This window comes from Astatotilapia calliptera, chromosome 19 (assembly GCF_964374335.1).
Source record: "Astatotilapia calliptera chromosome 19, fAstCal68.1, whole genome shotgun sequence".
In the NCBI taxonomy this organism is placed as follows: Eukaryota; Metazoa; Chordata; class Actinopteri; order Cichliformes; family Cichlidae; genus Astatotilapia; species Astatotilapia calliptera.
Window position 1 is genome coordinate 30,629,542 of NC_137440.1, and position 60,948 is coordinate 30,690,489.

Sequence of the window (60,948 nt, forward strand, 5' to 3'; positions counted from 1 at the left end):
GGGAGAACACTCTGCTGGCAAAGGCAATCTGTCTGTGACGTAGATAAGCTCCTAAAGACTAGATGGACCCAGTGGGTGGGGAAATAATTCAGGTGCGATTTAAAGGAATAGGCAGGGGTGGGTTTTTTTTAGAAATAAAGATTGAATTAGTTTGTTGCAACCTTTTACATCGTTTCTAATTAATGAGCTTGAGGGGTGTGGTTAAATAAACTTCAATACTTTTGGACAGAGCCAAGCTAGCTATCTGTACTCAGTTTTTGTGTTAGGCTAAGCTATCTGGCTGCTGGCGATAGTGTCATTTCTTACACACACCTATCCGAGTGGTATAAATCTCATCTGAGCCTAGGCAGGGAACCAAAACAGGATAAAATATTCAGCCTTTCCTTTACATGGAACCATTTGCAAGCAATGCTTATTACTTGTTAGCCCTTGAAAAGTAAGTAATAATTCAGTATGAGGGTAATGCACAAGAATTAATGTAATCATGGAACCAAATATGGCAGAATTGTATGTGCAACATCTAGATGGCAATACTACAACAAGGTCCCTGCCACAGAGTGCAGTAATGCTGTCCTCCGTCCCTTCTCGCAATCCTCTAGTGTCCAAGGGAAGCGAGATGGATCCTATTGGAATGCTGCATCAGGCCAGCAGAGTTCAGAAGAGGCTTATTCTTGCTCACGCCATTCACTGAACTTCTCCACTCTTTTTGCATAAAGTAATTGCTGTCAGGCAGTGAGCACTGCAGAGTCACTTGGGCTCCACAAGCGCAGAGGCTGAGATTAGGGAATAAAACAGCCAAGTCAGTGCTACTTAGGCACTCCTCTGTCATTGCGCCGCTATGGATGAGGGCTGACAGTGATGAATATTGGCCAAAAGTTGGTATTCCACATGATGATTTTCCCTAATGAGAATTGATGAATGCGGGACGGAGGGACTCGGGATTGGGTGATGAGAGGAGGGACCACTCATTAGGAGCCAGTCATGCTAAGCTGAGCGGCTTTAAGGTGGGCAGCACTGCTGGGCTGAGCTATGCCACTCCAGCAGTTCTTCAATAAACATCAGCTAATATCATGGATCAATACTGCCTCACACAGTACAGAGTCACATGAGAAAAATGTACGAGAGGAAAAAACATCAATACACAAACTCCCCCCTAAGAGCAAACTCTAATCATGTAGCAACCGTATCCATATAGAAATAGATTTACTGTTTGTGTGTTAGCCCCCTACATATGCTAACAGAGATCTACAACAAACTCTGTATCCATATGCATGAAGCTGTGGTAACACCTGGGTGTGGGACAGTCACAGGGCTTTGCTGTCCCAGCTGTAGCCACGTCAGCCCGAGAAGGAGAGCAGGGACACTGGACTAGCAGATGGTAGTGCGGGCTTTGAAAAGCCATGGCCCTGAACGAGCCGCAGGCAGCCCCAGAGGCCAGTGCTCAGCCAAAGCTCCACACGTGGCAAGCTAGGAAGGACATTAAGTGGATAATAGTTAATAGTGAACCAGGCCATTTACTATCATGTGCATACTTTATGGACCACAACCGCCACTCCCGTGTGCAGAAGGGGCCAGGTCTAAGAACAGGTTTAACTTTTAGATGGAGATAAAAGTGCTAAATGATCACATGAGCCATTTAGAGACTGTCACACTCTTGGATAAACATTGTGCAATTCTTCAGGTGATTTAATAGCTTGTTGTTCGCTTGATGGGAAAGCATATTAGTGGAAAAGGCTTTTCTTGCAGTCATATGACTGACCGCGGAATATTTCAACATTTTCCATCCAAGATGTTATTGTCCTTCTCCTTTACAAGGCCCGGGGTCATTGAATGTGTCAGTCTCCTGTGGTTAAGTATAGATGAAGAGATAGACTCTTTAATATCCAGGAGCTCATTTCACAGTAGCTGGCAGGTCACAGCATGATGACAGCTAAACAAGCCAATCTAGAGGATAAGCCACACCGAGCATGCGGACTGAGGCCTGCGCTGTCCTGCAGTGCACAGAAGATAACAACTACATGATGGATTGTTACAAAGATACAATTAGCTGAGAAGGCACGCGTTTGTGTTGTGTTCTGGTATGCCTGTCAAAATAAATACGCATAAGACTGCTAATCGCAATGACATTTAAGTCTCAAGTGTAAGTGTCCTTATCCAAGCAAAAGCTTTCGCGCTCCTTTGATAAGGACAGTTTGCTGGTTGTGTTTTGCCTTCTTCAGCTGCAGTGATAGAATTTGTCATTGGAAGATGCAAAGCAGGGATGTCTAGGGACACATAATAGGATTGCCTTGTCTACATTGTATTTTCTTTCAAAAGTGAATTAGGATATCTCTTTTCATCACAAAGTGAAATAATGTATATAATAGGTACATTCGAAACCCCTTAACCACTTTGCTCTGCGTTCATAACGGGATTTTAACAGCAGGCTCCTTCAAAAATCTAGCCGTCACCATCTACAATATTGGATTTTTCAAATACTTTTATGAAACCCTCTCTTTATTTCCTTCCTGTTGAAATGACTGGTTTTTAATCAGCCGATGCACAAAATGTCTGAATTCTCTGCAGCCATTAAACCTGCCTGCCTCCACGCAGATACATCCTACTGACTGCACAGCCTATTAGGGAGATGGAAGATTATGGGCTAAATGAAGCCATTAGTTACGCAAACCTAATGATCATCTTATTTGTATGTATAAATCTGATCCATTTCCCTTGCTCAAGGCAAATATTTCTTCCCTCAAATGATTTTGGGGGAACTGAGTAAAAACAACAGCAGCATCAACAACAAAAACAACATCAGGACCCATAATGAAAGGAGCGGAGGCAAAGGCACTCAGGCGATTGCATCCATTACCCCTCTCCACTATATGGACCCCTTCATAGGGATTACCCCTGGTTCCAGCGAGGTTGATTATTAGACGCTTGCAAAGGTTTCGTTTGAATCGCCCCAGTTAAACGAGAAATTGCAGGCTGAGGAGAGAGGCTAATAACAGTTATTAACCCCGTGCGGGCGGCGGTGTAAAAGAGCGCCACAATAACGAGGTGCACCACCAAGGTTTGAGGCGCAGCGCAGCTAGCACACCCCCGAGGAGAAGCTAACTTATTAAAATAATGAATTAGCCGACCAGATTACTGCAGCCTGCGGCAAAGGCAATTATCCCCCTCCAAATCCCTGGACACGGCTCCCTAGCGCCACCATAAAACAAGTGCTCAGAAAGCAGGAGCCCTCCGCTCCACACAAATGGATAGCCTGTTAATTAGGATCTCTCCCGCTGCGGGTAGCCTTCCCACTGCCATAACAGAAACCACTTCCACGACAGGGAAGAGGAGGAGGGGAGAAAGGAGTGGGAAGATACCAAATATGCACAACAGGAAAAGATAGTGAAATATGTAAAAAAAAAAAAAAAAGCCAGTGAGTGAGAAAGAGTGAGATTGCAAATAGCTCCAGTGTAAAGAAACGCCTAAAAATGACAACGGAAGACGTGGACCATTAGCACGTAGGCTACAAAGAAGCAGCGGGAATCACCAGTGGCCTCAGTTTAGAGCTCTGTGTGAGGTCTCTTTGGAGGCAAATACAGTATGGGGCGTTCAATCCCAGCCCAGTATGTGCTCAACTTTTAACAGGTTTACTTTGAGAGCCACAAAACCAGTGACCAAACCACTGAGTTACATTTCACACTTTAAGTGTTACATCTAGGGCTTAATTGTGCACGCGTAAACTACCTTTAAACCCCAAATATATGTCAAATCCAATTTGAAGTAGCTCAGCTTTCCTTAAAGCCAGCCAATCTAACCTGTCCCCATGAAGTAGGGTTTATCAAGGATGTCAAGGATGGAAGCGAAGTAGGCCAATGGCCACCCAGAAAAAGAACCCACGGTTACTTTATGACACATATACCGCCTCTAATGGTTATAAATACTGAAGTATCACATGGTTGACATTGTGAACCAAATCTGGCCACCTTCTGCTATCACCTTCCAACTCCATATCAGTAGAAATCATAAAGTTTTGAAGGCTGGACTCACCTTGTCCTGCATAGCTATACTTACACAGAGCAGGGACATAGCAGTGAAAGTGGAAACTGTGCCAAAGGGATAGCTGTTACATACCAGTCCAGCTACCCATTATTATTTCGTCTAATATGTATTTAAGCTCAAAATTGTGACAGAGTTACTTATCTTGGGATAAATACATATATGGATCAAGACACAACAGAAATCTTTCTTTGCACTGATAATGCGAATCACACCCTGTCCATGTTTATGTTTTAATGAAGGACATTGTATTTTTGAACGTATTTATAATGGAAATGTTTTTTCCTTCAGTAATATCAGTTGCTTTTATGCTCAATACGCAACTAATATAAATTGAAACAATTGCCATATTTACATTACAGGCAAGTGACTTGTCCTTCCATTGATACTACATTGCTGCTTTTACTATACATATGCATGTCGTCATTTGAAAATGTATACATTATAGTTAGTAAACCACAGTCTTCATTCTGCAATTTTTTCCCAAGAGAACGATTATATAGTCACACTGATATGAAGTGCATGAAACAAGACATTATGCCAGTGTACTGTATGAATATGCCTGCAAGGCTTGACATGAATGCAATTTCATGTAATTTGAATGCCTTTCATGAGGCAAGGACTCTTTTGAACTGTCTTAAAAAGCTCATCCACCATAGTAGCTGCCAGTGGCCCTCGGTACAGAGGAGTCATGTCGACAGGCCCAATTAATGATGGGGCGTCTGAGAGTGAATGAATGAGGAGCTTTGAGAGGATTCCTCCACCTTAAATCCCCCTGTGCTGCTGCTCCCAGACTGCCTGTGAAGAACAATCAAACGGCAGCAACCCCCTCCTATTTATCACTTTAAGACATTAGCCAGACATGGGCCTGAATATTAACCAGCTCCTTTTCCAGGAGAGTTCCACACCAAAGGCTGCATGTGGCAACATACATTTTTAATCATAGGGGAAAACGAGGCCTCTCAATCGCTCTCATCTATTACTGTGTGCTTAACTCGCAGCATTTTTTTTCCTCCGGGCTGCTCAGAAAAAGAAAACATGCTCGGAGCATTTATGAGCTGTGCAACAATCATGCATTTATACTCTGTTTCATTCTACACTTAGTAGATGAATCTCACGAGTGCTTATTCAATGAAATTTATTTGAAAAGCATAATGTGCCTATCTCAACTGTGCTGACAGAGTTCATTTCCTTGGGTTGACTATGTCTCCACACCTAGGACAATTGGGCTGCAGAGGCAGTGGAGCATGAGCGAGGCTTCTACAGCTTAATTGGAGTCATGTTCTCTAGAGCTTGGAGCTGCTCCTTTCTCCACACTGGCCTCTCTGGTGCTGGGCCTGTGGTGAGAGCACTAAGGGTAGGGCACCGGTACCAAGCGTGCAGGGAGATGATCTGTTCACCTCGTCCTCTCCCTCTGGGGCTCCCCTACTGTGACACACTGCACCCTGGTAACAAGGTCACTCTACTGTTGTGGCACCACAGGGAGAGTTGGACTTATTATCAGGAGAGAGGACAATCTTAAGAAGAATCAAAAGGAGAATCTGATCTCCAATCACATATTATCCACATGAGACCACAAGGTTTTCTATATCCAGGAGCTTTACTTCTAACTTTGTCAAGGGTAAGAGTTTAGTTAAATTACTAAAGGCACTGTGATAAAGATATCACCACGGATCCATGTGCGTTTTATAAATCTATACCTATGTTTATGCTTGAATTCAATAGCAGGAAAATAACAGCTCATAATCCATTAAAGCAGCCTCACTTTAGGCTTACGTTCAGTTTAAATAAAAACTCATTCATAAAAAAATATGTTTATTTTAAGCCCCAAATAAATGTAACAAATGTGCCCTTGATATAGAAACTGTGGTGGGCTAAGGACCCTGTTACATTATGCTAACTTTGTAATGCTTTTCTATTGTGGCGTGATTTATACACGTGACACCTCTGACTGATACCAAGCAACAAAACATTTGCTTGGTAGGTGCATAGCCTATATCTCACCGTTCAGGGGACACCTGGACCAGGGCAAACGAATGCCTTTAAACTGAACCATACCCCTTATTAGGTTGTAATGTGATGGAGTGAATAACACACAAATCAGATCAGCCTCTGCAGATGATGATGTCACATGTTAAACTGCAGAAATGTATATGAGATAATTATACTGCATCTTACAAATGTCTAACGAGTCATGGCCAAAGTTTTTTTTTTCTTGTCTGATGCACTCACTGTTAGAGTATGAGTCTAGTCAGTGCCGATTTCAAGGGCGTGTTTATAAGACGAGCGATTTTTCTGAAATGCTGTTAAGAATTTCATCAAAACGTGCTCAGCAATATTTATTCTGTGGTCTATTTTTCTTTTGTTAAGGTAGCCAATTATTAATCACTGTTTAGTGAGGAAATTGCACAAATCAGTTAAATGAGCTACACCATGCATGGGCTGGCACTGCACTGCCAGCATTTATCAATCTCAATCTCTCTCCCAGCGTAAGAAAGTGAAAACTGAGGAAGGTCATTTTGTGCCCAATGAAAGTTTTCCTTTGGAAATTTTACCTTCCATTAAGAATCAAATTAAGCACCGGACCAGTGCCCACCGCCTCAAAACACACCGACTCGCATACTCCTAATTTACGTGTACTTAATATGGAATACTGGTGTGTTGTTGAGTGAGAGGAAGTGGTTTAGTCTTTCCACTGTAGTATGTATGTTTGGATGCATGTGGATTTGCCAGTGTGTCCCTGAATCACAGAGGGGGGTGAAGCAGAGTATGCAGCTATCATTCACTGCTGTGGGTCAGCCCTCACACGTATCAGCAGATGACCAGTGTCAAGACAGGGAAGGTCACAGGCCTGCAATGTGCGGTCTCTCGCAGTTTATAGAGCTTAAAAAAATCCTGCAGACAAGCAGGTTAAAATCTGACTCTGTGAGACAGATTAGCTTCCTCTCGTGCTGTCATGGTACCATTCTAAGGTTTGGGTCAGGATGAGATATTTACTAGCTGGTGCAGGTAAACATGCCAGCTTTTATGGCCGGATGCCTCTTTGGCTGATGCGTTTTCTCTGTCTTGTCCTGCTGTCTCTCTCTCACTGTTTCACTTCCCTCGCTGTCCCCCTTTTTTCTAGAATTTCAACAGCACGTAGTCTTTCTTCCTAGCTCGTTCGTCTGCGTGGACCCCGATGACAGTGAAATCTGGAGGCAGTGTTTTTGAACATCTTTTACCCCAGCCGCTCTGTGGGAGTCCTCTGGCTTAAAGGTACTACCTTATTTGTCTAATGCACGACGTACATTTGACATTCACCTGTGTGCACGCCTGTCTGTTTGTCTGGTTCTTATTCTGTTCACAGTCCCATTTGCTAAATAGATAAAATGCACTGCTCCCTTTTCATGTCTCTACTGCCTAAGGGGTGTTTTTCCTTGATTGCATTACAGTCACAGGAAGCTTTTCCCTGATTTCCCTGATTAATTTCTCATTTTTGTGTGTGCGTCTGTGCACAAACGCATGATCACAAGTGGCCAAATTTTAAGCAAATTCGACGGTTGTTTTTGTTTTTATTATTGTATGACGATAACGTCTGCTGAAGGAAGCTTAGCTGTTAAGTTTTACGTGGGGGAAACCTTTGTACTAGCTCCTCCATTGTGTGAAAAGGGCATTGATAGGAAGGCAGATAGAGCTGATCAATATGAAGTGCAGTTTTCTCCGCAGGCCTTTTTTTCAAATCTCTCTTGTTTGTGTTTTGAAGGGGTCGGGGGTAGGGCCTGGTAAAGTGGTGGCGTGGGCGGGCTTCTGCCCCTTTATCAATCAGGATTTTAATTACACACGTCTAGGGCGACAGCTAGATTAGAAACCAATCGACGCTATCGGCCACAAAATCTAATTACTGTTTATTGACAGATAAGGGCAGGCCCCCTTCACTTTTCCAAATAAGATAAACCTCCCCCCTTGTACACAATGAAGAGCAGCTCATACTGTCCACGAAAGACTCTATGATAAGTAAACCCCCACCAGAAAATTCCTCTCTCACCCATACCGGCTCCTTCCTGCCACAGGATCACCGTCAGGGAGCCAAATTATACTTCCCCTTTCAAACTTTTGGAATAGTGGAAGGATGTTTTCCAGCGAGCGCTTGTGTTTTTCCACAGTCTTATTTATGGAAATTTCTATAACCCTTCACCTCATGTTTCATAAACTGTACTTACTCCCGTTTCTGTAACTTACTCATAAATCAATGGAGTCTTAATGATGAGTAATGGGTGACCTTTAACCCTGCAGAGTGCACACAGGTGAGCCATCGTGTCTCCTGTAGACATACATCTCCCCGGGGGACGGTCCATCCTCGCCTACCTCGGTGTCCTTCTCTGCGAGCTAGAAACGCTCTCCTCGCAACATCACCCATATCAGTCGTTTTACAGCCTCCGCCACCGCGTGATGCACTTTGCCTTTAAAGCCGAGAATCTGCCTCAGGTAAATATGGAGTAAATGATTGGATTATTGTTCTTTCATTCGGCTGTGTAGTAATGGCTGGATTATAAACATTGCAGAATATAGATTTCCTGTCAGATCCTATGAATCAGACATCCTTATCTCATTTCCAGACTGCCGCTCCACCCAGCGCTACCATCTCCCAGCCTGGGAGTCAGTGAGAGCTTGGGGAAGCTATAGACATGCATACACACACACACACACGCAGAAAAAACATAAACACACAGACAGATAAACAATTGCACACACTCACACACATATGGATGAGGCAGAGAGAGAGAGAAACTGTTGCCACCCAACACAGCACAGGCACTCCAAAGTCCATTCGAAGATTTCTAAAACCACTTAGGTCCCCTGTCCATATTTGTTAAGCAAGTAAGTCTAAGGGCTACAGCACACTGAATTCAAAGAGAGAGGAGAGGCAGCAATGTGTAGAGCATGAGAGCGAGGGGGGAAAGGGAGAAAGATGTCTTCTAAATGAAATTTAGGGAAGGGTAGGATGGAGGGTGGCTGACAGCAGGTGGAGGGAGAGCGGCTCAGGACCCCCCTGATTTGGTTTGAATCTCGCAAAGAAAAATGTTTGGACTTGAATTATGCAGCATTTTTGACCGGGACTGGAGATTGATGCGTGATTCCTCTGATGCTTGGACATCATATCAGTGCTTGTGTCTGATACGGTTCATGTTTTTCTCTCTCTCTGCTGTCTGCCTCTCTGTCTTCTCACTGGATTACCAACAGTGTAATTGAGTTAGCGAGCTGTGTGGACCAGCAACCGCTGCACAAACAAGGTTTTTGTTGGAATTCATCAAAACTCCCTCCACAACGAAAACAACACACGCAAAACTGGTGTCACAAAAATCATACACTGAAAGCCAACTGTATGCATAACTGCCCCCCCCCCCTCAAAAAAAAGGAAAAAAGAAAAAGAAAAGCTGATCAACTGTGTAAAACATAAATAAAAACAAAACCCACGGATTTGCAATTCTGAGTCTTTCAGAAGTAAAGATAGGACAATACTGTGAAATACTGTGTGGTCAAATAGTTCAACAATTTAAGATTAACATTTCTGAGGATTACATTATCTTCTGCACATAATATCATAAAAGATTCGCAGAATCTAAAGAAATCCGAAGAAGAAATCAAAACGAATACACAGCGGCTGTGCTCTCTTTAGTGGAAATCACTGAATGGAACACTTCCAAAAACCAATCCATCACTGCATACACAAATGCAAGTTAAAATGCTACCAGGCTCATTTCAGATGGGCCTGAGGTGTAGCGGAGAGCTTTGTGGTCTGATGAAAGCCAAAAAAAACAAACAAAGTGTACACTGCATGACTAAGTTGCACATATGAGAGGGCACCATTAAATCTGAGCTATCAGCTGCCATCCCGACGGCATCTTTTTCTTGCTGATTTCAGCAAAATAATGTCTAACCATAATCTCCATGTTATGTATTACAGCAGCACGGTTCTCTTCTGCATTCAGTGGCATTCAGTGGAGACGTGTCAGCCATTGAAAGCATTTGGTACATGTCAGTGCTTACAGTGTACATTCAAAATAGGTGTTACAACAGGGGAACACAGGGCCAGACGTGCCCCTCTCTCAATTTTTTATTTATTTTAAAATGGATTGCTGATAAAAAAAACCATATTTTATTTTAAAAAACTACAAGTGTAGTATACAGACCTTACAATCAACTGTAAGGTCTGTATATTATTCTGTTCTGCATTTTATTCACAGTTCAAACTTTTCTGGGAATGAGGTCATAAGTGGTGACATTGACTCCAAACCTGTGGCATCAAAAACGGGAATGAGGAAAGATGCGTGTGAGCTTTCATTCTTTCAAATATAAAAAGTGTTTGAGCTCGAGCCGTGCCGTGGATCAACTCCAGTGCTCTGGTCATTTAGCCATCAAAGAAACAGGCGAGCGAGGATACAAGAGAAAGCACTGCACAGACCACCAGCGCTGGTTTCAGGGTCCGTTTGAACTCTGGCTGCAGCTTTTCATTCCTGATTAATCCTCCAATTATTTTCCCCGCATGATATTTAAAATAGCAATTTTCACTATATTTTTCATGGTTGTTTCATCTAACAAAACCACCGTCCTGTGATACAAGATGAAGCTCCAACTGTTAGCCAGCGACTGTTTATGTTAGTCGGACAAAAATAATAATATTAAGTTGCATGCGACCCGTTGCCTGATATTTCCCTTTACTGCACAGTGTGGATAATCTATCTGTGAGCCGTTCACCTCTAGTTAACACACTGGGAACTGAACAGGACCGCTGTTGTCATTCCTTAGTGCTGAAGCGCAGTGCCATTACATTTATAGATTTTCTCTTTGATGGGATAATTTGGTCTTTATATCTCTCACAAATGAAGTGATCCTCAGTGCTCCTTGCACAGCTCAATGTGCAGGTCTCATTTTCAAATACAGTTAATTGCATTCGAAAAGAATCAATGATACTTTCACGGTGACAATATCATTCTTTTAATGTCACTTAATTTCCTCAGTGAAATGATTACATCAATAGCCTGGAACCCATTTCTATCTTTCAGCATGAATTAATCTATTAGGGACAATAATTACACGTTTGTAATGGATAGGTTTTTGTACTCAGAGGCAAATGCACTCGAGTCTCCATTGTGCTCCCAGTTGCTGGCACTGTCCTGACTGTCATTCATTCAGTTTATGAATTACACTATCAACCTGGGAGAAATAAATAAATAAATAAGGGTACCTCAGATGCAGCTCCTTGGTGGCCTTGTTGTGAGATAGCCCTCCCTCTAGTGGAGATGATAGAGTTGGTTGCTGCTGTCAGATAGCTTTCTCCTCTCGTCTGCTGCTGAGGCAGTCAGTCAGCGATGGAGAATGCAAAATGAGAGGAGGAAAACAATTGACAGAAAATATAGAAGGGAAATGGAAATCTCTGTATTACATGCAGCACACGTGTCAGGATAGAAGGGGTGAAAAGTCAGGTGTAACGCCAGGGAAAACGAATTTTTGAAGAAGGCTTACAGTGAATGTCAAAATAAGGCCAAATATGTCCACGTGGGTTCATTCAGTGCTGTGGTGTGCAGCTGATTCACCTGCACAAAGCTCCATAACAAATTACAATAAGTGCGTTCACACTAATAAGTGTGTAATTCTGCTGAAAAGCCAAATCAAGTTTGTGTAATTTGTGGACGCCTGGGTTACCTGATACAGCAGCTGTGATATGTGCGACAGACGCGACGCTGCTTTTGTCCCGTTATTTATTCATTACCAGTGGAAACCAACCGACTGCCACGGCGTGCAGCCTTTTCACCTGGAGTTTTTTCTGCTAGGCTACCCACCGAATTCCGAAGGAGGGCTAAGGTTGACCAGATAGGCAAAATTAACTTAAATTAGAGCCTCTAAAAACCTAGTTAGCTCGAAACAGCTGTACAAGCATACAGAGGTACATAGGAAGCATCTGTTTCCGAAACTGAGCACTGAGGTGTCTTACCTTTTTTTTTTGGGGGGGGGGGGGGTATAGGAATTCACAGTCTTAAAATAAAAAATATATTAAAAAACGGTATGAATAAAATGTGTTATTTTTTTTATACAAGACCTAAAAGAAAAAGTGGGTGAATCAGCTGTAAGTTTTGTTTTTCTTCGTAGCACAGCAGAGCCCCCCCCCTCTCTACTCCCTCCCCCCCGCGTTTGATTCACATTTGACCCCGCTCGCCGGGTCCTGCTGCCTGCCGGTGGAGGTGTTTGGTTTAGCCACAGGGCGCGCGCCGGAGGAGGAGTGGATAGTGCGGCTGCCGTTGTGTGACAGTTAAACGCGGCGCTCAGACACACAGAGCCACACTACCACCACCAACACCACTACAACCTGGAGACACCACCTCTACAGTGCGCGGTGCTCAGCCCGGGGATGTGACATGACTTGTCCGAGTAAGGTACACGGCACGTTCATCAACCGTATTTATCTTCCAATTACACATCCAACACACGTGATTTTAACAGTTTGATTTAATAGGTTTAAAATTTTTATACTAGTTTACTTATCTTTTAGCTTGAATAACGTCAGCGTGCGGGCAGTTTAGCTCTTACTATTAAAGCATGCGCAGTGCACGTGCAACACCACCTTTTTCACTGGTCATATAAATCATATCAATTACGATATTTACGTGATTAATTCTGTATGCCTGTCATAGGGTAAAAACTAGTGAGGCCTATTATCAGGTTTAGTTTCCGAGGAAGGAAAAAATACGACTTTATAGCAGTCTTTTTAAGGACATTAAGTTGTTTTAAAGCTTTTCTGCTCATTATCCCACACTTGTTTACATAAACAGACTTTAATATCATTTGTTTTTTAATAATAAAATTAACTTGACATTTAGAGAGTTAATGCCATACTTGTTGAAGCACACTGATTCTTCAGGTTGCCTCAGTGTTGTCAGAACTTTGTAATTTGCTTTCAGTGCTATTAGTGTATGTGTGTTTGTGTGTGGCGTTTTATGACACAAACAGGTGTAATTTTGTCAGTGTCGAGACTTTCAATGCAAATAGTACCAAGTCTTTAATGGTTGTGTAGAGGTTCTTTGCCTTTCTCACCTGAAGTGACTTTCAACACACCTTCATTACTGTTTTACTTGCATACATGTAGTACATGTGAACCAACAAACAGGCAGGTGTGAGGTGAGCAGGCTTGAAGAATGCAAACAGGAATCTCAATTTAAAAAACAAAAAAGAACCCGAAAAAGGGAAAAGAAAAATTTTAGTCTCTCAACTTCAGCCCCGTTCAAGTGTGATTGAGTGTTTGCCTACAACAGGTCTATTATTTATTTGAATCAGATCCCTTTCTGTCAAACAGCTGCCACAAGCTGTGATTTTTTTTTTCATAACAGAGCTGATAAGAAGCAGCGATAACAGCAGCATGGCTTTCATGGCTCACACTGCATGACAAAAGTATGTATGATGTCAAGTCCCGGGAGGCCTATAGGAAATATGCAGAAATGTGATTCGTCAAATGACGGCAGTTATCACTGTTAAAAAGTTAGAAACCAGTCTGTCATGAGACTGTTTGGTAATAATATGATCTCCTAACATCACTGCTACTGTAACGTATGCCCTGTTCAGCGCATTTAACACAAAACAATAATTTTTTTGTAGCTGTTGCACTATTTAAAAATATTTTACATCATTTACCAGACAACTTGAACAACAACCAACAACCTGAAATTGGCTGAATCTATACCCATGCATTGTCTTCCTTATTATTCAATATTCAGCTCGTATTGAAGCCCAAGAACTGTAATTTTGATTTTATTCCTGAATTAGTTAAATTAAACTGACAGGTGTTTGATTTGGCATCGACCTTGATTGGATTTTCATTTATTTAGTCATTTTGTTTTGTCACAAAAAAGGGAGCAGATGCTGTGTGATGTGATGCCACCTTAGAGGCACCATTGCTGCACATCAATAGGCCTGTGATGATCAATAGGGATTGCGTGATGTTTTTGCATTGATTATAGAAACGTGAGCCGATGAATGGAACCGGATTCCTCTCCGGGGGGGAGGGGGGGGGTGTTGTGCTGTTCCTGTTCGGAAGAGGAAACTGGAGAGCTGCAAAACGACACAACACACCCTTTTTTGCATGAATCTGTCGCTAGATCACTCCTCCTCGCTTCCTCACTCACTCAAACTTTACTTTTTTATTGAAGAGTCTGAAGGCTCTTATCAGCCGCCTTGTGAGGTTTTTTTTTTTTTTTTGTGAAATGGGCAAGCTGCTGTTTCTTCTCAGTTCAATTCGACCAAGTGCCAAGATACCATGGTAAGCTCTGTTCTTATAATGTGGGGATACAGTAACATGGAGACCCTCACTGACTGTGAAATGGTATCTGCATTCTCTGCATTCTTACTGAGCTTGATCAACAGCGAAGCACAGGCGCTTATAAAGCTGGGGTTAGAAGAGACAGAGCTGGATTTTCTGCTGCTTTAGAAGATGATGGGCTTCGAGAATATGAGTTATGGCTTGAGATCATCTCTCACAGGTGGTGAAAGGTTCACAATGGTCCCTCACATGTAACACCCGCAAATGGAGCTAATGACACCGCTCAATAAATACATTTACTGTCCTCAGCGCGGTTTGAAAGCTATTGCTTTTTGAAAGCGAAGTGCTGCGGATGCACTCGACTGCCCGCTGGAACTTCTATAGTGTTGCTCTCGGCTGGCGTCAGATCTGACTTTATCATGTGTTGTGTAACAGTGCAGGTATCATTTTGATCTTAAAAAAACTTGAAGTGTGTGACAGCAGGCTTAGTACTGCCGTGCAGTCATATCTCTGAGGTGTGTGTGTTGCTTGGTTAAGTTCAGTGTTCATGTGTGGTTGCTTTATGACACCACTTCAAATTAACCCCAGCACGGTTGGATATAACACAGAAAACTAAAGAGATACAGCAGGTAAAATGTCACATTTAAAGAGACCTTGCTTTATATTGTTAAAAAAACCACTCAATTCAGAACAGCAAGTATTGAAACTCTGATTTATTTTTGCTTTATGAACACTAGGAGCTTCCCCTGATACTTAAAACCCCTTACTTCTCTTTATCATCTTATTTATTTAACTTTCTAGCACCCATCTCTGTCATATCATGAGATGGAAACTTTGTGTGTTGACCGCTAGATCGCTGTTGTTCATGCGATAGCTTGTTTTGTCTATGTCCGTGTGAGCCATGCGTGTTGTGCATAGCGGAGAGTGTGAGCGAGCGTTTGGATCCCTCCTCCCCCAGTGCACCGCCGGCCCCCTCTGTCGCTTTAAGTCCTGCCCCTCAGAGCCAGCCAACAGCAGCTGTTCCATATTCATCAAGCCCTTGAGTCTTAAAGAGCCCTATCCCGACCATGGAAAGAGTCATTCCTCTTGCTCGCACTCTCATGCTCTCTCCATCTTAGCGCTCATCCCGCTGCTGCCTGCGCTTCTCTGTCTCTCTCACTCTCTCTCTAGCTTTCTCTCACCCCCCCACCCCACCCCCTTTTTACCTCTCCTGTCGATCTGTCCCTCCCCCCTTCACTCTCTCTCTTTCCCTCTCTGCCTCTCACACATACACTCAGACACACTCTTTCTCTCTCTCCCACTCATATATACATAAACACACGCGCATACACAACACACATGCTCAGGCACACACACGCCCACTCAATCCATCAGAGTCCAGCATACCTGTGCAGGCTGGGGGGAAGCGGTGCTGGAGGGGGTTTTCGGCAGCGTTGTCTCTGAGGGTGCTTTGCTATCATTTGGGAAAGAAGCGGGTCTCAATTGTTTTCTCTTTCCTCTTCCTCTCATTCCTGGAATGCTAAAACTGGACTGATGGACATTTCAGAACTTTGTCTTCCAGACCCTCTCAGCTATCATAACCAGTAGGTGCACTTGTTTCTCTGTTTTCCCCCTTTTATTTCTTTTTTAACCTCTGCCGTTGATCCCTTTGCTTTTTCCTGTATTTTCCTTTCATTTTTCTTCTATTTAAAAAAATATAATCTGCTCTTTACCTACTCTTCTTTTACTTTTCTACTAGTCGAGGCGCTGAACTTTTAACTTTCTAATTCCTGGCTGTTCTTTTTGTATAGCCTCTTAACGCCAACTCAAACTCCTTACCTGCACTTTTTTTCCCGTTCGTTGTTTTGAGGGATTTTAAATATCGTTGGACTTGACAGGATTGAGCAGCAGAGCAGGTGCAACTGTGTAAATGCGTGTATGGGTGTGTGGCACATCATGATGTATGTTTTATAAATATCTTTCAGAGCATGGCTGATTGATTTAACTTGGCCCTTTGAAGCAGTGTGTGTGTGTGTGTGCGTGTGTGTGTTTTCCTTTTTTCTTTCCTTTTTTTTTACTCTATAGAATTTGGGGGGTGCCTGTCCAGTTTGGTTAGGAGCTTGTTTGCTGATGGCTTTGTCCCTAGATCCGGCCACCCAGGCAGACTGAGAATGATATTATAAAGAGGAGAGATTAACGTGAATCCGTAGAACTGGAGAGGATAAATTACACGCTGTAATATATATTTGTAGCCAGGCAAGACGAATGAAAGGACCCTGTAACCTCAGTCAGGCGGCAGGTCTGTCCCAGTCAGCGGCGTGCCGGGCAAGCTGCTGTCTCGACAGCTCCTGGCTGCTGGGACAGTCTGGGCTTACAGTGCCTTCACCAAACTTTTTAAATCAACCAGTATCTTACATTTAAAACAAAACAAATTACCTTTAGTTAAGGTATTTTTTGTATCACCAGTTTTCTTTGTAATTATTATTATTCTTTTTTAGAAGCAGTTTTATCATTATGGTACAAATATATCTAACAACAACCAATAACAGATATAGTATGAAAACCAGCCTCTAAGACATTTGGCTGTTCTAAAGTTTTTTGTTATGAATTTAAGCAGGTTATAAATCATATATTTTGTAAATGATAATAATTATAAGGGTTATTATGTAGAAGTTTAAAGAAATTTCAGGAGCTTTTCCCAAATTAGACAGTGTTTTATAATAATTTAATATTTTTGGTAAATAATTTTTTCTTGTTAGTGTTGTTCTCATATTATTCAGTTTTACCATAAATAAGATATTTAGTTTTTTTTAATTAATTAGATTTTAAAAAATGTGAAAATCATTAACAGAAAACAGTTAGAGCTCAATTCTCTTAGTGTTTCTTACTTTTTTGACTTTTTTAGTTTGAGCTTTAATCACTGCAAATTCAAAGTTCTTCTAGGATACTTATGAATAATAAGGAATAAATGGAATCATCTCTGTTTTTTTCCCTTAAGATGTATTTTGTGTAGTTTCATTCTTTGATACATCTTAAAATTAAATTAAACAAACCCTAAAAAAGTGAACATTTCTATTGCATGTCAGGTACGATGGTCATAATGTCTTTTTTGTATTCTTTTGTCTGTATTTCCTAATTAGGAAAAGAAAACCACTGCAATTTTTATTTCTTTTAGAAGAGCTTTACATATTTACACCAGTATGTAATCACATATTTAAGTTTTCATTTTTTAATGGACTCATTAATGGTTTCCTGTAAAATCCAGTTTTCAGCAGAAATTGAACTATATGAACTGCACAAGTTGAAACATTAAACATTTAAATTTTAGGACAGTTTCAATTATGTCGAAAAATAATTGCTTAGTAAGTCTTTTAGTTTAAATCAGTTTGATCTTTCAGGTGTCAGAATTCAGATTTTTTTCATTGTATTTCTTAAAGAAATTACACATAATCTAGTATTTGTTTTTCCATTTTTCAGGTGTGAAAGACGAAGTTTATGTAGCTGTGCTGGGATATTTTTTAGTAATACTTAAAGAGTGAAGTATATTTATGTTTGTTTATTATCAGAGATGTAGTTATGTTGTGCTGATTTAAAATCTGTCTAAAATAATAGGAAACATTAAATATAATTTAGTGATTATGCTGAATATAAATAATTATATTTGTACTTGACGGTGAGCAGAAAATCTACTCTTTCAAAGCTCAGTTGTGAACAGGTGTTTAACATATTAGTAACTGTTTACATTTCTTTTGAAATGGCAATCAGTAAACCTAAAATATCTTAATGAAGGAATGCTCAGCAGTAATGTGAACGTATATCAATCCCCCAAAACAGTTAATTTGTGGGCTCTTTTCAGCACATGCTTGTGTGCTGCTGGTAATTTTGGCTCAGCAGTAGCTCTCTGCTAATTATGCACTGGTATTTGCAGCCTCTTACTGAGCGCTGGATGCGGCCGCGATGCTTAAGTGAGAGGATTAGTAGAACGTATGTGCTCTATGTTATTAGCACAACAGTGTAGTGCCGTATCACTGTAGTACCTATACTGAACCGAAGGCATCAATACTGCCTGGGAATTAGCTGGAAGGAGAGTTTTTATCTTTTAAACAGAGAGATGCTTCTCTTGTTTCTTTAATGTTGGAAATCAATTGAAAAGAAACGTCGACGTTATTGCAACTTGTTCTAATAATGTTTTATGTTCCCATTACATTCGCCCCGTTTTACAGTTTTGCTTCAGTTGTTTAAATCCAAGTGTTTTTTATCGTGTAGTGGAATTAGATTCTCTGCACTCACTTGTGTTGCACTGGCTGTTGCACTCTCTTTAGAAACCAGCTCTGGTTGAGGATTGCAAGTGTAAGTTTTTCAGTGCTTGTTAGAAAACACAACATTTGAGTGGCAGCGAATTGAGATGTGACTTCTCTCTGCTTCTAAATGTTCCATCAACACCCAGGCTTCCCTTAAGCCCTGGCAGAGGCACTGCAATAAACTAACTAGGCTATCCAATTTCCCTTCATGAAATAAGAGCTTTTTAATGTATTTTCAGAGAAGCAGAAAGAAGTTAACACACAGTGATGAATTAGATTTCAATTTATTTGACTTCATTCCCAGCTTGCTGCATTAAAGCCTGCAAACACCCATCTCTAGCAGTCCGTCCACTTGATTCTTATTAGGTTTCAGAAAACAAGGCGAGGGAATTGCATTAGTGTATCTTAAGTTAAAAGCTCCTTGCTCTTTGACCAAGTGTTTCATTGTTATAGGGTTAATCAGATTTTTGCTGTCTTCATGGAGATGCTATCACAGGCTAGAGGCAGTGGTGGGTAACCAAAGCAGCCGTGCACAGACGCTATCCAGATGGGATCAGCTTACGGTAATTTGGTTTCAGAATACATTACCAGAAGAAGCTCCTGGCCGAGAATTGCCACCCCGCTATGAGCCAGGAGCCGGTGGCCTCTGTAGCTGCAGCATGGAGCCCAGGCACCTGTCCTGCTCTTACTTTCCTCATCTCCCAGAGCAAATGTTAGGAGGTTTTTTGGGATGTGTGCCTTTTAAAGAGAAACCTAATGTGCTTAAGCTCAGATTTTTGCCAAATTCTAAATACTTCTTCCTTGTACCAACAGGGCTTTGTTGTCCAATTCATTAGAGAGATTCCTGAGTCCACTGGCCACGCTGGAGCCCTCTCATTTCTGGTATCTAGTATCATTACTTTCACTGTAAATATGTCACTCAGCTCAAGCTGAGCGGGGGGAGCATGTTGTCTCTCTCCAGGCCAAATGGTGATGCAGAGTGTGTTGGCAATGTCTAGATAGTCTCAATTCTGTAGCTTCAGAGGTATTTGGGTTCATAGTTGTTAGTGCTGAGGCTGGCTTTTAAGGAGCTGCCAAATCAAGCACCTTCTTGTGTTGCTTTATTTCCCAGGTCATTAACTGATAAAATAAAAGGACAAGAGAAGGTTTCAGGATCCAGGCTGGTTCTTTTTTCTGTATTTCTTTACTCTAAAACTTACTAAAGACCAGATTCTGAATGTTTCTTTTTAGTATTGGTCAGTTTTGGAAGATCATGCTTTCATAATAACATGCTCTCTCTTGAGAGCCTATTTGATGTTTGGCCTTTAGATCTCTTCATGATTACTTACAATACCTCTTTGGCTATTTTATAACATCCACCTGCACAGATATCACCAAATGTCACTGCATGCGTCCCTCCTGATTTCTCATCCATGGTAACCTTGGACACCTCCACCGCAGTGTGAGAATCTGTTTAAAAATAACCAGGCCCATTAGTCTAGAAGGATAATGCTAGCCTATGTGGGCTCTCATGCCCTTGTGGCAGCAGAGTGCTATCACTGACACAGTGCGTCAGCACTTCTTCCTGTTGCTCCAACACTGAAGGGCTCCTCTTCATTTACACACATCCATGCATGCATGCATCCTCACACACACACATACATACAGTCACATACACACACCTACAATAGAAAGCGGAAATTGGGAAATACACCACGGTCAAGAAAAGAGCCGTTAGCATGAGCTGTTGAGTGTTGCATTACAAGAAAACACCACACGGTGAAGATTAAAAGCAAAATCAGCCGTGATTACAAAGTTTAACATTTTTTGTGCAAACATTTTGCTTTCTATTTGATTGCAGTCACATTGTGCGACTCCAGGTTCAGTAATTCACACTTAGTTAAAAAATGACATGACGTAAGGTGGGTAACGATATGGGTGTTTATCATTGAAGGCTATTAGTATTGAGCGGTCAGTTGTTTGAAGGTTATGTTTCGGAGCAGTAATTGAAATGCAAAATAACATTAAGATCGATGCTTAGCTTTGTTTATTTATGAAATCAATATTGGAAGCGTCCATCACTGAAGCAGCTCTGATTCCTACTGACAGCTTCACCAGGTCTTCTATGCATGGTCTGCGTGAGCCTTCCACCCATTACAGCTTTTAGAGGAATAACGTTTTTTTTTGTCATCGCTTTTTGGAGAGCTGTTCGAATGTTTCAGGTTCATGTGCTGAAACACGCAGAGCACAGCCTTAAAGAAAGCTGTAGGGCTCAGCTTCATGAACTGCTGAAATTGTTAAACTGAAAACATGCTGCGTGTACAGAGGCTGTCTTACGGGTGTGTCTACGAGAGGGAGAGAGAGAGAGAGCACTACTATTGCTTATCCCAGATTTTCCCTGGGCAATTAGATGTAACCAATAATCACCCAGTAACAGAACAGTGTGCAAAACGCCGGTCAGTGTCTCTGTGCTTACATATTTGGACCCTGCTATTAGAAAAATAAAAGCAACTTTTGTTTGAGATTTTAATTCATGTAAAAAATAAATAAATTAAAAAGCAGCGCAAAAATATTTGAATGTCTTTGTCAAATAAGAGTTAGTGAAAGTCTTAAATGTAAGAACATTTTACACATTTAGTCTTTGGTGTTGTTTAGACTTCAGTTTTTTAAATGTGGAGTCATTATAAATGATAAATACAGTATACTGTATAAATCAGAACAAGCTTCTAATTTTTGTGCTCGGTTTCCAAATAACCAAATTCTTGTCTGCTCTCCAAACTTTTCAGTGACACAAATATGGAAGCAAAGGGAAAATTAAATTATAACTCAATCTGAAAATCAGGCTGTTCACCCTTACTGTCATCAAGGGCAGTTTTTATTAGAGGTTAACATTTTTTTACAACTTTTCTTGTCATATAATAATTAAATCTGATAACTGACAGATTTGTTAGTGTAAAAGTGTGTGTGTGTATTCCTCTGCATCTGCCTTCAGTTTATACGACCGTGTGCTTATATGAGTATTTGCCTGTTGGTCACAAAACATGTGCACATTAAAACGTCACCTTAAGAGACCGCCCTTGCATCCTTAAGTACAATCAAACGTTCACACACTGAGTGGCTGCTTGTCGAAATGTTGAGAGGCCCCCTCTCCCACTACATCCTGTGACGCGAGACGTTGGTAAAAACCGCGTCGCACGTTTAGATGTCAACCCCCCCACCTCCCCACCCCTGAAGGAGATGCATTAATTCAGGAAATATCCCCAAAGTTTAATTATTCCTGAATGGTGTGGTGGTGGACACAACCATATAAATCAGTTAGGCCCACCCGCCTTTTTATTACCAGCACTATTTATGGAGAATGTGTGGCAGCTGGTAGAGATGAGCCTGTAAAAAGCTAGAGGCTATTGCTGTGACTGTGTCGACTGCTGTGGCGTGTGACAGTCATAACAATGGTGTTTCTGAGTAACAGCAATTCGTTTTGGAGTCGTCTGAATTGTGTGCCTCGAACAACGCTTTAAACGCGAGGAATCAAGTTACATCTTTAACTCACAGATGTCGTATCGCGCGCCGCGCTGTGATTGCTCACTGACCGTGAGCCTCTGCAAACGCCGTCACGTCTGAAACACCTGATAAACCTCCGATTTTTGACCTGTTAATTTTGCTCTAGCATTTGTGTATGTACGCGTGTGTGTGTGTGTGTCTGTTTATATTTGTGTCCTCTTCTGATAAAGGGGATAATTTGTGGTGGAGGCAGGATTGGCTCTTTGTTTTAGGCAGGTAGAGTTTCCTCCTAAACAAGGACGGCCTATCAGAAGAAGATTAATGAAGTAATTTCATGCATGGCTCTATGCCTCCGTCCCCCTCTACGCACAGTGACTGTGTCTAAACCTGTGATTTACATTGCACTGTGTTAAATAGCCTTAACCCTTTATAAAAATATTTCTTTCTGTTTGTGACACACACAGGCACACACACACTTAGACACACAAACAATAAAAAAAATCATCCAGCACAGCTTGCAACTTTCTGTGAAAATTAGCCCTGTTTTCTCTCTTGGTTTGCTCCACAAATATCTCTGAATGCTCTCTGAACTGCAATGCATGACTTTTAGTTATGCGCAAACTTTTTTCTTTTCTTCATTATTCAAATTTTATAATCCCACCTCCCTCCTCATGGAGCGTGCTGTGGTTGATATCTGTTGGCTTTTTACTGGATTTGTTGCAGTTAAGCAAAACTTTAGCAGTCGGCTTTTATCGTGCAAAACTGAACGTGCAGTTTTTTTAAGAAAAAGTGTTAAAGTTCAGATTGTATTGAATCACACTGTTCATGAGGATTTGCATGATATATCACTATAATGCATTCCTGAGAATAATACATTATCTTTACAATTTTAGAAAAAACGACTCGTTGTTAGTGCATTTATTTGCACCGTGCTCTTATTTGAGTTTTACAGCCAAATTTAATTAAGCAGTTTTAATAAATGTTCACATTTTTAAAACCATCACATGACAAAGAAACGGTTTAGTTAAACCGTCTGTAGTAAAGGGGAGAAACCTCCATGTCACAGTATCGCAGGAGAACGTACTGTGATATTGTTGCCTGTGTATCGGTAACATATCACACAACACAGGGTTGTGTCCGATGTCATCACCTAACCCCAAGTTTTCTAGGCCCCAAGGCTAATTTTTTTTTTTTTTTTTTGCCATGCACCATAATTACTTTTTGTAGTTATCAAGAGCCATTGTAAATTCATGTTGCTAAATTATACCATGACTGTGCCACATAATGGATGTAATGAAAAGTCATCTTTGGTAACGGCACGGCAGGCCGGAATTATCTCTGAACTTCCTTTTTTACATACAGCGTGATGAGCTGTCCAACTCTGCAGAGAGCCGTTCCCACTGGTTCTGCATAGAAGATTGTTAACTCCTTGCTTTCTGTCGTAAGAAGTTTAGACGGCGGTTACTTCCCCCCCGACCCCCCCACCCACACTTCCACTGACAGAAGCTCTGTCATTAGCCGGTTGCTTCCCTCAACATCCTGAACTCAGCCCCTTATAAGAACAAGATCTGCCCAGAGCGGCCCAGACAGTTTACGTCAGACAAACAGCAGCGCCTGTGTCACGAGAGGCCCTCTCTCTTCTGCCAGCAGCGTCTCTAGAACAGGAAGGAGCGGGAGGGGCGATCGATAGATGTGATCTGCTTCTTGGTCGACTCTATCTTGTGGTGCTGCTGGAGCGTGGGGCTCATGTTGTCGTAGTGGAGTGAGCTCATGGCTTTATAAAGACTACAGTAACATCGCTGTGAAGCAGCTAAATATAATCCTTTGCTAGAGCACCACGGAGCAGCAGCAGCGCAGTCCCTGAGAAGTGGTAACCCTGCCCTGGCCCCTGTAGCCTCCTGACTATCGATCTGGGACCCTCACTCCCCATCACAACAGTAAACACTCTCTTCTCTGTTTCTTCTAATGTAGCCCCTCACTCACTCTCTCTTTTCCTGTTTTTTTTTCCCCTCCGCTTTCCTTTTGTTTGCCTCCATAGATCTGCAAATCATAAATCTCTGTCAGCGTCTTCTGAGTGTCTGGCACATCCGTTAATAAAGATGCCCCTCCCCTCTCCTCAGGTCCACCCCCTCCTCTCAGTCCTCTCCCTGTCTCCCTGCTAGAGCAGGACTAATGAATGAGAAACTCCAAAATCAGGGGCCTCTTCCTCATAGATTAGAATGGGTCCCTGTGGAGTGCCGGTCTTGCCTCCAACCAAACCACCGCCGTCAGCCACACGACACACCGCCAACCCCCAAATTTCCATCTTTCATATTCTGTCTGCAGTGCAAATACACACTCGCATATGAGCGCATAAACCAATCTAACAGACACACACACTTATGCTCATTGCCCCAAGAGTCTTTTGGCCCTTATTCCCCTGGTGGTCATTAACCTGGAGCCAGTTAGACAGAGAGAGGCACACTCCATATTTCAGCTAAGTGTGTTTTGGAATCTCCATTCCCTTCCTTTCTCCCAGGGGCCAAACCAACCCCTCCTTGAGCCTCGGTCCTTTTTCATTTACATTTTCCCCCGTGTGAATGTGCGGCGAGCACCCTTGGTGGCTTTCAAGCCTCTGTGCGTATTTCTGTGACTTTTGTGGGGCCGTGTAGATTTTGACCATGATTTTCGCTTTTACAAAAAAATGAGTCCCTGGCTCTGTGTGTGTGTTGGAGCGGTAAAAGGTGGCAGTGGCCCCTGGAGGAGAGGTCAGCGTGGCAGCTGCCAGCGGGTTCTTGGCTGTGCTGAGGAGGCTGCGCTGGGCTGCAAGGGGGTCTGTCAGGAGCTAATTGAGTTCGTCCTACCACCGCTGACTCTGGGGCCAGTGGCTTATCAGGCCACATCGCCTGAGGCCCACGAGACAGATCTGCCCCTACTGGGGCATCTGATATCACCATCGCCCTGCCTTGAGATGTCAACCCCCACCGCCTACCCGTTCTTCCCCTTCGCTTGTGCAGTCTGATCAGGTAGCAGGAGTGTGACACTCTAAGATGAGGTGAGCAAATGTTATAAAAATTGTGTTTTTTGGCATCTGGCGGCCTTGAGAGTGAAAAGGACATGAGGAATGTACTCGCTGCTTGAGTTGAGTCTCTAGCGCAGGGTTGTACTCTGTGCTTGGGATTTATACATGAAACAGGGAGAGCGTGGCAGTCACACAGAGAAAAATGGAAGATGTCACTATCCTCCTGAAGAGAGCTGCTAGCTCTCAGCAGGCATACTTACAAATTGGCTCAATTAGATCCTGAATGTTCTCCGTTCTCATAACAGTGTCATCCAATGTTCAGAATTTCGCTCGCAGGCAAAGGGAAAGAGTGGAGATGTTAGGAAAGAGCGCTCCGTGGCTCTCCTCTCGGAAATCGCGGAACGGTGAGTGTGATACGAGCTGCCACATCATTAGGCCGGCTAATCCCAGTCACAGCAGCACTGGTGGAATGATATTAGGGATCTGAAATGCCGTTAGGAGGGCCAGGTGGAATCAGATTAAAACCAAACTGCGCAGTGTGCGTTTGCGGGCCCATAACCTACTACTCAGCATGAATTTTGATCGGTACAAAGGGAACAAAAGGAGGAGGAACAGAGGGAGAAAATGGGAGAGGGGGAGATACTGTGTCTTAGATGAGTGCTGCTCCTTTAGGCAGCCAGGCAGCAGATTTTGAAAAAAAAAGAGAGAGAGACAAAAGCTCTTACCTTGAGGAAGGAAGAAAGAACTATAGATTTTACAGCATCAAGTCTCAGTTCAACACACCCTTTCCTGTCTGCTCTGTCTGTGGCACACAAGCTAATTAGCACCTGCCCCACATATTGAATTATTTATCGGGACTATTGCTGCTGTCAAACAATTTAATGTTCATAATTCATTTTCCCGTACAGTTGTATTTATAGATTTAAATTGGCCCTGTCCCACTAGAGATTACCAATATTTATAGAAATATTTTCGACTGTTTGATTAATACGCCAGGTTCTCATGGTTAGTATTCCCTCAGTATCATTAATCAATATATGCAGGCTTGTTAAAAATATAAGCATAGCAGTGATATAATGTGTCATAGCGGTGTGAGTTAAGGGGATTCTAGCCAGCACATTCATTATAAATGACCACATTGAGCTGGAGGGGAAACAGTTAAGACACTTATGCAATTATGCTAAGTGTCACCCTCGAGGTGGCCTTTGAACTTGGGTTAAGCTTACTCTGAATTTCTGAAATAAAAGCTAAATGGAGCCATCTTGTGCTCCTATGTTTTAATATATAGCCTTTAATAAGCCAAGTGCAGGTGCCCTGTCGCGCAGGTGCACATATCCATCCTGAAACGGAGAACATAAAGCAGATGAACACAGAGCGTGCATTAATTTATGGGTATGTAATCTGCATTCGTTATTAAGAGCGGCGAGATCTATTTTAGAAAGGCATGAACATGATTCACTTTTTTTTCTGCAAACCATTTAAGAGTAGAGGTAGGTAATTAAAAAAAAAAACGGTAATTCTTAACAACCACCCGTTATACAGTTATTGCATGAATTGGTTAAATTGAGAGTAAGTGAAAGAAAGAGGAAATAAAGCATGTATTGGATTGCTTTTTGCGAAACAGGATGGCGGCTGTGTGTCAGTTTTATATTTTGAGAGGTTTTATATCACAAGAAGGATTCCAGGAGAGCTCGGGCAAAGAGCTTATTCCACAAGGTCAACGGTTTTAACAGGGGACGTTTTTTTTATTTTTATTATTTATTTTAGCAGTTAACCTTTTTGTGAATTTCCAGAAGTGCTAGGCACCTGGAGCTCCAATGAATATACATGACAGCAAGGAGGGGAAACCCGGGAATGAGATTTAATTTGACACGCTGACCCCCATCTCCACGGGCCCTGGAATCCAGGGTGAGAAAATAAGGTTGACCCACTGACCCCTGGGCTTGAACCCCTCCGTCACCCATCTTCACAATTAAATCAGCCTCAGAGAGCGAGAAGCAGTGTGGCCAACCAACGGCGGACACCACAGCATACGCTTCTCGCTTCCTGTTTCCTCTGAAGTGCTCTGAGAGCAGTCCAGTCCAAAAGATAGGAGCCCAAGTGGGAAACAGCATCTTCTCCCCGTGTTGATGGTAAACCTGACATGTCAAATATGTAAACATTACCGTTAGTTGGCAATATGCTAATGAAACTAATGTGCTAAAGCACAACTTGGGCTTTCTAGCTGCCACTCATGAGAAACCCTTGAAACTGAATTTGCATAAGCCACGCAAGGCTCAATTTTGTTAATGTAGGCAAGTGCAGGTAACCTTTCACCCCTTCAGTGGTACCCTCATGCATAGGGGTGTGTGCGTATGTTAGTGTGTGACCTCGCCTTGACCCTAAGAGGTTACTGTGTCTACACGGCATCCCCAGCAGATTGAGTTATTCATCTCCTCCACCACTTCACCTCTTCAATACACTCTATTTGCAGATGGAAAAACGAGTTGAGTGTGTCCAGGATAAGTTTTTTTCCCCCTCTTCGTTGTTCTCTTAGTGCAATTTCAAGTTAAAGGTTATAGAGCTGAACTGAAGTAGATTTATATGGGCAGGAGAGGCTTCAGAGAGGATTTTGTGGCCGCAGTCAAAAGACTGCACTTTAGTCTGCACACGTTACAGCATCAGATTGCATGTACTCCAAAATACAGTTATTAGGCAGACAGTGAAAAAGTCAATATCTTCCCATCATGTTTCCTTTTGGTTGACTGCTGACTCAAGGAGACAAGCCAAGGTCCACTGTGCTCTCTAGACTACGGAGATGCCCCCATCTTTGATGTGTGTGCACGCTCTGTGTGTGTGGGTGTGTTAAGTCTTCAGAGTGCCCTTTCTCTCCTCCTCTTATTCTCTTTCAACTACCTTTTTTTCACTGGGTTTGTGTGGCGTACGGACTTGTGCCGCCGTGTTTGGTGTGTATTTTTGCTCTGAAGCGCTTTCGCAGCTGCTGTAATGTGTGGCTAATGAAGCACTTCCCTTCCCCCTGGTTGACTGGTGTAAAGGGATTGTTAGGGCACAGTGGTGTAGACAGACAAGTTGGAAAGATTAAAAAAAACAGAGATGACTACATATTTAAATTTCAATTTTAAACGTAAGGCTGCAACCACACGAAACTTATCATCTGTCCTCTTTTCAGTTTCCTCTCCTTTGTGAAAAGAAAATCAAACACATGTTTTTCCACTGTAAAAGCTGTGAAAGTGAGTTGTTCTGCTCTGTAGTTGTAAATAAGCAGTATGTTAGCGCTCATCTTTTCACACTCCATTCACTCCAAATTTCTCGTTAAAGGAAAGAAGCATTTCTGTTACAGTTGTTCTGAATTGCCATATAATCTAATAATTTGCTGTCTCCTGCACTTCTGTCACTTGGCTGGTTGATGAGATTCATTACTGCTCTCCGAAGACCTCTGCTAATCATCTTCATCTTCTCCACCCTCCACACCCTCTTTCCTATCAACCCTACCCCCCACCCCCTTCCAGGCTGCTGAATAGAATGGCCGCTGATGACCGGCATCTACCCTCCAGCTGTGGGTCCTACATCAAGACGGAGCCATCCAGTCCTTCCTCGGTCATCGACACGGTCAGCCACCACAGCCCCAGCGGCAACTCGGACGCCAGCGGCGGCTATGTCAGCACCATGAACAGCCACTCGAACGGCCTGGACTCTCCTCCTATGTTCACCCCCAGCGGGCTTGGGGCTGGCACCTGCCGCAAGCGCTATGACGACTGCTCCAGCACCATCATGGAGGACTCGTCCATAAAGTGCGAATACATGTTGAACTCCCTCCCCAAGAGGCTGTGCCTGGTCTGTGGAGATATAGCCTCGGGGTATCACTATGGGGTAGCCTCTTGTGAGGCCTGCAAAGCCTTTTTTAAAAGGACAATACAAGGTATTTTTCTTCTTTCACCCCGCCCGACAAACACTCAATACAAGATATTTCATCCCATGTCGCTGCATCACAGAACACCAAAACACCCTCCATACAAGACACCTTTGGCCTCACAACAGCACTGAAACATACTCAGTCCAAACACTTTCCTATGTAAAAAAAAAAAAATCACTGGAGTGTGGAAGATGCCTCATACCACAGGGGACCAGTAGCCTCCAGAAACATATCAGGCTCTGTTTTTAATTTATTCACAACTCAACAAAACAAAACAGAAAAATAAAATTCTCTTTAATGATTAACAAATAATTATGCGTTTTGAAAAGAATCTTTACAATAAAACTGAAATAAAAGAAAAAGAGGGAGACTTGAACACAGAGGAGGCAACTGTTGAGATTATGACATCATCTGTCATGGTGGGTGGAGTTTGATGGAGGCAATATCATCACTCAGAGGGCAGATTTGGTGGAGGGTGGGGGCTGTTTGTCCAGATGCCTTGGGGGGGTGCAGAGTGCATGCTTTATTATTCTTGTTCTGACTTGTGTGTGTGGGGGGGACGGGACTAGTGTGAGACTGTTCTATCTGCAAGGCATGATGTATCACAGCTTCTCATTGGAGAGGCAATGAAAGGCCCCCCACTGTGAAACTGTGCGCTCCGCTCCAGATTAATCAGGGCGACGAAGATATTGTTGAGCAGAAAAAAAAAATTTGCACAACAGGCACAGCTGCCCAGAACTAAGCTGTGCTGGCTTAGTCGTGGAATAAATTCAGTGAAAAACAAACTAGATAAAACAGATCAAATGAACCTAAGGGTTTGGTTAAGGTGAAACAAAACAATCATTTTGTCCGCTGCTTTCAGGGAATTTTTTCATCAGCAAATAATTGCGGGCATTAAATGGAGAGCAGGCTGCCTGTCTTGATGCTAGGTGTTGATTTTGGACCTTACTGCCCTATCAGCTTTAGACAGTCTATGTACCTTTTGCAGGCAAACAAAAGCATTAGGCCAAATCCTCCTGTTTACCCATGCTGCCATCAGCAATCCTGTCTATTGACAAAAGATGAACATTTTCTCTCAAGTAACATAACTGGGCTTTTGTCCCTTCACTAAAAGTACACTGACGGCGACACAATGGGACAGAAAAGAGGCATCGGGAAAGAATGAGACGTCTTAAGTGGAGCAACGGCCCAAACAATTAAGAGCAAGGTACATGGAAAGAAAAAATTGAATGCTCCTCTTTTTTCCCCCCTCGCTTTGCATTGTCAATTTGAAATCCCTCTCTTTCTCTTCTTGGAGGGCTGCCTGTAATGGAGCTAATCTGCCGTCGTTTGTCCGAGCCACAGGAGTTTTGTCAATAACAATCAGCGTTTGGAAAGTGTAATTAAGGCCGAGGCTTTTCATTAGGAAGAAGGGAGGGGGCCGTCTCCAGGGACGGGCATGCCAATTAGAAACTCAGGCACGCGTCGCCGGGTAATTTCAGGGAAAGGAGGGGAAAAAAACCCAGGACTTCTTTAGATTGGAGAGGGAGCCTGCTGCTCTTTCAGAGGAGCGGAGGAGAGGCTTAATGGCATAATAATCAGACAGGGGTCCCAGGCAGAGGATGCAGGGCTCTTTTTTTTTTTTGGGAGGGGGGGGGGGCGGTAAAATCCTTCCGAAATGATGAAAGAAACACATGCAGGATTGCTAGAGGAAAATGGAAGCGGTAAAGAGCAGGATGTAGAGCCCTTGAAAAGAATGAGAGGGTGCCGTTGATGAGAACTGATTAATTAAAGGAATAACGAGGCAGTCAAGGGTGGAGTGTGAGACGGCCCTCTCTAATGAGAAGAAAACAAAGGAGCTGTCTTTCCCAGCCCTTTCTCACATTGTTCTATAACACTTAGGGCAAACATGTGAAGTTAATGTTAACCGTGTACACGACAATTTCTTTATCACCTTGTGCTCACCTTGCGTAACTGTGATTTAGCAACTTATTCTTGACAATGCTATTAAAACGCAGGCTTAAATTATTATTATATAAATAAAATATTATTTTCAGTGAGTGTGTGCACAAATGTGTGCGCCTGTCCTTTCAGACTGCTTCAGTTCTCTTATGGCCTGTGCTTTTTTAAGGCCACGTCCCTACCGTTTTCAACAAACACGGATGGCACATCCATCTTCTGCCACCTATTCATCCAGTTTAAAAGCCCCTTGAACTCATATGTGGAGATAGTTGCTTTAGTCAAGGCCAGACCCAAATTAAAGTCAACCTAGATCTCCATCCATCCCAGAAATACCCCTGTTCTCAATGCGCCCTAATCATACCTCCAGCCCTGCACCTCGCGCGCCCCACCAATCAAAAGCATAAATGTCTTATTGAACCGTGTTTTCTTCCCATTTTGAACCCAAGTGCAAAATTGCTTGAAAACCGACTGAACTCAGTGGCCCTCTTTTATATGAAGTAACAGACCTTGACAGTAAGCCTGTAAAAGTCAGTTTAGATTTTGATGAGAAATACCTGCCATTTTACTGTAATTTACTTACAAGACCTGACTTTCCCCCTCTGTGCCCTGGCATGGGTCCTGAAAAGCCATAAAATAGATTGAGACAGATACTTATCAAGAGAAGAAGGAGGCAAATCTTTTTCTTCTCCCTTCACTCTGTAATGTTATTGGTAACCATACCATAACCTCTCTAAAGACAGATAAACCCCCGAGCATGGCCCTCGGGTTAAAGGGGTTCCCGCCAGTGCGCTTCGTTTTAGAAAATGAAAGTTGCCATACAGTCGCTCTAGCAGCCAGTGTATCTGTGCAGCGTTTCTGAACGGCAGATCTGTTGTATGACATTTATTACAAGCACACCATTAAATCTGTTGTCACCGTCTGTGTTTAACTCCTGTTCAGTATAGTTCAATTTGTTATTAGATAAAAGACAAAAGAGACTGTTAGAGCCGTTCAGCCATCTGTTCTCTTTTATACCCTCTGAGCCCTGATATTAGTTCAGTTTAGTTAATTTCAGTATAACTCAATACAGTTAAGTCCGCTGAATTACAGTCCAGTAAAATACTTTATTAATTTTTTTAAGAAGACAACTCAAGCAAAGACGATAATAATTCAGTTATGGCGTCTATGCAAGTAAATTAAATATTTAAATCTTTTAACTTTAGTTGACTTCATTTCACTTTGACTATTTAAGGGTCAGTACCTAATTAGCCATTATTTTGGATATAATGTAGGTTAAGAGTATGACCAAATACAAGTGAAACTGAAGCTTTATGCTTTTCACGTCTGTGTTTACAAAACTGCTGATGGGAGCAAACCTTTTAACGCAATCAGTTAATATAATGAGTTACGTGTAATAAAAAAGATCTGCCATAGAGTTGGGACTCGTAACGTGCTGTAGTCTTGTGCTTTAAACATGATTGCAAAGCTACATTTTTGTCTACATTCACGTTCATTTATTATGTCCGTTAGCATTTTCTTCTGCACTTATATTGACTTAAAATAACAGGTCAGAAGCAGCAGTCATGCTAGAAAGTGATACTTTGGTAAGGTTGCGTGTGTGCTGACACTGAAACAATCCCTGTTCTAAATATAAATCAAATGTAGGGATGAAAAATGAGTTAATCCACCTCTCACTCTGCCTTGAGCTATGAGAAGCCCCCTCTGACAGAACATCAGACGAACGTGGGGGTGGGGGGGAGTCGGCTGGGGGGGTGAATACGGTAGCGCAGAAGTGTGGGCTCGCATGTTTGCTTTTGTTTCTGGAGTGTGCGATATCAAAGGGCTAACTTAGTTAGTGCCAGGTGTGGTTTGTGCGGTTTGTGCACGTGTCCTTGGGATCCCCTGAGAAACGAAACGGAGAGGAGGAAGAAAAAAACAACAACCCATAAGCATCACCACACAGGGTCAGCTGTGCTGTATAAGCCCTGCAACATATCGTGGTGTGTGGTCCACAAGTTCCTAATTGTATAATTTAGTGAAATGCAAATGAAAGATATATATTTTTTTAGATTTAGTGCTTTACATCAAAATTAAAGATTGGTTAGTGTGTAATGGAAACACAAACAGAAGATTAACTTCTGTGCAGGGCGGCACTGATTGCCTCCTGCCAGATTATGAGAAAGGGATAGGATTATTATGGTCTGGTTCTGCTATGACAACAGAGAAAACAGACAGAGGAAAGACAATCAGAGCTCATCAGCCACTTGCCTCACACATTTATTTACCCCAACCCCAAAGAGAAGAGGAGAATTAGCATAATGATTTCTAACCCAGATATAAAGAGGAATTTCTAATTATTTATAACATCTTGGGACCCTCTACTTGATCTGTCCAATAATGTTAACATAATTGCATAAGCTGTCAAAGGATGTTAGAGGGCTAGCATAGGAATGCCAGTGGAATATTACACAGCTTTCTGTACAGAAATGTGAACTCAGGGTCAGAGCTGGGGTGCAGCTTCAGGACGTCGGGGTGCAATCCTAATGTGCTTGCGTGTGAATGTGTCTGGACGGTGTGCGCACACACAAGGAAATGCTTCCCCCTTTGGAAGAGGTTGGTGGGTGGAGAGCACGTTTGCTACGTCCTGTTTGCTTAGATGCACTTTAATGGATAAGGATGTTTATGTTGTGGGAATTATAACGATTAGGTTCGATTCTGACATTAGATGTCAATCTATTTCAGCACTACACTGGAAAAGACAAACAATAGGTTAAAAGAAAAGTTTAGAAAATATCAATGTCAAAATCCTTCAAGCTAAAAGCCCACTCAAGATGAGGATAATTCAAATTCCTAGGCCGAAGCAACCATTACACTGAAACCCTTTATTGAAAACCCCTGAATGCAGTAAAATGTAGGGAATCAGGCAGCAGCGGAGGAACTGCCTCACATACCCTGCCCTTCCTATTGCTAATGCTAGAGTAGTGCGGAACCGGCGCTTTTATTGTGTAGCAATGAAACTCTTTTTCATTGCTCCGTCCTGGAATCAGACGCTGCAGCTGAATAATGCATAAGGCCTCTTGCCTGTACACTATGTAAATAGTCAACAATGGCAACAGTGGTAACAACAGGTTTGGGTCTGCAGGAGTATTATGTAAAGTGGTCAGGGGCAGTGTGTCTGGCTCTCTAGCCTGCTATTGAAGCAGTGGCAGGCCCCTCTGAGCGCAGAGGGACATGGCCTGCGCCCAGAGGGGCCTGGAGGGGACATGCACAGAATTAATGAGACCAATTTAGTGTTGCAGTAGAGTGGCATCTGCTGAACGGTCCTAAAGGACTGTTTTAGATTTCACTCCACCCCTAACCTCTTGCCCTTTACTCCTTGCCCCCACCACCTCTCCTCAGACTCTGGACCTCAGTACTAGAAGGTACTCCACACACTGGAGGGCACATAGAAATTGGTTCTGTAAGAATCTATATGATTAACAGGTGCCCATACCAGAGTGGTTATTATATAATAGACCATCTAAACACAATGATGGTGTTTTCTGCATTTACTGGGAGCACCCAGCTAAGCATCAGGTCCAAAATGCTTGTACTTTATACTCTACTCGTTATTTGAATATGGCATTGGTGCTAAGCTGTGCTTCTCCTTCTTCTTCTTCTTCTTCACAGGTAACATAGAATACAGCTGTCCTGCCACAAATGAATGTGAGATCACAAAACGGAGACGCAAATCATGTCAGGCTTGTCGCTTCATGAAATGCCTCAAAGTGGGGATGCTCAAAGAAGGTAAGAAGAGTAAGAACATTTTTTATTATTCTTACACACTCATGTAGCATAGATCTTGTAGCATAGAAGCACACACTTTATACAAAAACAATTGATCAGATCAACAATAGTCTAATACATCATCATCGCGTGCCTGATGTCTTATGACCCACCAAGAAGGCCCATGTTATTTTTTCCTGCAGCAGCTCGTTTTATGCATTTCCACAGTGAGAAATGCATAAAACGAGCTGGCCGGCACAACAGTTCCCAGCCCCTTGTCCTCCCCCTCCTATCCACACAGCAGTAAATAATGTGCAGTTGAGTTGGGGACAGAAATATGCTGAATAGCTTGATCCCTGCCTTTGAGTAATAGAAATGTAACAGTATTCCACTTGGAAAGGCTCAGGCCAGGTCCCTGAGCACACACCCGCAACAGTCTCAGCTCTCCCTGGCATATTGATCCACTAAATGTTTTCCGAACATCTCAGCTCTCTTCCTGCGGATGGTTTTTTAAAGTCACGCCAACAGGGAATTCAGTGACAATTAAACATGCTTCCGATGGATTTGTCTGGCTGGTTTTCTCTCCCCCTCCCTTTCCCCACTGACTGACTCCCCCGAGACACAAACCTTGGCTGCTCTTCTAGCGGAGGCACCTGTCCACTCTCCCTCATCCCACTGCACTAGTGGGTGAGTTTTCACCTCCCTTACTCTTTCTGTTTCTGTCAGTTTATCATTTGCTGTTTGCTTGAAATATAAAATAAAATAAAAGATAGACAAATAACATAGAAATGACAATATCTGGAGGGAAGCAGTGTTGTTTTTGTTTTCACTCATTTTTATTTTGCTTCTCTCTTAAGTGCAGATAAAAGCAGGAAGGGTAGGTTTTTTCATCCCTCACGGTTGGGCGGTGGTATAAATGCTTTGCCAGATAAGAGCTCCGAAATCGAAGATAAATTAAATCCAGTTAAAACGTCCACTTTTAAATTCTCTGCCAAACTCCGTGAAATTTATATACTCTGCTTTTATTCATCCCATTATTCTCTTCTATTGGAGAGTGGGGGATTTATAGATGCATACATACCCAGTCGCGACCTGAAGCCGGAGTCGTAGCCCGTATGGATCCCAACCCAGTAACAGAATCTGCTGGACTGTGCACAGCCAGATAAAGCCTCAATGCCAGAATGACAGAGTAATCGCATTACTATCTGATGAAAAATTTATGCCAATATATCACCTTGGAGAATAAGAGACTACAAAAATATGTAGCCGTTGCTATAAATGAATGACTGGTGTCAGGTCAGGCTAAAAATGAGCGTAAAACCCGAATATGCAGAGTACGGCTAAGCCTGAGGTTCTAATGCACTCCTCTGTGTACTCAGCACATTATCAGAATAAGAATAATTCTTCTCCTTTACATAGTGGCTGTCATCACCGCACGGCAGCTATTGTCACTGTGCGTGATTAAAGTCATGTGCTGGTGTTCACAGATCCCTCTCATATAACTGATTTTTGTCACAGTCGAAATTATGAAACATGCTGGCTGTGACCAAGAAAACGAGCGTTTGCTTGAGCTCTTGTCTTGGGGCTGTGTCACCAAGACTAAATGGAAAGAGAGACACGTGGTCTGTGCCGACTGTAAGCTCAATGAAGCCGTCGGCTCAGGAAATGGTGGCAACCGCTCATGTGGCTCTGGTTGCAACTTACTTTCATTACTGCAGAAAGGTCACATTGTGTCTCAATGGAAAATTGCCTAATTATAACTTTATAGCCCCAACAAAGTGCATTGCTGACCCCCCAAAGAAACATAAGTTTAAATCCTTCACTAGATTTAAACAAAAAAATAAAACAACTTAAGATTTCACATCTCTGTTCTGTGTGGGTACACCTGTGAAAGCAAAGCCACTAAAGCCACATTTGGCACTTCAATATTGGAAACCGGATAGGAGGCATAAGGAAAATGGTCTTGGAAGATCAGCAGTCCGATTACAGGAGGCCTGCCTGAACCTTGTGTTGAGTAGCTGTACTTTCCCTTGACTGTGTAAAGGAGGAAGTGATCAATAGACTAATCAAATGTCAGATGCAACAGGTTTTTCCTCTGATCAATGGAAACAGATCAGAGCTTAGAGCAAGAGAGAAGACAAGATAGTATTGAGAGATTAGACTGACATCATTCAGTGGCAGTTGCTGTCCACCACGACTTCCTTTCTCTCGCACACTCACACTACTGTACATGCCTCCACATGCAAGAATGGGCAGGTATATTTTACATAGTGCTTTTTCTAGTCTTACTGGCTGCTCAGAGCTCAAGAAAATCGACCATTTCTGTAAAGTTAATATATATTTTTATCTGCACATCCACAGCATTGACCAAAGACAATAGCTTTTTGTTCCATTGTCCTAATTTTGGAATACTGTGTGTTAAAGGAATCGTCTGGTTTTGCAAGGAAGCAGTGCGACAGCTGTGAAGATTTGCTGAACAAAGGAGTGTGTCTGTACTGATTAGGGCTGCCACAAACGATTATTTTGATAGTCGACTAGTCACCGATTATTTATGCGATTAGTCGACTAATCAGATCATCATCCACTGGATGTAAAACTACAGCTTATTGCACCAGCAGCATCTGCTCTTATATAACTATCATTAGCTTACAGCTTTAAGCTTTTAAGGTGCTAACTAAAAATAAAGACAAGATGATAGTTTATTCAATTTTAATGAAATTTGCAGATTGTTTCGGTAAAGTTTAATAAACTCCTTGCTATCTAAAATATAACAGGACACCGGAGTATATTCTCCAGCATCTCACACTTCTGATAATCAGCTGTCTGCTTGACGTTTATTCAGCTGTGTAAAAACTATAACTTTAATCTCAGCCAAACCGATTTACTCAGGAACAAATAAAATACAAAAAAAAAAAAAGCCAAACAACAACATTTTTAATTTATCTAAGTGACTCATATATATTTAACCTGAGTCGCGAAAGACGGCGGTGGGTTTGAAAACAATTTGCCGGCAGTCCGGTGTTCTCACGGCGCTAGTGACCTAGCCCCCGGCTAGCTATCGAGCTAGTGGGTAACAGACGTCTCCGAAAACGTCGGAGCGCTTTTGAAAATATGTGGTGTCCTGATAAACTGAGCCGATATTTGAGGTTTACACAGCTACATTCTCGCCTGAAAATATGTCAAACGTTTATTTTGTGACCCAGAAAGAATAATAAGAGTAATATTAAAACTAACTAGCTACCGCCATTGTTGGAAACTAAGCTGGGCCGCGCTATGAATTCTGGGACACAGCTGCTTCTTCTTCTTCGGGGTTTAAAGGCAGCTGGCATCCTTGTACATGCTGTGCTGCCATCTTCTGTTTCAGTCCGTTATTACACTCTTAAATCCTGCTATTATTCCTGCGTCTTTTGCGATCTTACAAAGCTTCAAACGAGGCGTCGACTATTAAATCAGTCGTCGACGATTTTGATAGTCGACGTAATCGTGACTAGTCGACAAATCGTGGCAGCCCTAGTACTGATATGCAATACATTTTCATGCAGAGAACAAGCTCTAACAGTCAGTTATAGTAAAACGCACAACATACAAATGGAAAAAAAAATGTTTAGTGAAGTAAAGTACTAAACGTCATTTCTTCAAAGTTGTGTGCACCAGTAAGATGAATCCAGTCTGCTTCTAAGATCTATAATTGAAATAAGTAAGTAACAGGAGGCCTCCACTGTGGCAAACATCACTTGAAATGTTTTTTCAACAGTTTAATTTAGACTCTGAAGTGAGGTTTAAGTGCCGTTTAGTCTTTTCAATTAGCAGTACGAGCAAGGATGTCAGCTCACGAGGGATACTGTAGCTAACCTGTAAATGGAGTATGTGACAAGGGTGTCACTATGGCAGCCTCTGGGGTCAGCAGATGAGGACGGGGGGCAATGCGTGACAATTTTTCCGCTACCCCTGCTCATCACCACTCGTGATTAAAAATGCTGCGATGCACTTAGAAGCATGCAAAGCTGGCAACGAGGGCCCTTTGAAATAGTGCTGACGGCAGTTTAGCGGGCGGCTTCCTTGAAAGGCAAGGTTCACCATGCCTTGCCATGTGGCCTTCTGATTTTCCCAGCTAAAATAGGGACCGCCTAAGCCCCCCTTGGCATTGCCAACCATCCCAGACATCCTGACACTTTCCCCAGGGAGAGACACCCAGAACAGGTGAGGGACTCAAAATAAGGACCCCTACCGCATAAAGTGAGTGAAGACAGGCCCTTTTGTAGGAGTGTGCTCGGAAGGGGATTATTATTGTTTTTGGAGAGAAAGAAGAGCTGTAGGTCAGCTGGCCCCAGCCCCCACCTCGAGGCCTGTGCTAATCCGTGCACAAATGCCAGCCGCCTTGGCCAAAAGCCCCCTCCCTGAGCACCCTCCTTTGAAGAGATGATACCCGAGCTCACCCGCTGCTACCCTTGCCGCACTGTGTAGTGGGCCATAAAACAGCAAGATGACTGTGGATGAGGTGGCACTCAACTCGCTTTGCACATTTATAACGCACCTACTGTTTACTCTGGAGGGAGCACAACAGACTGGCCAGAGTCGGAGCGCTTAAAGCGTCACCAAAGGGGCATATGAACCTCACAAAGGCCCCTATAAAAGTCCTGGCTATAGTACCTGACAGCATGAGTGAATGAATCTGTCTGGCTGCTCTTAATCACTCTCTCTTCCTCTCTGCCTGTGTCTGGCCCTGTTGGACAGTAAAATGAGACAGGTTAGTGCGGAGCTTTAATTCCTGTCAGCATCTGTTAATTATGGCCAGGACTGTTCTAATTAAAAGAGGCACCCATCTACCTCCGTAGTTGGCTTTATGCTGGCTGACACAGCCACACGACTCAACCGGCAGAGAGGAACACGGAGAGCAGAAGCGTTGCCACCTGGCAGCAGCCAAGCTCATCTGGAGAGCCGGAAGAAACTGTAGAAAGTGGTGATAGCACATTTGACAGGACATGCATCCAAGAATAACGGTATTTTAGCTAATGCAGAAAGTTTTTAAGCAGTAGCCCACAACACTGCCAGAATTGATTGCTTGATACAATGCACATAAAAAATAAATTGTCACCAAGTATCCACGCTTGTGCATGAAATACAGGTAGTTGATGTCAGATGATTCCCTGGTACTCACTGGGAAGGATAGGCTCTGCTGGGAGTTGGGGGTAATTAGGTTAGTAGGTTGTCAGTGTCAGGAAATTGAAAGACAGTCCTAATCAGATTTGTGTTTCTAGGGAATCAAATAATTTATATAAGTAGAAAAAAATCTTTGTTTCATAGTTACATGTTAATACAACTTACTGGACTCCCCATTCACACAGAGAGCGAGTAGGGCTTTGTGTCTGTTGTATATAAAAATCAGCTATTTTGCATAAATCTGCTGCTGAATTCCTCTTTGTTAAATGAAGGCCACCACTTCTATCTTACATCATCTGATTTTCCCTTTCCCCATCCGTTCACCGGGCGACCTCCAATCGCCACGCATGGGACACATCCAAACTCATCCTCTCCAAGAGCACTTGCTGATGGGCAAATTGTATTAGGCTCATTTGCAGTGGCCACACAATGCCAGGTTTGACACCGTCCTCCCTGTTATAAAGTGATGAAATCATCAAGGAAGTGCTCCAGCTGCGGGTGTTGTTCACTCAAAGGACACGGGAGGCTGACAAATTAACTCCTCCTCCACCGCAAGAATTTCATTGAGCCTTTTTCCTCATCCAACATTTAGTATTAAATTTGTTTGCACGTCTGTGTAAGGGGGTGGTGGTGTTACATTATGCATACAAGGTAAATTGAACAGATTCTCCTTCTCAGCTGGATTAAGATAGCCGGTATGTTTAGACTGTCCGGTGGCAGTGACACAATTCCAAATAAGGGCATGCAGGATATAAATGTTTGCATACAATTTCATTAAATGGCCAAATACCTGCCGAGTGGCATCAAATGAATAGAACGGCGCAGATGAAATATGTTTACAATGTTGAAAATTAATAGAATAGAAAAGACATCTTAATAGAAACATTCTTATCAAATAATGAGATAATAAATAACTTATGTTATGATGAGGCCAGCTTGACATTTACAGTATCAGTGTGGAACCTGGCCCCCTAGGTGTGGCTGCGGATGATAAGGCCTCGGTGCTACTCCTGTGAAAGAGGGGTGAAATAAGGGTCTTTTATTGGAAAGCAATACCTAGTTATCTATCTGCAGTATGACAGTGGATGCTTTGTACACTGTATGTGTGACTATGTCTTTGCTTGTTGGCTGGTTAAGTTTCTGTTTGTGGATATTGAAAAAGGACACACCTGAGCACACACACACACACACACACACACACACACACACACACACAAGCAAAGAGGCAAGTGGCTGGCAGCTAATTAGTATTCAGTCTGCCTCACCCCAAAAGCTAAATAATTAGAGGGCCAGTCTGTGAGATCATTGACCCTGCGTTAAATATTCATATGTTTAGACCTGCTCTGGGCTCAGCTGTGTCACAGTAGACCAGCCAGGCATGGACCACATATGGGAAGCCTGCCGCGACTCTGACACATCCCCACACACACACACAGACACACACACACACTGAAAGTATGCTCATACACACGGACACATTTTTATACCTCTACGTAGTCCTTTTATATTCCTTACATACAAGCTAAAGGCCAGCACTGTAGCTCACATTTACTTTAATATATTATAATATAGAATATGTGAGGGTGTAATTTTGAACCATAATCCTATATTTTTGTCTTTACAACTTCATCACAATTTACACGGCGGTCTTATCTTTTCTTTCTTAGGGGTTCGTCTGGACCGTGTGCGAGGGGGCAGACAGAAGTACAAGAGGAGGTTGGACACAGAAAACAATCCGTACCTGGGCCTGACGCTCCCTCCTCCCACCAAAAAGCCTCGTGAGTACCCCCCACCCCCCGTCAATAGCCCATTGTCTCTTTCTTCCGCTGCCTCTCCTCTACCAGGCGAGCAAGCAAGTAAAACTGAGATAAAATTCTAGGACAGACTCGCGTTCCTCCATCATGTTGCATGTTTGGACAGTTGAGAGTTCGTTTGTCGTAAATATAGGCCACGTATTGTTCTGCTCGGAGCCGAGTTACGATAAGTCTCTGAACAGATGACTGATATTAAAGAGTGAGAGATCTCGAGGACACTCCTGTGTCACATGTTTTTTGCACACTGTAAATTTCCTTTGCACAATGTGGCGTTTCCTTCACACACACAGGCAAAAAAAAGGGAAGGTGGGACCACCATGCTACTGTTTCGTCATGTTGTCATGCATATCAGTGTTGCACATCTGTGTGCCTCTCTAAGCATTACGGTGAAATAACCTTTGACCTCTCCTTTTTTTTGACACCCCCACCCTCCTTCCTCTTCAATCCAGTCACAAAGATAGTGTCTCACCTGTTGGTGGCAGAGCCAGAGAAGATCTATGCCATGCCTGACCCCACCATGCCGGAGAGTGACATCAAGGCTCTGACCACGCTCTGTGACCTGGCTGACCGCGAGCTGGTGGTCATAATCGGCTGGGCTAAACACATCCCAGGTACAATACATATAAAATATTCTCTTATTGTCTTATTTCAAGGCATGCTCCTTTTCAATACTGTTTTATTTTTCCTCTTTCATCTCTCTTTGCCCCCAGTTTTAAACTTGCTCTGTGAAAATAAACATGCACTCACACGTAGATAATTAATGACAGCAGCTCATACAGCCTCCGGGTGCGTGGAGGATTGAGGGGTGTGCAAAATGGACATCGCTGTGCGAGAAACAAATCAATAGAGTGCATTTTAAATCCCTCCATTCAATGGAGAAGGGGGGACACAGACCCGGTGCCATTGTATGTTGTAATCACCGGGGAGATTAAGAGCAAAGTTGGGGACCTGCCCAGTCAAACAAGACATCATATCACACACAGGCACACATATGCACACATGAATGCACACAAGTGCAAGCACACACACATATTGAATTATTGATGGGCATAATCATGTTTCTTCCTTGCCCCATAGACATTCTGATAGAGGAGGTGTTAGGTTATAAGAGGCTGTTGAACTGAGGATAGGCCACCTCACATCAGCAGAGATTTTGCTTCCTTCGAGAGTTTTTCCTCTGATTTTGACAGAGTACATGTTGTTTAGCTGTTCTTTTTTGGCAACTAAAGCAGATTCCCGCTTGATCTTTCGCTCGACCCCCATAACTCTGTAGCACTGCAGTGCTGTAGAGACAAAGCGGTAACAAACTAAATCAATGTGTCCCTCGGTGCCAACGCCATAACCTCTTCTTCTCATCAGCATAACTTGGACAGGCATGCATCTGTCAGCATGCAGGAAATGCACGACATCATTACAACACTGACACATATGCACACTCTACGCATGGCACACACATGAAAAGTTTATTTATTTTCACTGATACAAAGTGGACTCTTAGTGACCTCGGGGTGGTGCATTGTGTACCGATAGGTATTAGAGTACTTCTCAGAAGAAGGGGTATTAATCAGGTACAGATCTGATAGTAAGGAGATTAGAGATGGATACGGTCCCAGCCCCTGGCCTCAGCCCCAGTCCCTTACGCGACTAAACCATTTGGATCACTCCCCACAGGCCATGCATGGTCAGCAGACTGAGAGTTTAACCAAGGAGCTTACTCAGGACTGGATCACAGCTGACCCGATAACACACTCTCATCATTGTGACCCAAAAATTACACCAGTGGCGCAGACATGCACAAAATTGACAGCATTCCCAGGCTGACTGTAGAGTACAGACAGGAAGAATCGTCACTAGTGCAAACTTGCATTTAGAGAGAATAAAGAGAGCATTAGTTTGTATTGTTCAGAGTCAGAAATGTTTCTTCTTCATAGATGGTCCTTTTAGCCAATTATTTAAAAAACACTAATATACAAGTATTAAAGGTTTTATCTCGCATCCCTGAAATGCTTCATCATTTTAATATGTGTACATGCTTACTCGGATTTTGTGTGTCGTGGTGTTGAAACGTTGCTAATCAGATTATACTAACACGTATTGTACAGTGGATAGATTCATAACGTTAATGGGATTTGCCCCATAGATTGCAGCTGACGACTCGTCATTCCAAATGTGGCGATAATGATCATTTAACCCAAAACCTGAAGCACTAAGCCCGACTGTGTGCTCCACTGTGAGCCGGCGCGTGGAACTATAGCTGCACTAACTGATTTGCCCTAAATAATCTGCACTGGCTGCACGTTGACAAGACGGAAGCAGATTTTTCTCATCTGCTTCTGAAGAAGACTCGACACTGGTTTCGTTTGTGGCCACGTTTTAATGCTTTTGTTCGTAAAACCACACTCATTCTTGTTAAATAACAATTTAAGAGGGCAAAAAAGGAGTTCCACTTCAACTAAGTGCTCGGTCCGTGTCTGCATTAGGGCAGTGGGTGTCCTCTGGCCATGAAATGGCTGCATAATTGAGTTGTACATGGCTGAACCTGATCAGAGACGGTTCACTGGTTGAGCGAGACTCCATGCGCTAACACTGCATGCACCAGCGGTACCTCAGGGCAGCCTACCACGCTCCGCTCCTACTATATTTCTCTTCTCCAGCTACGACAGGGAAGAGAAGGAGGGGAAAAAACCTGCTGATTGTATCCTGATAGATTTTTGTGGCCTTGGGCAATGGAATTAAAGAGATTAACTGTTCATTATGAAGTAGACCACATTGATTAGGCCACTGACAGATGGGCCAGCAACTGAAGTCTGAGTGTAACAATTTAAATGTCATGAAAATTGGCAGTTACCTTCTCCCGATTGATTTTTAATTTCTCCTATTTTCAGCTAACATTTGGAACGAGTTTCAAAAGTGGCGTAATGTTGAGAAGAGTAGCCCTATTGGGTTTTAATGGGAGGACAATTGGAGGATAACAAAGCTGTGTCATTAGTGGAGCCGATATCTGCCTTACAGGCTCCGATGTCGACTTTGTTATTTTGGCCGTGAAAGGTCGGCTTACATACGTGAAGTTCTTTCCAGGTGTTACAGAATTCTGCAATTTTAGGCGAAATAAGAACACGTTCAGTTGTTCAGATCAGCGTGGTGTCACATATCAGTCCTTTTTAACAGGTTTGCCATTGCAAAACTGCAGCCTTGCCCTCATCTGAAGAGCATCTTTAATTAACTGATAATCACCGCTGAGCTTTTAGACACTTGTGTCACTGCTCCAAATGGCAGCACAAAGTAACACGGCTGTTGCCTTAGGGGCACGGGGTCATTAGGAATAGTGTTAGGGCAACGCTGACAGATGGTTTGTTGCTCCTAAGGTGCTAACAACCTTCGACACACATAGCAATCCTCTGGCCACCCCTTCTGGTCCCTTCCATCAATTTAGAGCTGCATTTTCCTCTGTCCAAGACGTTTAGTGAGCAACTAAGTGCCCTGACCACTTCAGTACACTAGAACCTGCTTACCAACTTGACACTGCTGCCTTCCTCAGCAGCAGTGAGTTTCAAGTGTAACCCCCCATAACCCTGTGCTTTCCCCACATGCCTTCACACCCGCAGTGGGAATGTCATGTGTTCATATGTAAAGAGTGCCGTGCCTGTTGTTTATACAAAAGGTGCTCGTTGGTTGGTGCTTGCCAGCTCACCTCCCAGCTTCCCAGCTCCGAGTGTTTTCAGCTGGGAGTTCTCTCAGGGCTAAAGGGCCAAGCAAACACTGACACTGTCCTACTTTGCACCATACAAAGAAAACACGTTTCAGTCAGGACCAATATAGTCAAAGGATTTAAGGTGGATGTGGGTTGCAAAGCGGATTGCAGATGCATGACAATTGTATAGGTAGACTAAAGGAACTTAAATAGTGTGCGCAGTGTGACGGTGCCAATTGGATGCATAAATGGGTATCATCTGAACAATAAAGTGATGTTGGCTGACACTGAGTGAGGATTGTTTATTTCTCAGGTCTGTTTACATTTGTAACGTTAAGAAGTTCATTTGTCACACAGCTTTAATTATAATGAATTATTATAAAATATACACGCAAAGGATTTTCTCGTATTAGATTCAGGCCAGAGGAACCTAATGAATCAGACTAGTTTGCATTGTTCTTTTCATCGCTGGTGTTTTGGGAATATTCATCGTCTGTGCTTTATTGGATTTCAGTTCATCAGCTTCTGTGTCTGACACACAACTGCCTGGCGCGTTATTTGTTAGCACCGAGGCACCGATGTCGAAAAAAGATTGTGCCTCTTGTACGTTGTCTTGTTTTTGTCAGCTCAACCCTCCACTATAGTCGCCTGGCCTCCTTCACCCCCCCCCCCCCCCCCTCCTCCTCCCGGGCTCCTGTTTTCTCTTTGCCATTAAATTGTAAAATCTACTTACTGTGTTGCCAGCCTGATCCCACTCGAGCTGCGTAATCTCCTTGTAATAGAGTGTGAATACTGCCTGGCAATAAATCAGCACCTCATCAGTGCACTTTATTAAATATAGACACCAACAGACAGCTCTTAGTATATTCAATTTACCCTCTGACGTAGGCTTCAACACAGGAGATAAAGACAGATTGAGCAATCAGGTGGATGCTGAGGCCTGAACCCAGTCAGAGAGTGGAAGGAAGGCAGAACCCCCCAATCTCATGCAGGGAGATTGAGATGGGGGACAGGAAGCCAACAGTGTGCAGGACCAGGAAGCCAAGCTTGTTTAGTTATTGTGACAGATGTATAGCTAGGTACATCCGGCGCTGTTATATACATATTTTTAATGACAAAAATAGATCAAATTTAAATACTTTCTTAAACTTTAACATGTGTGCATAATCTTTTTGTGTGAAATCTTTTTTGCCGATGTGCCTTTAAGTGATGATCAGCAGAGAGACATACCTCATTAAGCAGTGTTACTTGATGGCAGTGGAGATAAATTATGTGTAATTACAGCAATGATTAAAGCCTGATTCGTCCTGGTCTTTGGGGCTAAGAGATATGTAAAGTCAGTAGTGGCCAGTGGGACCCTGGGGAGAGCTAAAGACTTTGCTGCCCGGGTCAGGAGGTTATAGGGTGCAGATTAAAACAAGGGGATTACTGTATTTAACGTTTTTCAACCTCATAACATTCACAGGCTGCTGGTCAAATCACCCCATTCTCCAGCTACTTACAATGGGATAATGGGCTGGTTATCACGTCAAAAGATGGCTGATAGGCGCTTCCTGAAAACGCAATTAATTTTCAGTCATCAACCTCTTTTTCACCTAGTCAGCTTGTATTGACTAGACTTTACTCAATAATTTTTTTTTAAAAAAGCAGCATTTCGTGTCATCAAATCAATGTCCAGAGAAAGCTCGCAGCAAACTGAGCTGTCTGTGTTGTACATGTGGCTGGATTTCAGGTCAAATTATTTACGTCAAGCACAGCAATTTATTACCAAGCTGCTATTGATTGGGTCCTCCTGACGCCGTCATATAAATGCAAAAAAGGGTCATAGTCGGCATGCGAGTTATATGCACAAAGGTCCATGAAGACGAGTTTGCGCCATCTGTAAAATTGCTCAAAATGGACATTTCTTCCTATATTGCTTGTATGTCTTGTGTGTCACACTTGGAAGTGACAAGAATCCATGCAAAACAGAGGTGCACGCACATTTTCCCCAGTCCTTTCCCCCTTTTAAACTGTTATCTGAAATAAAACAAAACAACAACAAAAAGCTTTGATATAGAATAAGCTTATGGCAGTGTGATCATTCAGCCCAGTTTGAGGTTAGAAAAAAGAAAGATGTGCTCAACCTCTGGGGTCCTGTTAGGGGCAGTTTTACTCTAACTGGAGCCCGGAGAGCACTTGACTTGGCTGAGGTGAGATTGCCGCTGGGCAGAAGTCTTCAGGGCCTGCTTGTCCTTCTGATATCTGGCCATGATAGATCAGCCCCTGTCCAGCCAGAATTACTCTCTTTCCTCTTTCTATCTCCTTTTTTGCCTTTCCCTTATGCTCTGGTCCCCCTTTGCTCTCTCTCTTCCTTATCTCCCTCCTCCCTGGCCCATATCTTCTCCTCTCTTTTATCCCCCATTTCTCTAGCTCTCTCCCTCCCTCTCTCCCGCCTGCCATCTTTTTTCTTTTTCTCTCCCTCGCTCTGTCTGCTCTGTTGTCTGATTGAGGTTGAGTTACGAGGGGGCTGCAGCTGGAGGGGGCCACCGTGCCTCGTAATTACATCTCTTTTTATTACCCACGCTAATGGCCCTCGGGGAGAGGGAAACAATAATAAATTAATAGAATATGAACTCCAGCTCAACAGAAATCTCCAGCATTTCATTTTGGACAGTCCTGTGCTCTGGCAGATGAAACAGTGCTCTGATTAATCTCTGCAAAGGGTTTAAAGCAGCCGTCTGTAGGTTTGGGCTGCCCCCTCCTGCTCACAGCCGAGGGCTTTTGGGGAGATAAAGGAGGAGATGATGGTTTTGGCTTCTGTTGTTGGACTTTAGTGGTCTGATTTTTGCCCTTTGAGCTATTAATGATGATGCAGTTGACGATTAGGTGGGCCATTATGCGGTGCTGTTTCTTTATCACTCGTATTTATTTGTGCTCCTTTGTCTCGATTGAGTTTTTCATTCACAAGCAGTGTAAAAAAAAAAAGTCGCAGCAGAGAATTTTGAAAGTGAACATTTTCTTTGAGATATAAATGCTCCCTATTTGAGCGGGGTGCTTAAGTCAAAGTGAACAAAGAGAAACTCAAGAGCTGCATTGTTATTATCTCCTCGGCCGCAAAGACTTTCAGACAGAAAGCTGCCGGAGCACTCAGCAGTGGAGTGGAAAAGGCCCTTCAAGCGCACCGACAGGCCTCTGTGATTTGGTCAATATTGTGTCATGTTTGGTCAAACCCCGCCAAGGCAGTGGGCTGGAAATGAAGATGTAAATATTGATATTTCATTAGAGGAAATCACCCACTCCGACGGCACTTAACCGGGCCACCTTCAGAGTGCGGCGGCCGGAGCGGCGTGTGACCTGCGGAGTCGGGAAGTCACTTCATTACTCGATTAAATTGAGTGGAAAAAGGCGAGGCAACGACATGAGATCCCATTTGGAGCGATAATTTAGGCCTTGAAGAGAGAAAATGGAGCAAAGGAAAAACACTACCTCTCCATCTCACAACACTGGATTAAATTCAAGGACTTTTAGCGTCAAAGGTAATTGTAGGCTGCTGGAGCCGCATGTGTGCATATGGCTGAGAGGTGTCTGTTGTATCAGAACAACTCCAAAGCCACTTCAGCGAGCCCTGAACAAGGCCTTCACACGAGCTGTCATATTGGGAACAGCGCTTTAGTTCCGCTTCACTCCTCCTTGGCATTAAAAGGCTACACAAAGCCTTTTCCTGTGATTGTGATGCCAACCTGATGCGGCAATCAAGACCACGTCCACGCTTGCATGACAATTTTGCTCCGGCCAGTCCACATTCTGTCCGACATAATGGCCACGTATGCAGACAAGGAAATAACACAACAAAGAGTTTTAAGATGCTGTCTGGATATGTGTGTAATGGCACAGGCCTTTTTAAAATATGGCTTATTGCCTTCACTGATAATAGTAAAGTGTTGTGAGTGCTTCTGGCAGTTTGAATTGTTGGGTCTAATTTGGACTCTTCAGAGACAACCTCTGACCAGTCCAGCAGGGCACTGGTACCTTTCAGTTAGCACTCTATTTTACTGACTATTGATTCCCCTTCAAAATGTGAAGGCCCTCACATTCTGATCACAATCTGTTAATTAATGTATCCTCCAGCTCTTCCCCTGCAGTGGTCATCACCACGATAAGGGAAATTGAACACTCGGGTACTTCTCTCCCCAGCTCTTCTTTTCCGCCCGTCTCCCTCGCTCGCTCTCATCGTCCCGTTTCTTTTTCGCATTCTCTGACGCTTCCTCATTATGTCTCTTATTCTTCTTAAGCTGCATGCGTGCGTGTGTGCGTGCGTGTCTATGCGTTTATGTTGTCCTGGCAGAAAGAGATAAACATCAGGTTGGTGGCTGCACCCTAGTAAGATCATTTATATTTAAGAGAAAATGTGGAATGCGGGTGCAGTGAGCGCTCTGGTCAATACTGTAATCTATCGCCCTTAAATCACACAACGGCTACGCAAGTGTGGCAACAGCAAACTTGTAAAAGCAATCTTATTAATCGGGGGTGGAGCCGAAGAGCCTAATATGCTGTCAGAATGAGGCGCCTGCAGGAATGCTGTGCAGGAGGAGGGGAGGTGGGAGATTGGGGGGAATGAATATGGGGAGTGTTGGGGGATGTCATGCGGTTTATTGACAGCTAAAGGGAGCTACGAAGGGAAAAAGGGACGAGACGATTCCTCTCTGGCTCTTTTTTTTTTGCTCTTATTAATTTGTTTGAATTTCTCACAGCTCATCTTTCAGGGATCTCACACTTTGTTTGATTTAATGTTCTATTCTGAGCATATGTCGTGGCGTTGGGGTAGAAAGAGACGGAGGTGTATTGTCCTCGTGCCGATTTCAGCTTTATTCTACTGCTGTCGAAGAGTTTGGCCCTGGGTTTAAGCAGGCCTTTGGGCATGACTTGCACCATGTGACCCCGGCTTCGTTTGTGTCTCTTGATGTGCGTCGTTTTACGTTTATGCATTCATGTGCATACATGTAGATGCCTTTATCTGAATATGCATGCATGTCTGTTTTCTTGCACTTCCGTGGATGTGTGTGTGTGTGCATTCCCTCATCACCTCCTCTTGTTACACAGTGCGTGTCATGTCCTCAACCCCTCCAATGAGGATGTGTCTTGGTGCTAATCCCCCCTCACACCAATACAAGAGTGACAGGATACAAGGGGTAACCACATGGCTTTGTGTATCCCGGACCTTTGCACCGATTTACTGTCCTCACTTACACTAAAGCCCACTCAAGTGCTCTGACACCAGCTTCAAAGAGGACCTTGCACTGTGCATTTGAAATTAAAGACCACTCGCTAACATGTGCATGTACATGTGTATTTGTTTTACTGATCGCATCTCCGACATCCTACGGTTTTAGCTTTCTTTCCCTCTAATAAAGAAGATTTTTTCTAAATCGTGGAAGAGATAAAATTACGTACATCACATAATTGCTCTTTTTTTGTCCTTTTCTTTAACATTTGACTAGAAATATAAGCTTGCAGATTGTGCTCAGGTTCTCTCGCTCAACTTCCCCTTCTCTTCCTGCCCAGGCTTTTCTACTCTCTCTCTGGGAGACCAGATGAGTCTGCTGCAGAGCGCCTGGATGGAGATCCTCATCCTCAGCATCGTGTTCCGCTCGTTGCCGTACGAAGATGAGCTGGTGTACGCCGAGGACTACATCATGGATGAGGAGCACTCGCGGCTGACGGGCCTGCTCGACCTCTACGTGTCCATCCTGCAGCTGGTCCGCAAATACAAGAAGCTCAAAGTGGAGAAGGAGGAGTTTGTAACCCTCAAAGCCATTGCTCTTGCCAACTCAGGTGGGTTATCTTCAGCACAGTGACGCATCATATATGACACGGAGTGTGCTTGAGTTTTTATTGAAATACATTTTATTTTATACTAATGTAGACTAAAAGAGAATCCTCAAAAGAGTTAAATTACAATATAAATAAAATTGGAGTTTTTAATAATTTGATTTAAAAATTTTGGGGAAACCAAATATATAATTTTTTAAAACTAATTTTTTTTTTTTATCCAACATTTCCTCTATTTTTGTTTAAAAAAAATCACCTTTCTTTAGTTTAATCACTTATATAAAAACGATTGTAAAATAAAAGCCATGTCTGTAATTAAAATATTTTGTTGCATTTTGTTTAAAAAGTGTAAGTATGCAAATTTGACATACAACAACTAATGAACCATACAGTAATAAGAAGCAATGAAATTTTAAGCTTTTAATTCACCTGAATTAAAACAAATGAATACACGCACACTATCCTAAAAAGGACACAATCTCTGGGCTTAAACAAAAGTGAAGGTTTAAAAATATTCTTGAAAAAAATCCTCATGGGCATTACTCACTCAGGACATTTTACTTTTTCCCGACTGGACCTCTGAGGAATGCACACTCGTCAGTGTAATATGGGTTTTGTCTAACACAGTTTCAGAAATGACATTTCTTAGTTTTTCATGAGTTTTTCAGTGTAACCTTTAGTTTGGAGCGTGAGATGGAGAGATGGAGAGAAGATAAGGCCAGTGTACGAGAAAGAGGGACGGAGGGAGTTTTTTTTTTTTTTTAATTGAACACCTTCAATGTTGTGGTATTTCTCCAGCGCTCCCTCTCCCTCCTCTTTCTCCATCTCCATAACAGTAGCTGCAGGGCACGGCAGCCACGGGAGATAAATTTAGCATTTCATTAGGAGCGCAGGGGGCTGTCAATAAAATGTGTTAAGTCAAATGGAATGAGTATCAGGGCGTGATGGGGCTCGTTTGTTCCAGTGCGAAGACGGCACGCCGCTATTGACAGGCGCCTTTTTGAGGAGTCCTCCTCTGATCAATCCACGCCTGGGTCACCGGGCCAGTTTTTCCCTTGTTTTGTCCGGGACTGAAAAACGAAAATGCTGATGCTTGGACTTTGCTTTCAGATAACAGAGCGTTGGTAGGGAGGTGAGGTGAGAGGAGGAAGGAGAGATGGGAGGAGGGGGAGGCGGAGGGTGTCCAGAACGTTAGAACAAGGTCTCTGGGAGATCACTCTCCCGGGAGCCCCTCTGTCTGACAGCTGTGAAAATTCATAGCAATTGATTTTGTAATTAGCAGTTTATCAATCGGATCGACGTGGGCTCACTGATGGATTGCGAGGAAATTGTTTCTTCAAAGTTGTTGTTTTCTTTTTTACATTTTAGTCAGCCCCCTCCTCCAGTGTTTGTAAGCTGCTCGCTTTCTCTCGTGCCCCATTTTCTTTCCCATTTGTCGAGATGTCTCCATCCCTGTTTTTATTTTCTCTTCTTCTCCCTCTTTCGACAAAACCTTCCTTTAAAGCGCAGCGCCAGTCAGGTCGGTTGTTAGAGTGTGCGCATGCCTTTGCTGCTGAGAAACTAGAAAGGAAAAAGAAAAGAAAAAAAATTGGTTTGATTTGTAAAAATGCAGCCTGTGTGAAAAGAACAAGAGATAATTATGTCACACCACATCCTCATCGGAGTCTTTTGTTCTTCCATCCCCTCCCTCCTTCACCCCCCCTCCTTTTCCCACATTCACTTTACAAAACGACCTACTTCATTTTACCACTGTGGATTTGAAAACCGTCAGGGTGAGAAATGTCTCAAGGTCTTGGGAATACAGTTGTTCCAGTCAATGAATTTGGGGCGAAGCCTGAAATCTGTTTTGCCTTTTATTGTCCCGTGTGGTAAATTATGCGCCGCCAAGGTGAGTCGAGTCAGGCAGCCAATGACATGCTGCCTCCTGAGTGCCAGATGCCAGTTAACCAGTGAAAGAAAGGGCGACCCCTAGACTGTCCCTGAGAGAGGTGGGAGCAGAAAAAGGCGAAAGTGAGAGGGGAGTACGGTAACACCATGTACAAGAGGATCGCTTGAAAAACAGTGGCACTGTAGCGAAACGTTATAGGAGCGAAGAACACCGGAGGGAAGCCAGACTGAAACTGCAGACAGCTCTAAAAAGAAATGCCAGGAGGTGAGGTGGGAGAGATTTGGACTATCTGAAGCTGAGAGAGAAAGTGAGAGAGTCATATTTTAGCTGTTTGCAGGAGAATGTAGTGAAGTGGACACTTTTCGATAATACAGCGCAAACTCGTGGAGAAATGTCCACATTCATCGCTTTCGCATCCGTTTTGCAGGAGACAGTATCAAAAGGAAGTGTTGCATTCATCTCACGTTTGTTTATGGTGTCCAATTCTCTAATGGAGCTCCCTTTTTTTCCTTTGTTTTTTTTGGAAAACACTCTGTCCTTTGGAACAGTCAGGTGTTTAATGTGTACTCACTCAGCAAAGATTGGATGCTATTCATGCTATTGTTACTGGAGGATAACATTGATTTTCAGTCCCACTGGTCAAGGGCCATATCAATACCCTACCCAATCCACCAAAGAATAAATATATAAATAAAACAAAGCAGATGTTGTTGTTGTGTGTGTGTGTTTTCTTTTTTTATGATCTATTCTTTATCTTGTCAGGGTGTGAGTTATACTGATAATGTGTTCCTAACCTTGCTGCAACTGACCGAGCAGTTAAGATCACTCATGAGATTTTATTTTGTTTTAGAAGACTCTATTTCCCATGACTGCTGTTACATTACCACCGTCTAGAAGAGCAAACTGTATTTCTTACAATTTCCCTTTTCCCTCTTCGTCTCAAATGTAAAAAATCCATCATATTCATGCTCTTTTTTTTTTCTTTCTCTCCTTTTTTTTGTCAGACTCCATGCACATAGAGGACATGGAGGCAGTCCAGAAGCTTCAGGACGCGCTCCACGAGGCCCTGCAGGACTATGAGAGCAGCCAGCATCAGGAGGATCCACGACGGGCTGGCAAACTGCTCATGACCCTGCCCCTGCTGAGGCAGACAGCCACAAAGGCTGTGCAGCACTTTTACAGCATCAAAGTGCAGGGCAAGGTGCCCATGCACAAACTCTTCCTGGAGATGCTGGAAGCCAAGGTCTGATCGGAGGGTGGCTGATTGGCTGCGGCAACAGAAAGTGACTTGAACCAAGGCTGAGGGTTCTCAGGAGAGAGGGAGACACCCCTGCTGAATCTGCTAGGCAGGATGGAGACTGACCTCTCTCACTCCTCCTCTTCCTGGAACCCCGGGACACAAAAAGAAAAAAAAAAGGGAAAAAAAGAGCAAATGCAAAACTTGGTTATTAGTATAAATATAAAATGATGCAGATTAATTTAAAATATATAAGAAATACTATGTACAGTAATAATTTTTTTTGTTAATTAACTGTCAGTTGTCATGCTGTATATGAAGAAGGACCCTTCTGCCGCTCAGCATCTGGCAACTACTTCAGCAAGTAGTTGCCAGATCTTGATAACAAGACTTTTTTTTTTTCAGAAAATTTAAAGTTCCAAAAAAATTAAAAAAAAAATGTTCTGAAGAGGTGTCAACCATCATAAACACACCTACTTGTCTAACAGCTGATTTTCTTTTTTGTGGTCTGGAATATAATATTTGTAAATATTTATTATTTGAAAGACTGAGTGTACAGTTCAAAGTCTGGTGAACTTGGTGGCCATTTTCTCTTGTTCTTCTTCTAATGGGGGGAAAAAGAATGAAAGTGGTTACTTATATGTGAACTCTTATCAGTTTAAATGTCCTTGGATATACCTCTCCAGAGCATTATGCCGTGTGATCGTCGTGGATCTATGCTCAGACTGGAAGACTCGCTGGTCCCATGTTTAACCAAACTAGCGTAGGCAGGTACAATAGTCAGTTGTTCCTATTCTGTAGTAACTCAGCAATAAAGCGAGCCATTGGGGAGCCAAGCTTCAGATCCTATCTTTTGTGCGCTTTTCAGTGCTGCTGTTACTAAAAGACCATATTTGCGTAGCCCCGTCTCAGCGGTGGAACACGCCGCTGTACCTCGGTTAACCACCGTTTCTCCTTCTCCAAAGCGGTTTGTGTTGCTGCTGCTCGTGCAAGCCAATGAACCCCAGACTGAACCTCAGATTTGGTCATTGTTTGAGCCTTTGAAAATTGCCTCTTTACATGCAAATGGATGACCTGATTCAGGCTAGGCGAAAGTTAATCAGCGGGTTTTGGTGTGGCAGTATCAAAGGATTTATGCCGAGTGGCAGAGGTCCAGGAGATTCCGTGTTCAAACAATCAGAGGCCCATATGTCAACCACTCTATTTTGGTCTCCTTTAAGCCTGTGGCAGAGTCATCCCACACACTGGGAGCAAGGTGCCCAGCATCTGCTCTCACCATTTTAGACGCCTCCTGTCTTTTAATAGCTGCGCCTGCATTTATAGGACTTCGACGAAACAGAGGTAAATGGCAGGTGCAGAGATGCGGTTGTGGCGTTTCACACTGGGTTTATTTTTAAGCCAGCAGGAGGTTGTTGTGTGCGCAGTGTCGCACCACGATAGACACGTGGAGCACTTCTTGACCTCGCGTTGACACCACGGCCAGCAGCACCCCTCCCGCCGGACGAGAGGCAGGTAGACGTCAGTGAGAAAGAGCTCGGGGTGCTCAAGTATGTACCTGTGAATAGCTATGCAAGAAATAGAGGGTCAGTATGCTACAACGGGTAGCAGCAGCCCATCATTGTGTCAGTGCAAGGTGTGGACTCTGGTGGGAGAGAGATCCCCCACCCCCACTGTGTTTAGCTGTAGGTCCATTGTGCTGGGTGTGAGTAACACTGTAGTCCAGTCCACTGGAGTCATGCCACTGGTCTTCGTGTGAGAGGGAACGTGTTGAAGGGGGAATGCTTAGACTGCTGAAGGATTTTATGTGATGTGATAAATTGTGGCGCTGTCACAACAATATGATACCGCGATCAAAGGAATCCCTGACATCGCAGGAGGGTAGAGTTGCCGCCACGCTTGTGATATCAGTGATCCAGCCGCCGCCATGACGGTTTTTTTTAAGTAGCAGTCTGATTGGCCGTGCATCCAAGGTTGACCGCCCACTCCCTCTCCAAATTTTCCCGCCCAATTCCAAAACCTGAGTTAGCCGCCATCGAGTAAACGAGCTCCGCTGTAAAGGGTGACATTACCAACTTGACTTGTTTTAACTGTTGTGCAATACAACAGGGACCAATTCTGACTGAAACCATGCTAAAAGCATGCTTTTACTTAGGTTTTGGAGAATTTGTAAGCGATCAAGTGACATATTCTAAATCCGTCTAATCAGTAACATGTATCCTGTATATCAGAACTGTATTTGATTTGCTCCACTGATGACTTTTGTGCTTGTTTCAGTGAAAGCGCGGCATTAATGAAAGCATCTGCAGAAAATCTCGACAAATAGAAATTTGTAGTGGCCTAAGATGATCAGCCATAAGAAACTCGATTAGATTTTTTTTCTTCACCTTGCAATATGACACTATGTTAAGGAAAAGACAACATGTCTTACATTAGAAGCTGTGTCTAAGTGTGTAAATATATCAGCGTCAATACAGTAGGTTGCCGAAATACCACTTAAAAAAAAAGAAGTATGCAGCGCCCTGCTGACTACTACCTCATTATCATTTTGTCAATATTTCTCTGATTCAGCACTTTCTGGTCTTTATCATCCTCACGTCTGTGACACACCTGAGCCATCCATGTTTTTATCAAAGACTTCTTCTCTCCCGCAGTGCTCCTGCCAAAACATTTGTAGTTGTACATCTCCTCCTCCCCGTCATTCTTCATAGATCTCTTTGTAAAGGTAAAGCATGCGTTCACATCGACCATACGACTTGGCCGTCAGTGGGCATGACCCCCACGCTTTGGTTACTAAGCAAGTGTGTGTTTATATGAACATCAGTTTGTCAGAATTGGTCCCTCGATGATGAAACTGCAGACAGGAGCAGGTGACTGATTTGCTGCTTCTGCGCTGTGAGTATTTATGATGTGAAATATATCATTTGGCGATGGTGTACATTGATATCTCTGATCGTTGAAATCACCAATATCTGTGTAACTTTTATGTTTTGATTTTCAAAAAGGTAAAGGATCAATGAATTAAATACTCACCGACCTCTGTGATTATTTTGTGTTCTGGCTTAAAAAGTCTGTCGAGTAAAACTTTGAAGGAAATTTCACATGGATGGTAATGTTTAAGGGTGACAGTTTTTTACAGGGGTTTTTCGTGTGTGTGTTCGCAGCACTGACGCTGTTGTGTATCTACTTAATTCAGTGTAGCAACTTCACCTAACCTTGTCCTCTGCTTGGTGTAAATACCCCCTTTCCACACACACACACATTGAGAGCGAGTTCGGCGATGGGACAAAACAAAGAGCACACAGGAGCTCCCAGAAGACCAGAGATTGGTGGCAGTAAGTGAGGCAAGCCAGTGAGAGATTCACGCAGGCCACCCAACCATCCAGTAATCAACCGCAGCCTCTGCAGGGCCAGGAACTGTTGAAAATGGATCCGTCACAGGAAACAGGCAGACAGACATGTTAACGCTGATGGAGGCGGCGGTGGAGAGTAGGAGGGGAGGGGGGGAGTGAGGGGCTGGAGCGCCATTATTTCAGGAAGCTGATATTACAGGGAGTTAAAGTATTCCCTTCACTATATAATTATAAGAGCCAATTTCCCTTTTTGAAATAACGTCTTGCTAGCCAATTAATCGTGATAATCCTCTATGTGGAAACAATGGCATCACAAGACAAGAAACAAGATGAATTGAGGATGAAAGGGAAAGAAAAAAGGAGATCTGGAGGCCAAACAATGTAGAGCGCTGCTGCCAGCTGCTGTCATTTTTATTTTTTATTTATTTATTTTTTAAAGTAATGCGCTCCTCATTTCTCATGCAAATCATCCAGTGGGACCGGCTATTGCCATCGATACGTTTCGCACAGATACAGTAGCGAGGCAATCATTTACCTCCACTGACAGGTCAAAACACCTTTCATTAGAGTTATGAGGCATCTCATCAAGATGCGGCCCCGCTCGCAGCTGTACGACTGCTGCGTATTGCTTAAGTGTGTTTCATTATTCCCAAAGCAACGTTGATGATGGTGAGGGAAAGGATTACACGTCAGGGTGAGTGATTGGGTTTGAACAGAGCTGCTGCATACACTTTGTATCAACCCAGGGCTCAAATTACACTTAGGTTGAAAACGGAGCACGTAAATGCCCAGGAGAGCTGGTGGCACAGAAATGAAGAGTGGGACACCATCTTCCTGGCCCCCCTCTCCGTTTCACTCTCGCACGCTCACACTTTTCATCTCTTTCTTTTGTCAAATTTTCTTTTTGACCCCCCCTCCACTCCTTCCTTCTCCTCCCCACCCGTGCTCCTTGTTTTTGCCCAACAATTCTTTATGGCCGTTCTTATTGTTCCACTGATTCTGTTATGTGTATTTATTGCTCCATTTGTGAAATTGGAGGCACCGGCCGACAAGCCTATTACTATTCAATAACAGGAGCTGGGCATTTTCACTAGCGTTGGGCTATCAATGGTGCCAGACAGAAAACGTTACGTCACATCACTTTGAGAAGGCAGACAGTTTGCTATATTGTTGTTGTGTATTATATCGGAGGAGAAATTTCAGCCATCTCTGCAGGGAGGACTGTGAAAGTCAACAACAGGTTTGATCTTCAACGAAAAGAACAATGTGATTTGCTCGACAGTGGATCTGTTTCCTAATAGATCCTAACGCTGTGCTGTATGTGTCCCACTAACAGTATCTGAGCCATGCATCCCCACACCTCTGACCCCACACAATACTCTCTTTGGCTGATCAATAGGCTGTCAAAGTGCCTAGCAGGCACACAGGCCCGACCATCTGAGATTTCGCCCTCTCATTGTCCATCTTCACTGTTTTAAGTGCATTTATCAGGTTACACTCCTGAGCTCCTCGCCACTTAATGCATGGCTGAGCTGCTGTCCTAAAAACCCAATGGCCATCAGCAGACCTTTGTCCCAGTTTGTCAAATGACTCTGGTTACATTTTTTTTCATCAGAGCCATTACGCAACGATGTAGTGAAAGGTGAACGTTTAAAATCCCCGTTTTTAATCCGATAGCAGACTCTTAAGTGTCAGAGCGAAAAAATCTGGAACAAAAAGAAAACGGGAAATATTATATCGAGCTTTGTGTCTCTTAAACGACGGCGGCCTGTTTCTGGGCCAAACTGCGGTTCGGGTCTTTCACCGTTTTAGCTGATAAGCACTGTAGAAATTAAGCAAACCCACAAAAATCCACTGAGAACAAGTCCCTGCGGAGACGCGACACCACACAAGAAGAGTGAGGATGAGACCACACTGAGCTGCTAGTATTGCAGAGAAAATGCCACGTTTAGCGGAAATCAGTGCACTTGTGTTCTCCCAGCACTTAAACATTGCAGGAACACAAGTGCTATGAGAGAACAGGTAATAAACTGCACACACACACACACACACACACACACTGATAACTGCTTGTGAAGGGTTTTGTTCCTTCATTTTGAGATTTATTTACCCACCTATATCTTTATCTGTGCTGCTCACTGATATGAAGCTGTGGAGGGAGTAGAAATATTTCTAACTATCTGCTCAATGTATCTGCCTCCACCCAAGAAAAACACTGTTGTGGGATGTACAGTCTGTGTGTGTGTGTGTGCGTGTGTGTTGGAGGCGGGGGCTCTTCTTCCTACTGTTTTATTGCCTCTGCCATGTATTCACACGTTCTTATGGGCTTTTCCAATTTAACCACTGGTTAGGAAGTAATGAAGGGAGATAAGGAACATTGATAAGCATGGATACGTCCATCAAATGGAGAAAAACTCACACTGGGTGCTGTGTGTGCTCACTTCACAGGCGTTTAAAACAATTACAGTGTTTTTAGAGCGTTTCCAGCCTGTGTTCTGAATTATATTAAGACATTTGTTTCATCCGAGTGTGCAGGTGGGATTGTTCTACAGTTTCAGAGCTGGGATTGTTCATTAATTGTTTTATTTTATTTATTTACATGTTTTAGGCTAAAACTGTGTGCAGATTGCTTATCTGCACTATGCTTGTTAGTAGTGTGGGTCCTGGGATTGTACCAAAGGTTTCTAGCGGTCCTAAGAGCAGGGAGAAAATGGTCCGTCTTCACTCCAGAAGGAAGGAAACCACGGATAGGCCTGACCTTTTCGGTGTGTCAAGCAAAGGTTAGAAGTCTCCATTGGCCTTAAAACAAATGCACTTGTTTGCCATAATGGAGGAGGCCCCTTACCTTTTTTGAGCCAAGGACCAGGTCTGGTCCTTAGAGACTTCCCTCTGATGGAAATCTTTGCACACATACACTGAGTCTGCTGTCTCCGGCCGCCTGCTTTGCCATATAATCACGTTCAAGTAAGTGTCACGCTCTTCTGTATCAAGCAAACAAAACTCAACATGCTTTCCAAAGGATAAATGTGCCACATCATATTTCACATTATGGCCATCCTTTTCGTGTCATCTCAGGAGGAGATGAACAGGGAGTCAAACAGTCAACATCACGATAAGCACGCATGCGAAGTCTGAAATAGATACGTGATCAGCCACGTAAGACCCCCAGCAAGGAAATCGCCCATCCCTTATCCTCTGATGAGATGTTCTATAGAAATCTCATAAATATTGGTAAGGCACTCTGTCTGGGGCCTATAGACGTATTGTAAATCATACAAACACATATGACCGCTTGTAATTCACACATTTGTATTC

General features: G+C 43.1%; 1 protein-coding gene across 8 annotated transcripts; it reads left to right on the plus strand.

Annotated features, from left to right (window-relative positions):
- Positions 1-12,242: 12,242 nt before the first annotated feature.
- On the plus strand, positions 12,243-57,306 carry esrrb (estrogen-related receptor beta). Of its 8 annotated transcripts, none has more exons than XM_026152221.2 (8): positions 12,243-12,446; positions 19,417-19,485; positions 28,594-29,003; positions 34,587-34,712; positions 41,510-41,620; positions 42,106-42,267; positions 50,892-51,161; positions 54,051-57,306. In XM_026152221.2, the coding sequence occupies exons 3-8, from the start codon at positions 28,607-28,609 to the stop codon at positions 54,293-54,295; spliced, it is 1,311 nt and encodes a 436-aa protein (XP_026008006.1). In that variant the 5' UTR covers positions 12,243-12,446; positions 19,417-19,485; positions 28,594-28,606; the 3' UTR covers positions 54,296-57,306. The 8 variants fall into 8 exon arrangements, with proteins under 8 accessions (XP_026008006.1, XP_026008007.1, XP_026008009.1 ...); XM_026152218.2 differs by lacking the exon at positions 12,243-12,446 and adding an exon at positions 15,479-15,906; XM_026152219.2 differs by lacking the exon at positions 12,243-12,446 and adding an exon at positions 15,488-15,906 and having other exon boundaries at positions 34,587-34,703.
- The last annotated feature ends 3,642 nt before the right edge of the window (positions 57,307-60,948 follow it).

What these genes read in the sequence shown, in the direction of transcription:
- esrrb (XM_026152218.2), top strand. Translation starts at nt 15,857, where the DNA reads ATGGACATTTCAGAACTTTGTCTTCCAGACCCTCTCAGCTATCATAAC. An exon ending in TTTTAAAAGGACAATACAAG is followed by an intron (nt 29,004 to 34,586) that starts GTATTTTTCTTC and finishes TCTTCTTCACAG; the next exon opens with GTAACATAGAATACAGCTGT. An exon ending in TCCTCCCACCAAAAAGCCTC is followed by an intron (nt 41,621 to 42,105) that starts GTGAGTACCCCC and finishes TCTTCAATCCAG; the next exon opens with TCACAAAGATAGTGTCTCAC.